This window comes from Marmota monax, unplaced genomic scaffold, assembly GCF_021218885.2.
Source record: "Marmota monax isolate L192 unplaced genomic scaffold, Marmota_monax_Labrador192_F-V1.1 WCK01_AAM20220418_F8-fsc01075, whole genome shotgun sequence".
NCBI lineage: Eukaryota > Metazoa > Chordata > Mammalia > Rodentia > Sciuridae > Marmota > Marmota monax.
In genome coordinates this window covers 25127-97215 of record NW_026693478.1, presented here as the reverse complement: position 1 = coordinate 97215, position 72089 = coordinate 25127, and the positions used below count along the sequence as shown (strand labels likewise).

Sequence of the window (72089 nt, the reverse complement as noted above, 5' to 3'; positions counted from 1 at the left end):
AAACTGAAATGCATTTCCCATCTTTAACCTCTTATTACACTTTTCCTACATTTAAATGTCTTATATCCCTAGGTCAAAATTGATTCAGTTTAGTTGCAAGGATAAAGCTGTCTACTAAATTGAGCAAATGTGTGATTATCATTTTTAATTTTAAAAAATCCAAATTGCTGCTTATTGGCATATACCCCAGATGAACTGCTACTATTAGAATGGAACACTCTTCATTTATTCCACTCATAATTCAGCATTGATGAAGTACAGAGGGATGAGTACTCTCTTATTTCTCTGAAGGTTTGTAATCTAAAAAATCATATTAAGTGAAACTTACAACTGTCTCTATGTCTAGGAGGTTCTTGGAAATGAAGTACTGTCAGAATCATGAACAGGATACAAGGCCAGAAGAATTCTGCGAGGGAAAAGACCTGAGGAAATATATATTGTTAAAAAAAAATAAGTGCTTGAATAAATTGCAAAGCATTACACCATTTCCACCTCTTGAAGGATGATTGACAAGTCAGTTATCCTTTTAAAGAAAGTCATTGTCACTCCTACTACAACAACTACTGGGACACAAGTTCCATTATAGGCCCCAATTCATTTGTCGCCTCATCATGATCCATGACTATATCATCTCCTGGTCCTTCTCACACCAGGCCCAGCTTTTGGTTTTTCCAGATTCAATCAAGGAATATTTGTTTACGTTTAAATATTTTTTTTTCTCTTCAATGACTTTCTTGAAATTGAAATAAACTTCGAAAACTGTTAGAGTCAATTCTCTAGACACAGACTATCCAAAAGAGTTACCAAAAAAGAACTGTGATATTTGGTACAAAACTGAATTGTCAAAGATAAGAGAAAAAGAAATGCCATTTTTGACACATGGAATGTGGTTCTTGCTTTACTGATTGCAGTACATATCATTTTTATTTTTTTTTATTTGTAAGTGAATACAATACCTTTATTTTGTTTATTTATATGTGGTGCTAAGGATCAAATCCAGAGCCTCATACATGCTAGGCGAGCACTCCACTTCTAAGCGCTCCAGCCCAGTCCATATCATTTTATAAGTTCAAAAGTGTACAGCCAAACACAAAAGAGGCCAAGCATAGACTTAATTCATACAGCGACTTGGAAATCTGCAAGTTAAGGGTGTTCAGTCAACCCCAGCAGTGTGTCTTACTGTTTCGGACCCCAAGTTACAATGCTCTAAACTAATATGAACTTCTGGGCTCTCTGGCTCCTTTGCTATTCCCCTCTCTGTAAAGTGCAGGCCGCAGATCTAAGTGTGAATGTGTGCACTAGACCTAAAACTCAATCCCTGATGTAATTAAAGGAGAAAAGAAATTGCCCTGGGGCTGGGGTTGTGGCTCAAGTGGTGGCGCGATCGCCTGGCATGAATGCGGCCTGGGTTGGATCCTCAGCACCACATACAAACAAAGATGTTGTGTCCACCGAGAACTAAAAAATAAATATTAAAAAATTCTCTCTCTCTCTCTCTCTCTCACTCTTTCTTAAAAAAAAAAGAAAAGAAAAGAAATTGCCCTGTTTGAAATAGTGTATGAGGCGTTGGGTCAGAAAATATAACATGATAAAAATATAACATGATAAAAAAGTTCTCTGGGCTGTACTGAAACCTAGTATCACACATTCTGATAACAGAAGATCTGGAGGAGGTCACCCTTTGGTTCAAGGGATCATTAAAAACAGAAATAAATGTCAGGAACACTCAGAAGGCTGCAAATTATTCAAATTACTTGGTCATTCTCTGTAAGAATTTTTAAAATGTCTTAAGAGGATTGGGGTCAAGAGGTGGTGCGGGAGGATTCTATAGTTAATTCTGACTGAGTATAAATAGGCAATACAGAAAATGTACCTGATATTAAACAATGATTTGTTACCATTAAGGAAAAAAAAAAAACGACTTTTTTTTTTCATTCATTTTCAATGACATTGATTGCTACTGTTAGAACAATGGGTTATAAAGAAATGGAAAATCATTTGTAGACCTGAGACTCTGTTTTTTTTATAGTGAAGTTTATTTTGTGTTTGCACAAAATACAGAACACTTCACGAATTTGCGTGTCATCCTTGCGCAGGGGCCATGCTTTTGTATCGTTCCAATTTTAGTATATGTGCTGCCAAAGCAAGCATGACCTGAGACTCTTATAACATTTTTTTATATTAGAAATAAATAAATACATATATGGCTAGAAAATTTTAAAAGTACAAAAAGTATACAAGCAATTGTTACCAAAAGCTGGGTCCTGTCCCCAGTGCCAATCCAATAACAAGGACATGGTTTTGAGGAAAAGGAAAAAGAAGGTTTATTGCTTTGCTAGCAAGGAAGAAACACAGGGGGCTTCTGTCCCAAAGGCTGTATGAATTCTGCCCATGAGCAGGAAGGAAAGGAGTGGGCTTTTAAAGAGATGATTCAAAGGCCACATTCCACATGTTCTCTGTCTGGAGATGTAATTCACTTGTTAATTTGGGGAACAGTCATTTCTGAGGTTTCCAGTACTCCCCAAAGTCGGATTACTTTGTTCCTATGGTAGATGTGTGCTCAAGGACAGATAATTCTGCCTAGGATGGGGAAGATTCCTCTGAGATTACAGAGGGAGAGATATTGGGGAGGAGCAGTGAGGGAGGAATAATTAATTCTTACTGAGTATAAATAGTCAAAGAAAGAAACAGATCCATTTAAAAAATAAGTTACAGTGGCAGAGCAGCAAGGGTTTTATTCAAAGCATAAAGTGGACCACTGTTACACAATCACCCAAAAGATAAATTATCTTAGCTTTCTTAATTCATTTAAGAACTATATATGAGCATAAGTAATATTTTCAGAAAGAATTTACATATCAATACTTATATATCTGCCTCACTGCTATTAAAGACAACTTAGTCTTCTATTATAGAATTATTTAACCAATTACCTAATTATGAAATTTGCATGGTTTTCTGTTTGGGGCACACACTTTCATGAGTTTTCTTTACTTGTTTTGCTGACTTTTGTACATATATCTATGAGAATATTACTAGACCAAAGTGTATGTGATTTTTAATCTGGATTTTTTAGTCTGAATAGAAAAAACTAAAATTCCTTCATTAAAAACTAAATCAGGGGCTGGGGCTGGGGCTGGGGCTCAGCAGTAGTACATTTGCCTGGCATGTGTAAGACACTGGGTTTGGTTCTCAGCACCCATAAAAATAAGTAAAATAAAGGTCTATCAACAACTAAAATAAATAAATAAATATATATATATATATATATATATATAAAATAAATATATATATATATAAAATAAATATATATATGTAAATAAATATATATATATATAAAATAAATAAATCTTCATTAATTCTGATCAAACTCTCAGTAGCACTTACGATTAAAAATCTTTTAATTTTCGTCAAACTTTTTTCAAACTAATATGCAAAAATAAATAACTTTTAATTATTGAGGTCAATCATTTTTAAGAAGTATGTAATAATTCCTTATATAATACTCCCTGTTCTTCTAGGTACCAATTTTTCTATTAAATTGTTCTTTTTTTTCTGACATAAATCATCATTTCTTGTGTTCTAATTAAAGAATTTATACTTTTCTTAGCCTTAAGCAAATATTTTCTCTAATTTTTAATTTTCCTTTTTACTGTCTAAATTTTTCATGCAATCAAATTTTTATTTTTGTATTTTTAGTGTCTTATTTATTTTCCCACATTCAAAGGCAATATAAGTTAAAGGAGCCTGCCAAATTAAAATAACAGGAACTCTGAAGCTACAGTCAGCTGAAAATCAATGACAAACTTCTAGTTTCGAACAACATGGTTTTAAAAAAATACAGCTCTACATATTATCACTAAAGTTCCTCTGAGGATCTGAAATAAAAACAAAAGTCTAATAATTACTTTGGAGACTTTTTTTGTTTTGTTTTGTTTTTACAAGTTGGTCACTGACCCTTTTGAAAAACACAAGTGGGAAAATCTTCCATTGTTCTGAACTTGACACTACTCCATTAAAGAGAAAAGCATTCAGAAGGTGAGTTCTGCAGTGTCACTGTCCTTTGTGAGCAAGTGAATCACCTCCTTTCATTCGACTTTCTCTGTGGAGGCATGAAAGTAGCCTCTTCTTCTCATCACATTTTTATAGCATGGTTCTCTTCTCAGGTGTCATTATTATCCTTGGATCTTGTTTAACATTTCTAATCTTACCGCTGTTTAATGGGAAGGATTTCTGATTAATTTTTAGGAGCTCTCTCTCCCCACTCCAGGCCCCAGTATTGACTTCTGAATCTAGATATCTTATCTAAGCAGAAACAAGGGCTTCAGTGCTGTTCACAGGCACCAGAGGTTGATGCTACCATGACTTCTCCTCTCAACAAAAGGAATCACCCATAGAACTTACTGGTGCTTACAAATGACAATGGTCACCCTTCTGAATAACTGTGAAGCCCTCTATTCTTCCAGTATGAGGGAAACTCCACAGCCTGTGAGCTTTGTGCACTACCTCTCACTGTGACTTTCTCTTGAATACTATGACTCTGACCCACTCCCCATTCCTGTCATACCCCAGCCCAAATATCAATAGAAGCCTTTCCTTCAGCACAGTTGGGACCAGATGACATTCAGGGAGACCTTAATAATGCCATGCATTAAAACATGCATAGATAAAGGACATCAGATGGAATGACATATGGAAACTTCCTCACAGAATTTTCCTTCCCGAGTCAAAATTAAGGGGGGAAGAGGAAAGAAATTAGAGGCCAGAGGGAGAAATTTGTCTTTGCCTGATTAGAGAAAAAAGAAAGAAATTACAAAGATGTCAAGAAATAAGTTTCCAGAGCAGATCAGACAACGCCCACATGATTCTTTTGCAATTTATCCCAGAGTCTCCAAAGCCATAATGCTCACTCACACAATCCTGGTGACTGTTCCCAGGACCCATGCCTATGGAGAGAACATCCCACACCAGTCTCCCTAAAGCCTCTGACAGAGAAGCTGGAGAGAATGATTAGACAAGAGTAGTGAGCACTGAAGATGATTCTTCCAGAGAAGCCTCAGCTATACATATAAATATGAAATGAATCTACAGTGGGAAAAAACTTTTTCAAATGAATGGAAAGAACATAGTACAAAATATTTAACAAAATGGAAAAGGAGAGTGCAGAGCCTAACTAGTCTAATAAAGGTTGTGTCCCATCTCAAATGGGTTCTCATTCATCTCCACTATCACCTGGACCTTCCTCCTGCCAAAGAAAACAGAAGAGTACAGCAGGCTCAGGGATTACCCTAGAGACTGAAGAAGAAATTAGATGGGCCTCAGATTTATTGAAAAGAGTCAAGAACAAGTATCATACTTTGGCTGGGCTGCCCAAGTATGAGTCAGATTAAAAGAAATCAGAGCAGCTATCTCAACACACTATGGATAGAAACTAAGAACAGTGCAAGCCAAAGAAATGCATAGAGCATGACAAGAAAGAAACTCAAATAGGAAGAAGAATTGATAACTGCTTTGCAAAGAAGCATGGTTTAATTAGAGCAAACAGAAAACAAGAGTTCAAAAAAGATAAATGCAAAGAAAGGTTACTCATCTAAAGAAAAATAACAAAAATAATCACTGTGAAATTTTAACTGATTTAGAAGACCCAGAAAGAAAATAGACACTATTTAGATTTGAAGTGCTGGAATAGAGTAGGGTGGAGATAGCAATAGTGATCTTTTAAAACATTTTTAAAGGCAAAGATATTCACAGAAAACCCAATAGATTTGACAAGCAAAAACCATGCAACATAAGGATAGTTGGCATTCCTAAAGCAGAGAATTCAACAAATGGGGAGAAAAAATGCTCAGAGATATAACCCAGACCACAATAGAAAGGAAGAGTTTATCTAATCTGAAAGAGCCACTACATTTTAGAGAAAAAACAAAATAAGCCATAGTTGAACTATGTGTAGTGAACTTCAAACTCCTAATCTTCAAAGGCAAAGGAAATATACTATAGGTAGTCAGACAGGGGAAAGTCACCTCCCTAATAAGATGGGGAAGATCAGTCTGACCTTAAACATTTCTTCAAAACACTCGATACTAGATGTCAATGAATCTATAATCACAATATTGTAAGAGAAAGCAAGTGGGATTAAATACATATATGAAAAGTAAGTATGTGATTATATGTAATATGGGAAAGTTATATGTGATTATATATAATATTAAATATATGTGTGATTTATACATATACATATATATAAAATACACAATTGCCATTAAACAAAAAAACATAGTGAGTGTGTGTGTGTGTGTGTGTGTTTCTTTTTCTCAGTGAGGAAAGAACCAAGATAATATGTTAATCTTGAACCCGGAAGAAAAAAAAATGCTTGGCAATTCAAGTTAGCCAAAACAAAACTTAAATAAAACTTAAAATTCAGCAATAACACTTTGGCTTTCAGTGGTGTGCTGGCTAGAAACAAACATTGCATTGCTTTGTTTACAAGATATACAATAAATCTCCAAAGAACTAAGAGGAAGAGAGTGACCAAAAATATTCTACAAAAAGAAAACTCATGAGCTGAATCTTAAAGTGTAAGCAATCAGTCACAGGGAGCAGGGGACAAGTTCCTTCAAGGGGAATGAAGGAAAAGAAGAAAAGGTAATATGTTAAAAACTCAAGGCTAGGAATTTTTCTAAGCATAGGAAAGACAGAAATCTGTGAATAAAAGAAATACAACTTTTACCCAAAAACATAAACTCAGACCAGGGGTATTATAACAATGTCAGTTCTACTCAGCGGATCTGTACGTCCATTGCAATTCTGTAATTCTACACAAATTGATACACAGGCTCAATGAAATTTCCACTGGAATTCTAGTAGGTTTGGTTAGTTTGGGCTGTTGTTATACTTAATGAGCTGATCCTAAAACATATTTAGGAGAACAAAGATCAAAGAAATTCAACATAATTTTCATCAACAGGTTGAAATAACTCATCTTCCCACATATCAAGCTTTCCAAAACATGATAGTAATTAAATTGACAGTGTACCATTCATTCAACAGTAAGCAAATCAACCTATGAAGTGACATAAAGAAACCAGGAACAGAGCTGTATAGACACAGAAACCTGATGTATTTTAAAAGTAGCTGACAGAAAAATAGAAGAGAATTTTCTATTCAATAAATAGTGCCACGTAATTGATTTTCCTGACAGTGGGGTGGGAAGGAAGGGATAGATTAGATCCTTATAACTATGGGATACAAAAGTCTTAAATGTGAAAAAAGAAAAACAAAATTTTAAAATGTTTAGGAAAAAATATATGCTTATGCTTTATGTCTTAAACAAGACACAAAACCCTTTAACATAAAGCAAATTAAACTCTATTAAATTTCAAATCTTTGTTCTTTAAAAAGGGTACTTAAAATGTAGAAAAACTAGTCACAGACTTGAAGAATCTATTTCAACATGCATAAATGACAGTGTAATGTCCAGAATACATACAGATGTCTAAATCAATGAGAAGGAGATGATGTTATAGAAAACAGTCAAAATAGATAAGAAGACAAGAGCAAATTATGAAATTATCAATATAACACAAATTCAGTTCCAACAAGATGCCATTTTATACCCACAAATTTGGGGCAAACTAAAACGTCTGACAATACCAAGGGTTAGGCAGCAGGTAGATCAACAGGAACTTTGGAATACAGTTTGACAATATTAATAAGTAAGTTGGGGATTTGCAAATCTTTGAGCCAATAATTCAACAAATATATAACAGGTTGAACCATATTGATTTACTTATACTACACTGACTTTAACCTAATAACACAGTAATTGGAAAGATATTCAACACTGAACCAAAAGGTATGTTCAAGAATGTTTACAACAGCATTATTTATGAATGAAAAAAAGGAAGTTATGTAAAACCCATTGATAAAAGAGCAGATTAATAAATTGTGGTGTATCAGAGCAATAAAAATATGTACATCTTCTCATAAATTCATCAGGAAATGTATATCACATATCCCTTGCAATAGGGACTGAGGAAACAGCGTTGAACAAACATGATATTTCCTAATTTCCCAAGATTGAATGAAATGTACAGGTTAAACATCCCTAATCCAAAAATCTGAAATGCTCCAAAATCCAAAACTTTTTCAATGCCCACATCATATCACAAGTGGAAAATTCCACACCTTGAAATTTTGCCTCACGCACGAATTCATTTAAAATATTGTATAAAATTACTTTCAGGCCATGCATATAGGTTTATATGAAACATACATAGACTTCATGTTTAGACTTGGGTTCCATCCCTAAGATAGCTCATTGTTATATGCAAATACCCCCAAATTTGAAAAAGTTCTGAAATCTAAACCACTTGTGGGCCCAAGCATTTTGGATAAGGGATATTAAACCCATACTTCTGAAAGCGAATGAAGTGAACAATTGCAGGAGATAAGAAAAATAATCCCATTCTCAAATAATTTCTTTGCATAATCCTAGAGCATTATATACTTATCCAGTGTATTATCCTCATGGCAAACAACAAAACAGATAATATTGTGTCTGTTTTACACATTGGAAACCATAAAGGTCATTATTTTGTGTAGATTCTTTGAACTAATTTGCAATGCAACTTGGACAGAAGCTCAGACCTGCAGACTAAGTTCATCCTCCAATGAACTTAAATTCATCTTAAAATTCTTCAAGTGGCTCATACAGAATGTGTTTGGGTTACAGCTGAAAACCATGTAGAATGAAAAGCTTCTGTTCAAAACATAAAGTTGTAATGAATTAAGAAGGAAAGGGGACACCAGCAGGGGGAGAAGTTAGTCACAAGATCTCATTGGCAGAAAGAGGAGGAAAAACATCATAAGTTTAGAATATCAAGGAATTTAAAGCAAAGCATATAGTTTGTTGCCCTTGTAAACAAAGGGCTTTGAAGTGAGTATGAAACTCTATTGTGTTTTTGGTGCACTGGGGCCTCTTGATGCAAACCTCATGGAGAAGGAGACTTTCTCAGAAGTATTTTAAGGTTCTTGTTGTTAAGTACTGGGGGGGCAGGAAGGATAATCTGATATTCTCACAATAAACATGAATCAAACCTAGCAGAAAGTCAATTACCAAATACCAACTACAGTCACAGGTGATCTGGGGCTTCCAAAAATCATATAATCAAAGGCCAAAATTCCCTCCTCCAGAAAACTTTTTAAAAACCTTAATATTATTTGTATATTGAGAAAAAAGAAATAAACAAACTCTTTTTCTCCCTTCTTCCCTTTCCCCCTTCCTTTCTTCCTTTTCCCTTCTCTCTCCTCCCTCCTCCCTCCTCCCTCCTGCCTCCTCCCTCCTGCCTCCTCCTTCCTGCCTCCTCCCTCTCCCTCTCTCTTCCTCTCTTTTGGTTTTCATTAAAAAACAATTGCTTTTTCTTTCAATGTATCTTCCCTCATGGAATCAAAGGAGAAGAGCAAACAGATAATTAAAGCTAAGTCTGAACCCTGGGATAAGATGAATATTGGCACAATCTTTCTGGAAGTTAAAGAAACAATAAGTACCCAAGTTGGGAATGTACATTCTCTGACCCAAAGATTCTTTTTGTGTGTGTGTGTGTGTGTGTGTGTGAGAGAGAGAGAGAGAGAGAGAGAGAGAGAGAGAGAGAAGAGAGAGAATTTTTAATATTCATTTTTTTAGTTTTCGGTGGACACAACATCTTTATTTTATTTATTTTTTTATGTGGTGCTGAGGATCGAACCCAGCACCGCGCGCATGCCAGGCGAGCACACTACCGCTTGAGCCACAACCCCAGCCCCCAAAGATTCTTACTCATTGTATTTTTCATTAGGAAACAATTGAATAAGTATCTAAAAATATTTACAAAGCAGTTATTTATGTTTCCACTGTGGGGATGGGAGGGGGGGCGAGGAATACAAACTAAGCATCAGTTATTAATAAATTAATAAACTGTATTCAGTGAACCCCTGAGCAATTATTTTTATAATGGTGTTAAATACATATTGAATTGCATTAAAAAAAATCTCCATTTTTTGTGGCCAGAGTTGGGATGTTTGAGCTAGCGGATGTAGGAGGCAAGTATTTTTTTCTGCCACAGCTGAGTTCAATGAGAAGATGGAAGATTGTCTGAGAGATGAACATCCAGGGTGCCAAATATTCCATGCACAAGGACACTGTGTGGCCCAAGATAGGACAAGGGAACAAAGGAGGAGAACTGAGAGGACGCTTTCTTCTAAAATTACTGTTCACACTGAATGCAAATCTAACCAAAATACCAATTGGAGTGATTTTTTTAAGTCAAAAATGACTCTAAAATCTGATGGATTCGTAAATATATTCAAAAGCAAAGACATTCTTGAAGGAAAAAGTTATGAAAAGGTTCTAATTCTAGAAAACATTATAATTTATTATAAAGTATCAATGCTTTAAAAAATGAAATTAGTGCACAAAGTTACATCAATGCCATAGCATGGTAAACCCCAAAATAGACTCTATTGTGGTACAAAATATAGGACATAATAATCTATTCAGTACACAGGTGGAAGAAAGTGATTTAGCAAAGTTGTTGGCCTTTTGGATTTGGAATTTTTAGAAAAAGATAAATTAAAACCTTAGAAAAGCTCAAGACTATTGATTACACTAATCAATTACAAGACTATTGATTAAACAAATGGGAATAAAGTAGAATCCCACAGGTTTGAAATTATGAAGTATTATTTTAGGCAAAAGGAATAGATGACCTTATAAGATATAGAAACTAAATCTGAATAAGAAAAGGACAATAAGTCTGAGAAATACTTGTACTCACCAAGGCTCTAATTATACAATTGTAAAATAACTCAATGGACAATTTAAAATTAATTCTTATACTGATCCCTCGAAATAGAAAATTAAAAAAAAAAAAAAACAACTTCGTACTCCATGGTATCTCTACTAAATTTGTAAGCATAAACTACACAGGGCCAAAGAGAATACAACATTGGACATATGAATTGCTGTCACATGCCCATACATCCCTTTGAAAATGAAGCCAGTTCATACACAGCAGGAATCATCCAGATGGACAGTAGGTTGAGCTCCCTTCTGGCTCAGCCATATTACTGTTTAGAAATTATTCTACACTTATGAAAAATATGTTTGGCATTAAGGTCATGCTTAATATAATGAGGTATATCAAAAGAGTGACATATTGGGGTAATCAAGACACCCTCAGACACAAGCTTGCTCCTGCCAGAGTGTTAGACTGGAATTTGGGACTCAGACCATCTGTACCAGCAAATGCTATGGCCACAAATTTCAAGTGTATGGCAGACAATGTCCCAGGCCATCCTGTGGATGCCACCAATGGCCCCTGACGATGAATAAGGAAGAGACCACGAACTCCACCCCTGGCCTGGCATGCAAGAGAGAATGTCCTCGTTCTATGCGCTCGGGAGCATTTCACACACTCAAGTCTCCATCACATAAATTCAGCAAGTATTTGTTCAGTGCTATCCACTGGAGGACAGGAAGGGTGTGAGTTCTCCATAAGACAGAACTGGATCTAGGGGAGGCCCTGCTGCTCCCCTCCGTTGGGCCTAGGGAGATCCCTTCCCTTTCTGACCTCTATGCTCTCTGGAAATAAGAATTCCTGTAAAAGGTCTAGGAAGAAGAAGACAAGGACCCTGGTCTAAAGTCATCTGGAAGAGAGAGGAAGGACACCACTCAGCTTGGCTGAAGTGACAGAAAAACAGCTAAAAGGAGCTGAAGCAAAGGGAAGACCATGACCTTGGTCCCACCCAGAGCACAGCACACCATTGAACTTCCAACTTGGGTCTTCTGTAGCAGCCCATCTGGTGGCCAACAGCCATGCAGCCAGACTCTACAAGACGGAAAAGGCCACCTCACCTCCTACCTGCCTCCCTCCATCTCTAAGGAATGGTCATTTTCCAGATAGGTGGACACTGGTGCACACAGGTGCAGGTATGCCTCTCCCAGAAGCCCCAGGCTTAAATCTGAAGGATTATAACAGGAACTTAGACTGAGTTTGCTGAAATCAGTGGCTATTGTGCCCTATGGGTAGCTGAAAGCAGAATAAAGCTTGGCCTTTCTGCCTTTATTTTGTATCAGTCTCCTTTATTAAACTTTGGGTCAAGTCCCTCCTCACCTCTATATGTAAGCCTGTTAATCCTCTAAGGGGCAAGTGCTCATCTAAAAATTAATAATGCAAGGCTTATTAGCTGTAAGTTTACCCAACTTATCTCTCCCTTCAAGACTGAGACCAAACTGCCAGGGAGAATTGCAGCCTCTGATTTTAGACCCCTAGAGTAGCATCTAGAAGTCTTCAGTCATTGTGCTACACCTTCCAGGAAAAGCAGGAGCAATCATCACATGGAACTGAACTGTTGGCTTTCAGAATCACAGGTCTGACAAATACATATCCTGAGCAACAAGTGGAAATTGCTTCCTTGTGTGATAAAGGACTACTCCAGAACTGTCCCTTTGCAGAACCAGAACTGAGAGAATGACACACCAGATCACAGTTCGACCAAGACTGCTTAATTATGTATACCTCTCACTTGCTACTCCAATTCTTCCTCTATTTAAACTTGTATCTCCTCTCAGCAACTGGAAAACAGGGCTGAGATGCTGAGTCTCACTTTGCCTTTCTGACATAACCATATTGATTAAGGTTGTCTTTCCTTGCTTTCCACCATTACCTTTTCTGCTTGGTTTTTTAGGGCATGGACAGACCTGATTAGTTGGCCTCCAGAGTTAGGCCTCTGGCTCAGGATGCAGGTAACAGTATGACAGTTGCTAATGAGGCAAGTTTGGATGACTATGCTCCTGGGAGAAGCCCCAGTGCCTGCCATAGGACAACCACACCTGGACCGGCACAGATGGCACCACATGGGTGGACCCTCTGAAGAAGCCAAGAGCCAGGCATCAAGGGAAGGAAACATGCTGAGGGGATACAAAACAGGGAGAGCAGAGGACACAGAGAGTGGCAAATGCATAGCTGACCTCAAAGCTTTCCTTGAAGGGGCCCCCACAGTCTCAGGGTGACAAAGCCAGAGGGCACTTCAATCTTGTTGGTTTCCTAATAAACATCCTCAGCCTCCCATAGAGTCTCATGGAAACAAGTCTTGACATTGCTTTTGCCTCTGGTCTCTTGAATTATTGTGAATATGAGTTGTTTTGTTTTCTTTTGTTTTGAACCTTGCTTGTCATTGAAAAACCCAGGCCTACCTGGACCACAAAAATAAGTACAGCAAGGGAATTCTAGGGTATTTCTAATAAGAACTAGATTCAAAAGTGGGAGGGAACGAGTCTCCTGGGCAAAGAAGAGATCTCTGCTTTTTGTGTTTTGAAGAAGCAACAAAAATCTACCATCCTAAATAAAATCTTCCAGTCCTAGTCTTTTGATGATCTTGTCATTTTCTCTTTAAGATTCTGGTAACGATTTCAGAAAAAGAGCAACATACAGAGCTGTGTTTGTTTTGTGTTTTGTTTGTCTTTTTATCCTGGCAAACAATCCAAAAAGGAAATGGGAAATCAGATGCTTTGTGTTTTTTTTTTTTTTTTTTTTAAACAGTCATTTTTTCATACCTATAGAAGATCTGGACATTCTTACATTCAGGCTGTGACATAGGACACAAAGGAGGATTACAGCTGAACAAAAAACTCTTCACCCTTTTCTTTACACAGGAGTTCCCTCACTGTTAGTTAAAGCTGTTTTCATGTCTCCTGGTTTATGTAATAACTTGTGCTTAGGGGGAAACAAAGCTACAGTTAAAAGGATTAGAAGCAAATGAAGCTCCATCTAAAGTGAAAAGGCACTGTGTGATAATGAACAGGAAAAAGCAAACAAACCCCAAACAGCTCAGCACATGCTAGCCCTCAAGACACAAAAGCATGTTTGCTTTTCAATAATTAGATTTATGCACCACTTGTCTTTGATCATGGTTCTATGTAAACTGAGACACACCCAAATGACCTACAGTGGCCTTATAGTGACTGGACAGTTTCCTTCCCAGGGTCCAGGGCAGGGTTAATCCTGACAGCCAGGCCAGTCTAGGCCAACCTCAAGGACCCCACAGGCTCTGTGTTTCACAACCAATAGAAACATCATCAACTTTGCCATCTTACCAATCCAAATGGAAGTTGGATGATTCTCTAATTGTATTGATAGACTCTCAGGTCAGAGCCTCAGATCATCACAAAGACATGGGCATCTGCAGTAAGATATGCTTCCAGTTAGAGGGAAAGAAGTCATCCCTAAAGGGACAATGTGGCCTAATCATGGGAAATGGGCAACTTCCACATAACTGCTAGAACATTTAGGAATAGTTCAAGTGTTCCCACACTATCCTGAGGAATTCCCATTTTTGTGGGTTTGTGTATGAAGCTCTCCTGGGGTGGTCAGCTGTCAGGATGCAGAGAAGAAAGCTCACTGGTCAGCAGGTAACTCTTTAGCAATGTTCCCTAGGTCCAAATTCTGATCAGACAGCCCATAAACACTATGTTCATTTGCAGCTTCTGGTAAGTATTAGCATGCCAAAGAGAGTGGCACAATTTCAGTGCCATCTGGTGTCAAGCAAGGACTAACAGGCTATAATCAATATTGCCACCAAGTCCTGTGGCCTATACTGAAACGTACCATCAGGAGGATGCAAGCAGGGCCAGGTTGCTGGCCATACCTAAGTCATGTGGCTCAGGCCCTGCCATTAGAAGAATCTGAAAGCTGACTGAGGCCAACTAAGGTACCGGCACTTTGATGTGCATCTGGAGTTCAGTTAGGGTGACTAGCATATGAACACCCCAGAAGCTTACCATACCCAGAAAATTCAGTGTCATTCTGCCAGTCTGTATACTCAGAGAGACCACATACATTTAAACTAAAAGTTAGAATTCTGCCCTTAAAGGTAGTCCTGGCTGTGTACTTTGTGAAACTATCTGCTGAGAACTAGCAAAAGTCCGAGCCAGGTGGCCACTTATTCACTCTGGACCCTTGGGCAGCCCATGAAGAATGGCCCAGAAGCTTCAGCCCAGCCTCCCATCCCCAGCCTTCACTCCATGCTGGGTGGAGATTTTAAGCTTGTTCTTGGGAAAGCCACATTCTGATGAATATCTTTCTTTCCACCCAAGTGGGTTAAGTACCACATTTATCCCTGTGGATGGTGGTACATGAGGTCCAGACTATGCTATTTAAAAGTCCCAATCTACCCAAAGCATAGGTTTGTCAACTGAGGCTGAAGTTTGATTTATATAGATAGGGCTGGATTTATACTCATAGGCTGAATTGTCATATCCTAAAACTCATATGTTGAAGTCCTAATCCTCAGCCCCCTAGAATGTGATCTTATTTGGAAATAGGGTCATTGCAGATGTTGTTAGTTAAGATGAGGTCACAGCAGAATAAGGTGACTATGTCATTTTAAAGGAGAAATTTGGAGACAAAAACTCATACAAAGGGAAGATGATGTAAAGAGATGTAGGGTTAACACAGCCATCTATAAATCTAGTCCTCGAGGAACTAGCCCTGCTGAGACCTTGATTTGGGATCTCCAGTCTCCAGAACTGTGAGACAAATGGTCTATTTCTTAAGTCACTTTGTGGAATTTGTTACAGCAGCCTGAGCAGACTAATACACTCTGGGCAGGAATGGATACACCCCTACTGCCTTGCAGAGTGATGGTAGAGTCCTCAACTTGGGAAAGTCTCTTTTGATTAGAAATCTCTGACCAACCAGCAGGAACACAGTACAACTCTAAATGAAAGAATATTGATAAACAAATTTCAGCCACTTCTTTCAGCACCAAAACTCCATACCAGTGACACTTAACTGCTTTTATTCCTAAAACCCACTCATAGGTCATAGTACCTATAACTCCTTTAGCAACATGCCCAACATGAATCTATTACAATAATTAATATTCAAACATTTTAACTTTTAGGATTCCCCCCCTACACCTCCCACAAATATAAAGGTATTCTACTATTTTTTAAAAAATACATACAATTGTAATAGCTTGTCAGGAACTACCATTCAAGATCATTGGAAATGTTTTTTCCTGAACCTGTCTGTGAGAAAGATCAGGCACTTGACCTTCGACCTACTGATTCCTGCTAATACCCTGAGCAGATCTTATAACAAATCTTATAGCAAACAAAATGATGAGTTATAATTTGTAACTATTTAAAATAACCAACAACAACAAAATATTACCTCAGGCTACAGCCAGAAGAAATCATAACTAATTTACTTGGGAGTCTTCATATCTATTAATTTTTGCAATTTCAGAAATGTATAGAAATTGTGGCTAGTACGATGTTTGCAAAATAAAGTTTTTCTTTAACACTCACTTGGACTGTTAGCATCTGGATGCAGTGGTTGATGGAAATAGCAAATAAGTGTGAGATTCTTCTGTTTTAGAAAGGGGAAACACACCTCTACCCACACAAAGGTCACAGGTTTGAAGCAGAGGAAGTTCAGAATAAAAGTTTGTTCCTGTACATATTGAAAGAAAGAAAAAACAGCGATTTCCAAGATGATGTTTTGAAGGATTAGATCCTAAGATATATTGCTAGAAGTAAATAATGTAGAATGGGGTTCAGCCTGGTTGTGGTGAGCTTATAGGGCTCCTCTAATGATGCAGGGGTAGATGTCAACTTGGCTAGGTGTTGAGTGGAGAAGTTGCTATCACTGAGCTCAGGTAGCCTCAAGGGCTTCCATTGAGGCAAGCCAGAAAAAGGGGCTCTGTCAGGATATGGTAATTCTCACCCATGTCTAAAACAAAGTACACATGTTACCACCATGGTTGTTTGAGACTGCAGTGTTTGAATGAAGTGTGGGACAGACCTGTGGTATGTTTTACTGGGTTCCATAGTATGGTGTACACAGCAGAAGGTCATTCCCAGTATAGTTTTGTTATTTACATCAGACCCTCCTGGCCTATGGTTGGTAGTAAATGGTTTCTCGGACTATGATGTCTTTGTTAGTTGTTCTCTGTCACTATAACAAAATACCTGAGATATTAAACTTAAAATGAGAAAAGGTATATTTTGGCTCACAGTTTTGGAGGTTTCAGTCCATCATTAGTTGACCCCACTGCTTTGGACTGTGGTGTGTAACATATCATAGCGGGAGCATGTGAGGGAGCAAAACTATGTACCTCATCATGAGCCAGGGAAGAAAGAGAGAGAAAGAGAACAGGATTCAACAATCTTCTTCAAGAACTTACCCCAATTACCTAAAGTCCTCCCTTTAAATCTCATCTCTTAAACTGTCCTCCACTTCCCAATAATACTATTCTGATGACCAAGCCTTTAACACATGGGCCTTTGGGCAACATTCAAGATACTACCTATAGGAATGTCCTTGTATTAAACTATGTTACAATTTCTCTCTTCTAGCCCACATCTTCAGTAATATTGAACAAATTCAAAAAGCTTTTTTCATCTCTCATTAATGGAGTTAAGTGACAGAGTTCTGTCTAGTTGGGGTAAAGAGGAGGGAGAGTAGCAGTCAATAGAGATGAGATTCAGAACAAGAGATAAAGATTTCAATGGATGTAGAAGATGGGAGGTAACAATGGCCCCAAGAAAGGTCACTGCTCCATGACTTGAGGTATATATTGGGGAACAGTGTCATGCACAGCACATGAGGCTTGGGTTCAGCTACCTCTAGTCACTATTAAAACAGGGATCCCCAAAGACCTCAAAACTAGGAGATTTCTAAAGAGAAGATGCTTGCCTTACATCATTTTCTTGTTATTAGTTTTTTTTTTTTTAATTTAGAAGTAAAGAATTTGATTGATTTATAGTTACAATGAAATATAAATGTAAATATGTAAGTTCATGTGGAAAATCCTGGCTCACAGCCACTGGACACTTGATGAGATTTTTCAGGAACTATCCAGGAAGACTCCTGAGGGCGTCTTCAACTGTCATTGACTTGCCAGAAATGAACATGTCCTGACCTTGACCCAGAAGCCTTGCTCCAGGAAACATACTCAAGAGAACCAGGATTGGTCCTGCCTGAAACAGGATGTGTCCTTCCTGCATCACAACGTCATTCATGACAGTAAGAACTGGAAAGAACTTTCAGGCCCAACATAAGGAAATGTTTCAATAACTGATGAACTATCAGACAATAAAACCATTAGATAGAAAGATCATAGAGCAACTTTTGAAGTATTGAACCTCAATGTTAAATGGAAAAAAAAGACTAATATTTTAATTATGCAAGGTAATTATAATTATGTAAGGTAATTATATTATCTTACTTATGCCTGATGACAAGAAAAGACCACCAATGTAGCAAATGAATTAGTGCAAAGTAATCTTAGATATTTTTAAAAGAAATTTTCACATAGTTATAGTGCTGCTTATATAATAAATTAAAATCAAGAGGAAAAATCAGAGTGGCATTAAAGTAATTCTAAAAACGTGCTTCTATATAAACTAATTTTTCCCAACAATAGAATTTTAACACTCTAGATATGAGAAGGTGATGGATATTATTCATTCATTTTACCATTTAATTTTTTCCTGTTTGAAATTTCCATAATAGAATATTTTTTTAAAGAAATTATAATCCTAAAATAATAAAATAGAAAACAGATATGCTTCCTTCTGCTTACAAACAGTGCCTGGTTCTTATTCACTAAGGAAACATTTATTTGAGGCCATTTGTTCACTTGGTCAGATTGGTTGTTCTGTGGTTTATGCCAACACCCATTTCCATAATGTAAAAGAATTCACAGATCATCATGGGAGAACAGAAGGAAGCTATGAAAAGTAGGTCACTTTAAAGACATTCACCCAGAGGGGCTTGGCCTCAATATTTCCACTGTAATTGATTAAGAGATGCAAACATAATCAGAGAGTATACCCCCTAGGCTTCTGCTCTAACCCAATCATGCAAATCAGATATCTACAGCTACCCTCACCTCTCCTGTCCCTCATAATCCCTGGCTCATGTCCCAGAGGTCTGCTACCATGCCTAGCACTACAGCCCAGGAAGAAAACATCCCCCATTCATGCTTATCATCACTGCCAGCACATTGCGTGGAGTAACCACTCAATCTTTGCAAACAAATTCATCTCATAGGAAAGAAAACCCAACCAAGAAATTTGCCTACATAAATCAACTAGTAAGTGACAGAGCTGGGATATGCACCCAGTCAGGCGACTCCAAATTCTACACAAATTCTTGGGTTGTTTCTACTCTGTTGCTATTGTAAGCCATGTCATAATAAATAAACTTGTAACAAATACCATTTCCATTGTGTGTGTGAACATCTGTAGACATATTCCCAGAAAAGTGTTTATTAAATGTTTTATTGCATTTTTGGTTGATTTTCTCAGAACTGACTCCAATTCCTTGAAGATAGGGCACACATTTGTACTGTTCACCCAGTAGAGATACAATAAGTTTTTACTGTATTCTATCCTTCCTTCCTTTATTCATTTAACAAATATTTATTGAACACTTGCTGTATTCCAGGTACTCTTCTGGGTACTGGGGATTATGCTGGTGAATAAGTCAGGAAAATGTCCAGCTCTCATGGATCTTACAAACTAGTGCAGGATCCAGAGGTAATTAAAAAATAAGTAAATATGTAGTGTTTTTTAAATGATGAATACTGAAGAGAAAAATAAGATGAAGAAGCATAGGGCACAGGACTTACCATTTTATAAAAGCAGACATCAAATAAATAAATTAACAAAATATTTCTGATAAGGACATTTCCCTTATACCAATAATAATTATGAAAAATTTTTAAACAACTCAGGTGTCCAATAATAGGGAGTAGATAGTCCAGATACCTTACCTTCACTGAACTATTGAACTTAATGAGTTGACATATATAAAAAACAAAGAACAGTGTTTGGGAATACAGCTTCCCCCTTAGAACATCCTTTCATGGGAAAATAGGCTTAGCTCCCCAAAACAAACTTCCATGTTTAATATACTGCACTTAAATGGAAAACCACCTACACATGCACCAATGTTGCTAACAATTCATCAAAAGTGGAAGTCCCATTTGTTCATTCCTGATCTTACAATTCTTGTACAATCAAATTTCAATTGAAATCATTCTAATCCTGATACCATATGAAAAAAAAAAAAACATCTCCTTTAATATTTGTTCTATTCTGAGAAAGAGAGGAAGGATCTTCTGACTGAGGAGTCAGCAACATGATTAAATTCCATGTCAATTATTGAATTTCTGCAAACAGAAGAATTCATCTGCAGAAAAACCTCACCTGATAAGTTTGAACCTTAAAGTCAAAAATAATACAGAAACAGTATTGCAGAACTACTATTGAAAACGACATCACTAAGTATTAAAGTTTACTTGGTGGCATCAGGTATAAAGGGCAACTAATCATAATAATAAGTGATTGAGTTCTACTTTATTAAAATACAAATCTATGGGACCTTTACGTAAATGTTTACACAAATTTGGTTTGAGTAATTTCATTAATCTTAGGAGAGCCTTGTTGATGTAACTAAAATACAATTCTAAAAAACATGTAACTTAACACTATAAATAAGACATTAAAAAATTGTCTTAATTTTTTAATGTCTTATTTATAGTGTTAAGTTCATGTTTCTTGCAAAGCCCTGTTTACACACACTTTGCATAGACTCATGCCTTAGAATCACTGATCTTAATATTTCTATTTATGCATTAAATACATTTGATGCCTTGTGAACCAGATGATTTCCAGTTCATCTTTTATAATAAGTATCCAAAACACCAACTAAAGTGCATTGTTATATTTGGAGGAAATTTTTTTCTAAATTAGCCCTTTTTTGACAAGATTCTAGTGTCTAAATATTGTGCTGGTCATTAGAATTCAGCTACTTTGTACCTTAGGGCAAGTTCAGATGTAAAATCTTCTGACTTTCCCAAATCCCTTGCAGGGTGAACATTTGCACCTGCCAGGGAAGACATACCCTGGTCCCTCTCCAACCCTCACTGGAGCCCTCTGGAGAACCAAGGCAAGCACTCACCGGGTGCCGGAGTCTGCAGAGCCAGTTTTTCCACAGCAGGGCTTGGAACTGGTGCCTCCTGTGCCCCATCCCTGCTGCTCCTTGCTCTTTGGGGAGCTCAGCCTTTTAGGACAGTGTTTCTATCTGCCCGGGCTCTGGCGGAGGCATGTTGCCTATTAGTCAATTGTAACAAAAGTGAGTGACGCAAGAGAGATTACTGGTGACTGAATAAAGTAGGCATCAAATGTCCCCTCATGCTCTGTGTCTGACGAGAAATCTTTTCTCTAGCTGTTCTGTTTTGGGGAGGGTTAGATTCCAGAAGTCTGCCTTCTGGGTCCTTCCTGGGTAAAAAAGGAGGCAAGCCTACACTTTCCCAAATCCCACACATCTGGTGCACACCAGGAGAAGTGAGGGCCACATTCCCCATTGACCTCTTTTTCCCCTTGATGTTAAGTGGAAGGAATTATTCCTCATCTTTCCTGAAATGTCAGTTATCACACTAATTGACCAAAATATTTCCATTTTGGTGGTCCTACAGCAGAGACTTGGAAAAGAAAATGATAGAAGCAGTCAGTCTTGCAGAGGTTGTGGGATGGGTGGCTCAAGATCTGTGTTGCTGCTGCACCCTCACGTCTAACTCTGCTCTCATCATTTCCCTCCAGGAGGCTGGGACATGTTTCAGAGTGCAGGGAAAGAAGAACAAGGACAATCTGGAAGGTGCTGGGTGCAGGCATGGCAAGACTCAGCAAGCCCATCGGTTGCCTCTGAGCCCTGTATGATTCCTGCACACCTAGAACAATGGATGTGGCTGGGTGCTAGTGTCCCCATAGTTCTGGAAACCAGTCCTTCCTGACTTCCTGTGGCTCCCCACTGTGGTCAGAAGGACCTCAGGCAACCTAACCTTGTTGTCTTCCATTTCATGAAGCATTTTCACAAGCTGTGAATGCTCTATACGTGCCTTTTGCAATAGGAAACAGAGATACCCAGGCTTCAGCAAAGGGATTGACTCAATCATTCTGTAAATGTACTTTTAAAAAGAACATCAATTTAATTTTATCTTGATGTTTATTACATAATTTTAGTCAACATGTCAGAGTAAAGATCATTACTTGCTGAGGTGGTGCCCAGCACACAGAAAGTGTGTTTGTCTGATCCCCTTAGGATACTCTCCCTTGGCCCTTGTCCCCTCAAAGGCCTGGTAGGGTCACCTAAGTATTACCACCAAGGCTCTCTTAGCAGATAATATGTAGAACACTATACATCACAGGTGGCTGTCATGATTTTTTTAACAGAACCAATAGGTGATTATAAGGAATTGGCTCACACAATTATGGAGATGGACAAATTTCAAGATCTGAGGAGTCAACAAGTTAGAAACACAGGAGAGCCAAGAGTGTAGTTCCTGCCTAAGGACCAGCAGTTTCAAGACCCAGGAAGAGCTGATGTTTCTGTTTGAGCCTGAAAGTTGATGTCCCAGTGTGCAGACCATCAGAGAGGGGAAGGGGAATTCTTTCTTAAACAGGGGATGGTCAGCTTTTTGTTCTCTTGACATGTTTGACTGATTGAATGAGACCCATCCCATTAGGGAGGATCACCTGCTATACTCAGTCTTTCTACATAAATGTCGATCTCATCCAACACAACCTCACAGAAACTCCCAGATGATATTTGACCTAGTATCTTGGCACCCTGTAGCTTAACCAAGTTGGTACATTAAATTAGCCATTGCAAATCTGCTCTTATCAACTGGGCACCCAAATGTATCTCCTTAAACCATACTCAATCTCCAAAGACAATAAATAAAGGTCATGATTCCACCTAACATAATACCAGTATCCTATATGCAACTATAAACATAATTGCCCCATTCTCCAAAAACGTGAAATCTCTTTGAATAAAATTTACTCTTTTCTTTGATAGTCTGTAACTTAAAAGACTGTCATGTAAAAGTTGAAAATACTTAAATACTATGTGATTACATCTCATTACATGATAAAGTGAAAGGAGGGAGGAGAAAAATATATTTGCTATTTACACAGACATGCTCACAAGAAAATAAGAAAGGAAAATCCTCATTGCCATAGCTAGTCCTGCAATCACCGTTGATATTTGTAGCTGCCTTTTTCTGCTTCCCTATTCCCATTCCCTTCAGCAAACACCTAAAAGACTGTTTGGCTTCTTTACCTGGGGGGTGTGACCCATACCTTCATTCCTAAAGGATGTTAGAGTCCTGTCTGGATTAGGTTGTTATAGTTTTTCACTGACTTATCACAGTCGATGGTAATACTAAGGGTTGCCCTAAGGAAGCACCTGTATTCCAAACATTCTCCTCCTAACCTCTATTGTAGTTTTGTTTCATAGTTACATTATGGTAACTGGACCCATCTTGTCTTGTAAGTCTTAACTACAAATCCATTCTAACATTGCAATATCCCTAAGTTTTTAAATATCTCCCTCTGCATTAAACCAAGGCAGATCTGGTATTTATAATTTGTTCACTGTATCTTTTGGTCCATGTTTCAACCAACCAACCAACCAACCTGTTAGAGTCCTTCCTAACTCCCTGAGCTGCAACATTAAATGCAGAGTTTATATCAATAAATTTAGTGAGTCCATATCAATAAATTTGGTTTTGAATCCCAGTTTATCTTCCTTCCACCATTATCCCACATCCTTAATATCTACTTCTACACATGTTCCTTTGATTTCTGTCCAGGTAAGTTAGAAAAATTGAGTTGCCATTTTGGAATGAAGCACACCTTCTCTTGGGTTGCAATTTTACTTCACCTTGTAGGGTCTGATAGGACTTGATTATAGTTGTAGTTCTGGACAAAGAGAGGAATGATAGGAGGTTAGTCCTGAGGAGAAACACCATTGTCTTACTGGAGGGGTGAGGCCATCACAAGTTTCCTTAGGCAAAATCCAGGGTTAACCCACTCAGAAATGGAGGTAGGAGTCACTTCTAGTGGAATTGGGGAGACCTCATCCACTGGCAAAGAATACACTTCATTTAAAGGCACAGTGTCCTCCCATTCCAATGCTCTGGGTCTTACTCCTTTCCAGTTGGTACTCACACTTAAAGAGCAAATATCTTGCAAGGCTAAGGGTTCAATTTACTTTGTACTTCACCCAGTTACAGGATGATATTCTGTGTTTTTCAGCAGTCTAATCCTTTAACTGCAGAAGATAAGGGTCTCTTTAAGGGAACACAAGATTTCACTTATGTAACACTTAAGCTAGGAATTTGATCATTGAATTAGTCCATTTATTTCCCCACTTTGTCTAGTAATATTAGGAACAACAAGATAATCTTGTTATACTTGTTAGCTTGTTGAAAAGCTTTGAAAGCATCAAATACACTTGCTTAGACCCTTGTTTCTCAGTTTCTCATAAGTATATGATGAGGAATGTCTGATGTCGATATTTGTACATTGTCATTGCCAGATCATGACATGGACTATGGAAATGGAATCATTAGCATATTTTTTTTGGTGGTGCTGGGGGTTGAACCCAGAGCCTTGTGCATACAACTGAGCTATATCCCCAGCCTCTCATTAGCATTTTTAAATTTAATCATATTAGAGATCCAATTCCATAAACCCCAGAACATATTCAGAAAAATCATCCTTAAAATTCTGTTCCTCTAGAATCTTTCTCAGTACCATTCAGAGTTCTCAAAAGAAACATAATCATATACATATATTTGTATAGAGAGATTCACTATAAGTAATTAGATAAAGCAGTCATGGAGTTGAGAAAGTCCCAAGATCAGCAGGATAATGCAGAGTAACTCTGCAAGTTAGAGAACAGGAGAGCTAACAGTGTAGCTCCCACCCAAAGGCCAGCAGGTCCAGACCAATGAAAAGCCAATATTTCAGTTCAAACCTGAAAGCAAGGGGGAAAAATCAAAAACAGAAACAAAACAAAGAAACCGCTGAAGTCTCATTTACTGGAGATTGAGCTCAGTTGCACTCGACCACTGAGCCCCATCCCCAGCCCTATTTTGTATTTTATTTAGAGACAGGGTCTCTCTGAGTTGCTTAGCACTTCACCATTGCTGAGGCTGGCTGGCTTTGAGCTTGCAATCCCCCTGCTTTAGCCTCCTGAGCCACTGGCATTACAGGCATGTACCATTGCACCCATCTCCATGGCATTTCTGATGACTAATTTTTTTGTGTGTTGTTTTGATTGAACCACATTGTGTTCAGATATTTAGCCAAACATTATTCTAGGTGTGTCTATGAAGGTGTTTTGATTAAGACTAACATTTGAATTAGTAGATTGAATACAGTAGATCGTTCTACAAAGAAAAAAAAAAAAAACCCTGAGGTCTCATTTCAAAGACCATCAAGACTATCAGGCAGGAAGAATTCTCTTTTATTTAGGGAAGGGTCTGTCTTTTATTCTAGTTAGGCTTTCAATTGATTAAATGATAACCACCTGCATTAGGGAGAACTATTGTATTCAATCTACTAATTCAAATATTAGTCTCTGCTAAGAGCCACAGCCAAGTAATATGATGCATGGCATTTTTGGTTGAAAGGTGACACCAGCAAGCCATTGAGATGATATGATTATGTTAAGATCTGCATTCATATGGATATTGGACTCCTGCTGTCCACCTCAGCCTGCTATGGGACTCCCCTCAGCTAATTATGCCTGGAGTGGACAAGAATCTATAGAACGAAGGCTTTGAGAATTGAACTACAAAGTAGAGTACTCCCAGGACCCAGACTAGCCCTTGAGTGGCATAAATATAAAGCAGATCAAAGCAGCACTGAAACTGCTTTTAAAGGTAAATTAGCATTGCATGCACAGCCCTTGGAAGGTGGGTCAGGATTTACAGAGTGAACTCAGTTAGGTTCACTGCCTATTAAAATCAACATTCCCCAGAAGATTTTAACAAGACCCAAAGTCTGCTAACCTCGTATTTTAAATATCCAGAAGAAAATCCACAATTATGCAACACACATATTAATAAGAAAATCCTTTTTACAAAAAAAAAAAAAAAGAAAAACTCTCAAAAGGCAATCAGCAGATTGCAATCCCCAAATAAGTCAGATATTGAAATTATTGGAGAAATAATATAAAGACTCTTGAAACAATTAGATAGACATTCTTAGCAAAGAATTAATAGCTATTAAAAAAAAGAACCAATTTGGAAATTTTGGTAATGAAATATAAAATAAAAAAATTCACTGGAAAAGATCAATAGAAAAATGGATATGAAAACCAAAGTCTGCAAACTTGAAGAGAGGTCAGTAAAAATGATCTGATATGAACCATAGAGGGGGAAAGATTGAAAAAACAGACCACAGAAGCCTATGGAACAATGTCAAAGTTTCCAGTATTCATGCCAGTGGTGTGCAGGAAGAAAAGGAGAAAGATATTAGCACAGAATAAAGAAAATTGAAGAATACAACGATGCAACACAAAAAAGAAAAATCCATAGGAAAAAAATATCATTAGGATTTATCAAAATTTAAAAACTTCTGCTCTCTGAAAGACACAGAGAAGATGGAATGACAAAACACAGGCTGTGAGAAAATACTGGCAAACTAGATATCTGACAAAGAATTCATATTTAGAGTTAAACTCTCAAAATGAAACTCTCAAAAAAATGCTCTCAAAATGAAACTTAATATAAAAAGTCCAATTAGGAAGTGAGCAAGAGACATGAAGAGATATCAGTGAAGAAATGTACAGGTAGCAAATGAAAAGTAGCAGACATCACTAGTGTTGAAAGGAAAATTCCTTAAATCAATTAAGCTTGGCAGGATTTATCTGAGCAAAGCAAAACAAAGACAATTCATAAATCAAGAAGCTCCCAGGAGGTTCTTAAAACTCCAACCATGTGATCAGACAGCATTTATAGAAAACTGCAAACAAGTCACAGAAAACATACTGACTATAGCCAAGTCAATCAGCCAGTCGGCCGATTACAGCTTAACTACTTAATTGTTGACAGCCTGATCAGTCTGCTGGCTACTGGGCTAACACAACTGACCAAAGCTCAGTTACCATGATTAAATTCTATAATGACTTGGTCTGTTAGACTCAGCACATGTGCCCAGCCCAAATATTTCACCTCCTACAAAGTATTATTTAACATTAGCCATCAGGGAAATATAAATTAAGATCAAGGAGTGATATAATTTCATACCCCTTGGCACAACTAAAACAATCACTAATGCAAATACCAAATACTGGCAAAGATGCAGAGAAATCAGATCTCTCATACATTGTTAGCAAGATGACAAAATGGTAAAGCTGTTCCAGAAGTAGTTTGAGAGTTTCTTTAAAAATTGAACATACTTACCATATATTCCAGCTATCATAATCCTGAGTATTTGTTATTGAGAAATAAATAAGTCATTTTCACTAAAATCTTATACAAGAATGTACACAGCAGCTTTCCTCAAAACTGGAAATGACTAAAACAGCCTTCAGTGGGTGAATGACTAAACGCCCTGTCTTAATTCATAGCACAGCAATGAAATGGGATGGGCTTTTGATGCATACAACCTGGAAGAATCACAAGGATATTATTAAGTAGGAAATCTCAAGCACAAAACGTCCCATAGCATATTATTCTGTCGTGGAAGAGGTCAAAGGTCTTCCCAAAGAATGGGAACATCAACTTAAGACAAGTTGGGTTCTTGACAAACATCACAGAAATTAATTTGAGGATGTGTTTATTAAAGACACAAAGATTTTATTTAGGAAAGTAAGGGATAGCCATTCAAGGGAGAATGTGGGCAATCTTCAAAATGAGGGACCCTTTGGGGGATCTCAATTTTTTTCTTCCAAAGAAACTTGCTGAGGGGGTGTGCATGAGAAAGTATACGAAGAAGACATCAGTCTGATAATCACAAGACAGTATGTGGGGGTGCTGATGCAGTCTCCATTATCTGATCAACCTATCTATTGACAGGAAAGTACTTTAGGTTTCAGATCTCTTAAAATACCATCTCTCTCTTTGCTTAGAATAATTAACAGTGTACAAAACAGTTCTCGTAAGTGGATGAATTTCCAGGAACTCTAAGACTTACATATTTCCCAGAAATCTGAGAGTGACAGAGCTGGGATAGAACTAGCTTGGGGAGTGGCAGACCTGGAATGGTATGTATGCAGAACTTCAGATTAAAGTACACTCCTTGTTTGTGGGGAGCAGAGATGGGAATCGAGGTGTCTGATTACCTTGTGATTGTGGTGCGCTTCCACTGGGATTTCCCTGTACAAGAGTATAGGGTTAGTATTTCTTGTGCAAAACCACAGGGTGAACATTCCCCAGTTGCTAGGCACACCTGCCCTTGTGAGTCATGGCCACTGGCTCCTAGGAGTAGAAGATTTTAAACATAGCAAGATAACCATGATGTCTTGCCAGTGCTGGGAACTTCAAATCTGCCTGCTTTGCAGAAACTTTCTCACAAATAACCTTTTGATGATAAAAATCTATATGATTAATGTGTGGAGCCAGCTCTGGGTGTTCCTCTGTCAGAGGACAATACCCACCTAATCCCACCTTTCTCTCTAAATATTTGTGTGTTTTTCTTAATCCTTCCTCACCTCTCGCAGGTTTCTGAACTGGCGGCTTATCCTCCATTTTGTCTCCTTTTTACCTATTTTTTAAAATGTCTTCTGCTCTACCTCAATTCTGTCTATATAATATTCTCAATTACACTGGTGTTGTCAAGGGATAGTGAGAGGGGTAGGGGGTCAGGCATGACTACCAGGGGTAGCTTAGAGGCCTTGGTGGTAAAAGTATGGTTTCTACATTGATTGCAGCTACAAACATTTGAACATGTGGCAAAGGGCACAGAGCTCTACACACAGACTGCTGGTGTCCATTTTCTGATTTTAGACCATGTTATATAAAACATAAGCATTGAGGAAAAACCTGCAAGGAAATTACATGGGGGCTCTCCACAGAGTCCTTGCATCTTCCTGTAATCTATTCTTATTACAAATTTAAAAAAAAAGTTTCAAGAAAGGTCATGGAACTCTATATATAAAAAAGTGAATTATATTTTATGTAAAACAAAGCTAGACTTCCTGGCTGAGAGTCTTGCTCTGTGTGGTGTTCATTCCTAACACAAAAGGCTCAATCCTCAGCTTAAAAGGCAAAACTCGTTTGACCTGTCAATGTAGTCTCAACTTCTTCCTATAGAGTTGATTTAGGGATTCCCAAGTGACTAAATGTTTGACAATAAGACAACAGGGAAGAAGTGTGCAACTGTGGATTCATTGCAAGTTTTTCTGGCTCTTAGAAGAACCAATGAAGTGTCAGTTGGATGTGACACCTATAACAGCCATAGCCATTTACTGGTACAAAAATGAAGCCAACCCACAAAGTTTAAAGAACCACCAGAGAAGTGAAAATGGATCTTCATTTAATTAGACGCTGATTTCAGATCCACTGTCTGAAGTCTTTGTAGTGTGAGATAAAAAAACTTCTGAATTTTGAAACCAGCAGTCTTGGTCCATTTTCTGTTGCTATAACAAAATACCTGAGGCTGGATAAGTTATAAAGAAAATTTTGGCTCATGGATATGGAGCCTGGGGAGACACCACCAACATCTTCTTGATTCCTGGGGAGGAACTTACGCTGTGTCACATCTACCTGGGGAAGCAGAAGGGGGAAACAGGCACACACAGAAGGAGTATATATGCAAAAGAAAGAGAGGAGGTACTAGGTTCACTTGGTAATAATCCACTCTGGCAGTAACCAATCCAAATCCCAAGAGTGTGAGAGGAGCCTCTGAAGATGGCTGACTCCAAAGCATCTCCACCCCCTCTCTCCAATGTCCTCACCCAGGCTGTCGGGGCTGTGAATGGAGAAGCACATGAGGATGACATCTGTGTCCAGATAGGAGAGAGGCCGCAGACATTCATAGTCTTCTTGCCCTGCTGTGTCGCACAAAGCCAGTTCCACCTGAAATGGGCAATGCATAGCTGACCCCAAGGGCCCCAACCTACTACCCAGAGATCCTCTCAAACCACTGGTCCTGCTGTGTGCAAGGCACCATATTAATCACAGTCATAACAAACTCAATTGAGGTTTTCTTTAAAGTTCTAAGATGTAAACTGGGTGTACTGGTGCATACCTATAAACCAGCAATGTGGGAGGCTGAGGCAGAAGAATCGCCAAGTTCAAGGCCATCCTGGGGAACTTAATAAGATGCTGTTTCAATTTGTTTAAAAAAAGTAAAAAGGGCTGGGTATGTAGTTCAGTGGCAAAGTGCTGCTGGGTTCAACCCCTAGTAACCCCTCTCCCACAAAAATCACTAAAATGTGTTTGATTTTTGTGATCTCAAATGAATTGCTATTGTGAATACCACTTTAATTCTCACACTCCTTTGGAGTAAGTCATGGCATCATCACCATTTTGTGGTGGTGGGGAGTTTAAACCCAGAAGCAAAGGGACTTGGCCCTGATTACAAAGCAAGTATGTGGTAGAACCAGAGGATATATCCAGTTTTTCTTTGGGGTACTGGGGATTAACTCAGAGCCTCAGGCATGCTAGGCAAGTACTCTACCAATAAGCACACTCCAGCCCTTTTTATTTTAGATAGGGTCTGGATAAGTTGCCCACACTGACCTCAAACTTGTGATCAATCTTCCTGCTTCAGTCTCCTGAGTAGCTGGCATGATGGGCATGTACCACCACATGTGACTCTATCCAGGTTTTCTAAAAGTGCAGTTTCATTTCTCAAATTTTACTTGTTCCCACAGGAAAATAAAACAAAGATGTGAGTGAGTGGTAAGGAAGGACATACTACGTGACCAGATACAGGGTTACAAGGCAGGATAGGAAAGGGCTCTTGGCCTTACCTGCTTGCTGTCCACCTCAATGTCTGTTGTTAGAGTCTGTAAACAAGTCAAAATAACACCTGGCATTTTACCAGGGGAATGTTAGAGTTCATAAACAAGTCTGGATGGTGCCTGGCAAAATGCCAGAGGGAGTTGTTTGAGAAGTAACAAAAGCGAGCTATTAAGTGTGGAGATTCCTTATTGGTTGACTGCTGTATCTAGTTTATGCTAATTAGATAAGCTGTGTGGAATGTATAAATACTGCTCCTGTCCTGCAATAAATGGCTCCCACTCCTGCTGTATCAACGTACACAAGTTATTCGTCACCCCCCGGTTATTTTGCTGCAGCAGCCGGACTGCGGCAGTCTGTAATATAGTTCTCAAATACAGTAGGGAAGTAGACCTCTGGAAACTGATCCTTGCTGAAGACGATGAGGAGACAGGTCTTTCTACAGGCACCATCCCCACAATCACCAGCTTCTTTCTGATTGCAGCTGTGGCTGGGGCTGGCAAACAAGAGGCAGTAGGGATTTGGGGAAAAAAACTAATAGTCCAAAAACTGCCCTGTGGCCTCCAAAACCTCCCCACAAACCTGGGCAAAGGAAGAGAAAACAGAAAAGGGGGCTTGCTTCGGCACATTCTTGCCAAGCACCAATCCTATAAGAAACAGAGTTTAAGATTCCTAATTTCTGGGGCAGGGACAGGTCTCCTCCAATGGGTTAAAATATAGCAGTGGGAGGTGGAAGAACACACTTGGGAACCAGAAAACATGACTTTCAACGTTATCCAATCAAGTGAGGGGAAACATTCAGCAAGGTGTTCAGGGATGCCTCCAGAAAAGCCAGCTTTTATCTGCTTTGCATATTGGAGTCATGAGACAGATTTCATTTGTAACAAGATTTGATACATTTAAGGTTTAATAATTGCTAAGGTGTAATCTAGAACAGATTGTTCCTTGGCTTCAGTCAAGCCTGCCTAGTCAAAAACAAGGAGTCCCTCTACAAAACCAGATACTAGCATAACCACTTACTGGGTGGCTGATATGTAAGAGAAGGAATATTTATAAAGCCCCAAGGTGCCCACTCTTTGTTGGGTATTTTGACAAAAATTATTTACCTCAGGTTCCAGTGGCTTGTTAGGTGAATGGTGCACTTCCCATTTTGACCAAAAAGGAAACTCACTGAGGGTTAGATAATCAGAGTGTCAAGGACAGCACTCAAAGCAGGGCTGTATGCCTCCAGAGTCTCTGCCTTTCTACATGTCACCTCAGAGGTGGAAAGGAGAGCAGGAGGAGGAAAACCCAGACAGAGGACAGAGGCAGCAGCCAGCAGCTTCTCTGACCCACCCCACCCGGTCCCCAAAGCCCGGAGTCACACAAAGGAGGCTCAGTCCAGGCAGTGCCCACAGCTCACATTCAGGCAGCCTGCCTTCCTCCCCTCTTCCTCCTGGGCCTGGTGGCAACACTAGGTTACTCAGCGCCCAGTAGGGGACAATGACTACACTGTAGGGAGTCACACATCCACCACAGCAGAGGGACAGAATAATCCACTAGGGAATCACCTCCACCCACTCTGGAACAGCCCCTTCCTCCCTCTGTCCAGCTCACTTTTATGCACTGCCCACCCCTCCCTGTGACTCAGGGCAAGGAGTCAGCTTCCCAGGGTTAGCATGTGTCCCTCATCACCAACACCCATGAACAAGCAGTTCATCACACCTGCAGTTCATCACACCTTCACAGCTCCCTTCACCTCCTCCTTCCCCAGGGAGGGGAGCCAAACTCCACCCAGCTAGATTACCAGCCCTGCAGTCAGGGAGAAAGAGAGGGTGGGCTCTGGAGCTGAAATGAAATCTAGGCTGTTGGGAAGAGGGAGGGAGCTAGAGCCTGGGCTGGGAGGAGCCCCAAAAGAAATGACAAATGAGGACCAGTCCCTCCACCAACTAGGCAGGGAGCACAGGGTATGGTAGGTAACCTGATCTCTGCCTCAAACCTAGTTTTTCCTCAGTCCCACATCCTGTCATGCTGGGCTGAGCTCTTCTAGTCCCTGCATTCCACCACCTCACATTATATAGCCTGGGTCTGCTTTTTAGGAAGCAGAATACTCCAGCCCCAGGCTGTTTCTCTTCAACAGTGGGATGCTAGGTGGCCCCTCCCTCTCCTCCACTTACACCTTCAGAAAACTGGGATGTGGGGGAAGAGGACATGAGTCACTGAGAATTTATCCGAACCACTCTCCGGATCACAAAGGGGCTCTTGCTGATACCCCAAATGACAGGGAAGATGTGCCCTGCCAGCACATCCCTTTCCAAACAGGGGTTCATTGAAGTCTACCCAGGTGACTGACACTAGGATTTCTTCCAACTCCCCCACCTACTCCCATTAGTTCAACTCATGCACCTGTGTAAATATGGGCTGGGGTAACTCCAACCCAGGCAGTTCGGATAGAGAGCAATCACTACTGATCTACCAGTCACTTAGGCAAGAGTGCGCCACTGCCGTCCCCCAGAAAGGCAACTGGCACCAGATGGTGGGATGCAGAGGCCAGAACTTCAGGACCAGGACATGAATTAAGTGACCTGGAACCCCCAGCTCAGAAGACTTTCCCTCCAGACTCTGGTTGGGCCAGAAGAGCAAGCAGCCCAGTACAAGCAAGGACACAAGGCCCAAGGCCAAGATGGCATGAACAATAGTTCCCTGTGAGAGGCAAACCCAGAGGAACTGCCCCACTGACCCTAAAAGGGGCAACCAAACCCCACGCAGAGACTGAAGTGGAGCTGGAATGGAGCCTGGAACTTCTGGTGCCTCCCCTGAGACAAGATATGTGGGATACCTAGCTCATTCTCTTGATTTTCCCGAAGATCCAGTGGGCCTCCTACCTGGCTCACTTCCCCTGAAGTTTGGGAAAAACTCACTCTTCAGTTGACACCTCTTCCTCAACTTTAAAGCCAGAATTGAGAGAACTCTTTGCCCCTGGCTCCCCAGCTGACACCCCTAAAATAAATCTTTAGCCTAGCTGGGGAGTGTGGAGGGTAGATTCCTTCACACACTCGCATGAACGAACACACAAGGGCTGGATCCTTCCCCGTCTCCCCTACCCCATGCCCCAGGCAGTTTCCAAGGACTGTCAAGGGCAGCGTCCAACCTCCGCCTAGCAGTGACAGCCCCCAAGGGTCATACCATGCCCTTATTCCCGCCATTCCACCGTCCGGGCCTGGGAGAACTCCAAGCCCATCCCCAGCACCCCAGGCCAGGTCGACGCTGGGCGGTCCAGCCTGGGGCTAGCCAGGGGATCTGGGCTGGGTTTCCTCCCGGAGGGAGATCAAGGCCGCTCCCTTGTTCAGCGGGGGAGGCTTGGAGAAACCCGGAGGGAAGGGAAAGGTAGGATTGGGAAACCAGGGTGCCCGCGTGGGCGATGGAGTGGGACGTGGTGTGTGCAGAAGACCACTCTCTGCCACTAGAATCCTTGTGGAACAAGCATAGCCTGACTTCATCCCTAGTCTGAAGGCCCTCCAGGACCTTCTGGGACCTGCAGACCCAGACCACCATTCTGCCTCCTATTCCCTTCCTTCCATTGCCTGGAATGTCCCTGAGTCCAATTCCTACCTACTTCTCCAAGGTTACTCTTGGAAGTGCTTCTGGATCCCCAACCAGGAATACAGTTCCCAGTCCTATTGTATTATTGTGCCATTAGTGACACTTAGCGCTGTCTAATGTGTTACATACCGTATTTACCTACATGTAGATCTTCCTTGTAAAAATGAGGAGGTGGACAAAGAAGGAGGAAATCTATCAACATTTTATTGACTTGCATATTCTAGGAACTACATAACTCAACCTTTTAAATACTTGTCACAATCCTTTCGGGGGAAGTATACCCATCTTCTTTTGCCTGTAAGGAAACTGAGATTTGAAGACGCAGCTTAGCAAATGTTTGAGATTTCTGATAGCAAGAATTCATACAGTCAGTCCTGTGTGGCTACAATGCTGGTGCTGTCTTCTGATGACTACCGTGCTCCTCCAGTCTTCCCCTCCCCTCATCTAGCACAGTGGGTGTCCCATGATCGGTTTTCAAGAAATATTTGCTGAATGGATGCTTATTAGAAGTCTTACAGACTTTAAAGAGCTGAAGTACAGCCAACACATTTTGTAAATGAGCAAACTGAGTTCAAGAGCAGTTTCGTCCCCAGGCCTCTTAATCCACTCAATAGTTCACTCAGTATGAAGTGAGAGCTATGTGCTGAAGATTGATTTATGCCTTCAAATAATTTATAGTCTAAATGAGGAATACAGACAATCTCAAGATATCTAACGCTTATGGAACCTGACTCTATATATATTAACTATTTCAGTCCTCACAATAACCTGATGGCCTAGAAGTGTTATCTCCATTTTACTGAGAAAACAAATGGGGGCTCAGAGAGATTACAGAGTTGATGTTAGGTCTGGTCCTAGAATTCAAACCAATGGACTCTAGAGACCTTGCTCTTAATTGCCATTCCCTATGGACAACTCTTGCAGGTGCCCATACAGGAGGCATTTGCTGTTGCGGGGTGGAGAGAATGCATTAGCTATGGGATGCCCAGCCCTGAAGAACAAATGAAGTATTCAAATTAGGTTGATGTGTATATTTTAAATAACAAATTGAAGCTACTGCAGGCCTACAGAGTCATGGGAACTCCCCAGAAGACAGTGATGGTGATGGAAGATGAGGCTGGAGAAGGAAACAGGAGACAGACCATGAAGGTCCTTATATGCCATGCCCAGGAGTTGACTGTGAATTTTGCTCAGGTGCAGCAAGGAGCTGCTAGAGTTAGGAAACTAATATAATGAAAAACTAAGGAGGTGACAGTGGGAGTGAAGATATGTGGGAAAAGGTACACACACACACACACACACACACACACGGATACATAAATGTGTATATTCAACAATACAGTCATGCATCATTTAATGATGGGGATATAAGAAATGCATCATTAGGCAATTTTATTGTTGTGTAAACATCATAGAGTGTACTTACACAAACTGAGAAGGCATAGCCTACTACACACCAAGGCTATATGGTGTATACCATCATAAATGCAGCTCATTGTCATCATATAACACATGATGGTACTTAGTGATTGATTAGCATGATGAAGAGGAAATTAAAGGGTTACCAACTCCAAGATTTCTAATTTGAGCAGCCAAGCTGATGCCCTTTGAGAAGACGAAGTAGGAGATGTAACATGCTGTGGGGAAAATAGTGGATTGAGGTGTGTTGAGGTGGAGTGCCAGTGGGCTTTCATGGAAATGTTTGGGAGATGATTGGTATGTATGAATCTAAAGCTTAGGAAAGATTTGGGAAGAGACCCCAACTTGGAAGAAACATCAGCAGATGGATGAAGCTACAGAAGTGTCTGAGAAAACTCAGGGCAAGTGAGTGGACTGAGGAGAGGAGAGGGCAGAAAGAAGAACCTGGAAAAAAATTCATTTTTGGGGGGCTGTCCTGATGTCCTTTCCACTACGGCACAGAACTTTTCCTTAACTTTTAGTTTCTAATCAAAGCAAATAAAGACACAAACCTTTATCCATCGGGTTTATTTGCCAAAAGCTGTAATTCTGGGTCTAGTGGATATCCCTTTTTGGGTTAAACTGCCACTAAAGGGAGACAACTGCAGAATTTGGGCTGAGAGACAGGTAAGCATGGAGAGGCTGGGTGGTTGTGGGAGGGATGGGCTGATCCCTTCAGGAGTAACTGCCCGGCCCTCCTAGGGGGATGACAAAGACCGAGATGTCATCCCCAGAACCCAGCTTGTTGTTAGGGAGATGCCAGCCATGGTCCCGGGGGGTACCCCGGGCCCCCAGGATCAGAGCTTGGGCCAGAGCTGTATACCTGCCAGGAGCACATGTGCACATTCATGTATATGGGAAGATAGACACAGAGGCCCACATGGGGTCCCCAAGCATTGCTTCCCTTTGCCCTTTCCTTTGCCAGTGCCATCCCCTTATCATCATGCCATGCAACCCCTACCTGCTGGGGTCATTGGGTTCATAGGCCGACAGCACCCTGTCCACAGTGGCAGCTACCTCACAGTCATTGGTGACATCCCATAGGCCATCTGTTCCCAGGACTAGCACATCGTCTGGGCAGTGCTCATACTGTGTCAGGTCATACACTTGAACCTGGTGGGGAAAGAGTATAGGGAGGATTGAGGTGTGGGGTGTGCTGGACAGGGAGCTTGGGGATAAAAGGATGGATGAAAGCCAGCTTGAGACCCACAGAGGAGGGAAGGTATAGTTAAGGAGGCCCCCATGCAGCTCACCTCAGGGAAGCAGGAGAGGAAAGGCTTGATGGGCAGGGTGGATCTGCAGACATTAAGGTTGTGGTCTCCCAATCCCCGGGTTACCCCAATAGTGGCCATCACTCGGGCCTGAGGGAAACATGGAGGGGGACGGCTATTTAGTCCTCTGCCAGGCTCTCTGAAACCACACAGCCCTCCCACACCTACCCTCAGGTAGAACCTCCACCTCCCTAGACAAATTGTGGTAGGTCCTCCTGCCCTCTCCCACCTCTACTGTGGATTTTACCTTTTTGCCCTCCCCACAGACCAGAGGAAACCTGAGGTCCTCCAGCTGGATCTTTTTGTAGGCTCTGGGGAGGGGGGGAGTAGAGGCATCACCTAGGCATCAAAGCCCCCTCTCTTCTAGGAGCGGGACACCCGCACAAAAACCCCTTAGAAGGGCCCCATCCCCCAACTCCCAGCCTGGCCCAGCCTTCAGCTTCCACCTTGCTACTGGTGAGGGACTGGTTGGGTTGCCATGGGAATGACCCAGCTCTGAGGGAAGTGTTACCAGCCAGTCATGTTCTGGTCCCGGTAGAGCATCCTCTGCCCCAGCTCCTTGGGCTGAGCTCTGCAGGGGAACTCAAGGTGGGTGAATTCACCACCCAGCAGCTCTGGTTTCAGGAAGCCCTGGGGTTGAGAATGGCCAGACAGAGCAAAGGGCCAGAGGGTGTTACACTCACAGCGTACCCTAGTACAATATATAGATAATGTTAATTTTTTTTCTTCTTTTGCAGTAATGGGGATTAAACTGAGGGGTGCTTTACCACTGAGCTACATCCCCAGCCCTTTTTAATTTTTATTCTGAGACAGGGTCTTGCTAATTTTTTGAGGCTGTCATTGAACTTATGCTCTTCCTGCCTTGGGCTCCCGAGTTGCAGGAATCACAAGTGTGCCACACTGTATCTGGATAGATGATATTTATTATAGCACATCTTTAAGTAAAGGTCCACATGCTACACACTATTCTGATACACACATTAACTCAGTTACTCTTCGAAACAACCCATGGGGCAGGAACTATTACTGCACAGAGAGGTTAAGGAACTGTCAAAGGTCACATAATTAGCAGAGAACAACAAACCAGGATTCAGTATCCAGGCAGTCCAGTTCCAGAGCCCAGGGGCCTTTTCTGTTCCCTCCCCCCACCTCTGATTTTACTTCCTTCCTCAGCTGGGGCCACAGTGGGTGCTCCAAACCAGCTCAGGCTCCTTCCTGTAGCATTATCCCCTGGGCTCAGCCCTGCACTCAAGAGCCCACACAGCCGCCTTCCCAAGAAGCTCCCAGTAGGGAGTGTTCTGTGTTTGGTGGTGGTGGTGGTGGTGGTGGTGTGTATGTGTGTGTGAGAGAGGGAGACAGAGAGAGGGTAGGGTTGGAGGGGTCTTCTCAGGGACAAGAGTGCAGAGAGGCACAAGAACCAGTAAACGATGGGGATAGGAAGTTTGGTTCCTACTTACAAGCAGCTGAAGATGCTGGTGCTCAGTCTCCGGGGTAAACTCCTGGAACATTGGAATGATGTCACCATTCCGGACAATGATGGCCCTGCCCAGAGATAGAAAAGGCCTGGCTCTCCTCAGCCCCCTTCATGGATAATTCCAGAGGGACCAGGCCTTCTGCTTAGGATTCCTTACCCAGGACTCCATCTTTCCTCTCCTTGTGGATATATCAGGCCTTTCTTTATATCTATGGTCTTCCAAACTCCTTCAATCTTTAGGGTTTCTTTAAATATTTTATTTTTTTACAGTACTGGGGATTGAACCCAGGGCAGCTTTACCACTGAGCTATATCCCCAGCCATTTTGATTTTATTTTGAGACCCAATTTATTATAGGGTCTCACTAAAGTTCTGAGGTTGATCTTGAGCTTGTGATCCTCCTGCCTCAGCATCCTGAGTTTCTGGGATTACAGGCATGTGCCACCATGCCAAGTCCAATATTTGACTTTGAACCCCACCACCTCACTCTTCTATCCCCCCATCCTAGAGAGTATGGTCCCTTGTAGCCACTTTTAAAGTCCTTCTCTTTCATACCTGCTGTCACCTGCATTGGCCACATACACGTTGCCTAGCAGGTACACCACAACCAGTGCACAGCAGCCCCCCTCTACTTGGTGGCCAAGACACTCCTGCTCCCGAGCCATCTGCTCATCCTGCCAAGTGAGGAAGGGTCAAGAGGGAGGAGAGTAAAAGAAGAGTTTGCAGACACCGAGTCACCCTCCCCACTCCCATCTGCAGAAATCATCTGGCACAGCCAAACCACAACTGGAAAAACAGTGAAACACATGGGAGTAACTATCCCTTCTGCCTCCCCTCAGAACCAAACTCTGCTCTGGCTCTCAATGATGTTGTGGGTTCTCAGGGTCAGTCCCTGAGGCTACCTGACTCTCACACAGAGTTGGCCAGAGTGTCTGCCTAGCCAGTCTTTGGCCCAGGCCACCCACTCACCATGAGCTGGAAGGCATTCTCAATGGCCCCTACTACCAGGCTTTCATGGGTCACTTCCTTCTGTGAAGACCAGCAGGACTGAGGACCAATCAAGTGAGTAGAATCAGAGGAACCTGGGGTCCCTGAGGTGCATGGGAGGCAGACGGGAGGTGGTGAGTGGTCTTGAAGTGTTTCTACTAGGTCTTTTAGTTGCTCCTGGATGTGGCGATGCAGGAGCCATGAAGCCATTTCGGCAGCTTCACCACTGGCATGTCCATCAAACAGGCCCCAATAATAGAAGCAGAGTCCCTGGTGGGGGAAAAGTTGAAGGTGAGTAAATCTGTGTGTGTGTGTGTGTGTGAGTGTGTGTGTATGTGTGAGTGTGTGTGTGTGTGTGTGTGTATATAGTATAGTATAGGGAAAAGAACAAGACTGTAGGCATCCAATAAATATTAGAAAGGTTGGCATTACAGGCAAATTCGATTTATTCATTTATTCACCCAGGGCACACTATGTGTCAAAAGAAAGGAGAGCCTCAAAAATGCCAAATTCTGAGGATAAAAGATGCAAAAATCAGTATCAGTAATTAATTAAATTATCCATAATACACGAACATCTACATTTGAAGTAGAAAAGTAAACATTCATCTGACATGGCAGGACTTAATGAATCAATGCCACATAAGGGTTCTGTGGCAAACACAGAAAGCTAGTGAGTTAGGAGGCAGTTTTTCCCAGTCTCAAAAATAAAACCAGATGCCTGATATCCCTCAGGATGAGTGTCTGTGTCTCTGGAGGCTAAGAGAAGGGGTGACGCCTTACTGGGCTTTGGCTAGGCTCCCTAGGGGCCCCTGTAACACCCCTCCATCCTTCCACATACACCACTTCACAGCAAGCCTGGTCCTCATTGTGCCGGCTCTTGCCAGTGTTGATGACACTGCCAGGCCAGAGTGACCACATCAGGTTGGACACCAGACGAGGTCCTGGAATAACCCCCACCTTAGACACATACACATCCTCCCCTGTCGACTGGCCAAGCTGAGAAAGGTCACAGCCACCTGGGATCCAGGCCAGAGAGAAAAGGAGCAGGGAGAGCTGAGGAGGAGTACTGTCTTGGTGGCAGGCCCTACTTCACAGGAAGGTAGACAGTAGCACCTGCCTGCCTCAGTTCCCCCCTTACTTGGCAAAAGAGGCTCCCTCAGGGGTTCTGCTGGAGGAGGCAAGATGAGGGTAAGAGCTTTACTTCTCTGCTCGCCAAGACGCTACATTCACCTCCAACCTCAATCAGTTCTCCCAGTAGTTTGTCCCCAGCGTTCCACAACTCATGGGCACACCCACCCTCACCCTAAAACTACCCAGCAAAAGTTTCTGCCTGTTTGGCAGTGAGGAAGTGCTTCAGCCCGATGATCACAAGTTTGAGGCCAGCCCTCATCTATACACCCTACTGTCATGTATATCTAAGAACAAATTATATATACATACACATATACATATATACATATACATATATACACATATAAATAAATAAATAATATATATACATACACACACACACACACACACACACACACACATATATATATATATATATATATATATATATATATATATATATATATATATATCCCCTTCAAAAACAGACCTCCTTTCAAAATAAAAAGGACCAGGGATGTAACTCTAGTAGAGGGCCCCTTGATCAAGCCCTAGTAGGAGAAGGACAGGGAACAACTTTGTGCAACCATGGGAATGTTCTATATCTGCTCTGCCCAATACACTTGTCCCTAGTTTCTTGTGGCTACTGGACACTTTAAATAGCGTTTGAGTGCTAAGTAAAATTTTAATGAGTTTAGATTTAAATTTAAATAAAATGCAGCTAGCGACTACCCAACTGGACAATGCAGTTCTGGAATCTTCAAAGCTCAAGACACCTTGCAGGTCCGGGCAATGACTCCTCACTTCCAGCGCCCCACCGCCACTTCCACCCCGCCACCGCCCTTCACCTCCGAGCATCACCTCCTTTCCCTGAGCCACAGAACTAGGCGTCAGGAGACCTGGAGGTTTGGGAGGACTTCCTCGGGGTTACCTATCTGACAATCCATAGGGGCCAGTAGTTCTCCCGTCTCTCCTCCTGTCCTGAGTCGCCAGGGGCCGCTGCGGGCCGGCTGCGACCGCCAGCCCGCCCGTCGCCCCGCGCTGTCCTGAAGGAAGCAGCAGTGCTGGCCCAGGGCTGGAGGAGTGGGGCGGCATAGGCGCCGAGGCTGCAGCGGCCGCAGCACGCTCCCCAGCCTTCAGGCGCGAGGATCTGAGAGGGTCCTACTGATCAGAGCCGGGCCCAGGGCTCTCATCACTACCGCGTCGGTGATGTGGGTTTGGCCAGAGCCCGGCTGTCCTGGGGGCACAGCAACTTGGTGAGGGACGCAGACAGAGCCCTGGACTGGAGGGCATTCAAACTGGCCGCGCCCAACAGTAGTCTGCTCTCTGAGTCTTGGTCCCAGGTTCAGAGGCAGCGCGGACCTCAGGCCAGCAGGTTGAACAGTGGTCACCGCTGTAGGGCAGGTAGGTCCCTGTGAGAGTGCTCAGAATTTTGGAGGACTGAATGGACACTGGAGTTGGGTGGGGGAAGGTTGGAGGTTCTTGGGGTTCATGACTTCAACTCCTTGTTGGTGTGTAGGCTGCTCACTCAGTCTCACTATAGAATGGGTTGGGGCAGGGGGGAAACAGGCTGGGAAACTGAGGTAGAGCATAGAAGTTGAAGAAACATTCCCAGATGCTTTCTGCAGCTTCCTCCAGCTCCAATCCTCTCCCCTCTCCCAGGTCTTTTGAGTCTTGGGGTTCATAAGAGAGACCAGGTGAGTGGGATTGAAGGGTCTGTAAGCTCAGAAACAAGATCACCTGAGACAGGCTGAGCATGTAGCTCAGTAGTAGAGCCCTTGTCTAGCATTCCTGAGGCCCTGGGTTCAATCCCCAGCACCCCTCACCTGGGAGAAGCTGCATTTCTAATGGTTGAAATGAGATTTCCTGAAAGGGGCGGAGAGAGGAGAGACCTAATCAGGAAAGAGATACATCCAGACAGGTGGGAGCTTAACTATCTCCAGGATATTGCCATCACTTCCTTTGAACACCTTCATTCCCCTTTGTAGGACCCTTGTTGCTGGGAGCTAGGAGGCAGGGTTCTCTTCCTTCCAGGGCCTCACCATCCTGCGTTTCACTTCTGCCTCCTTAGGAGGCTGAAAAAGGAGGAGTACTTAGGAGAAGGTGTTGGGGAGCTGCGGTCTGCAGTTCAGAGACCTGCTGAACCCCCATTCTGGCTCTGTGGGGTGAAAGAGGGTGACAGTGGCAGAACTGAGCCAGCTGTATGTAAGCCCAGGAAGCAAGTGCCATGGGACATTGGTGGTAGAGGCAAAGAGGATTCAGGGCTCAGGAATCCTCCCCAGAGGTGATCCCAGCAGGAATCTCTCTGGCAGATTCTGATTAGAACCCTCCCCTGATCCTCAGCTCTGTCCCAATATCAGAGAGATGACTGTGCTGATTCTTAGACCCCTCCTACCACTGCTTCACTCCTGTGACATTGAAGCTCCCTGGCCACTGGTCCCAGGCTCATCCTGACTCTGTAAGGGCCATTCCCAATCCAGAAGAAGAGACTCTTCCCTGCCTAGAACAGCTTCAGAACTGGACTCCCGCCAGCCCACCCCCTTGCCTTCTCCCAAGCTTTCCTTTACCCAACCAGACCAGGGCCCGGGCTCCCTCTGGACCTCACAACTCACTGAAATCTTTCCTACTTGTCCAGGTGGAGTGAGTCTGAGACCAGCAGATGAGCAGACTGAATCTAAAAGATCCTAACAAAAGGTAAGTGAAGAAACGGTTGAAGATTTGAAGTGTGAGGGGTGGGCAGACATCGGGCATTTTATTCTAAGATGGAAGCAGGTTCCTGGAATTTGGTTGATCCCTGATACTCTCAGAATTGTGCTGGCACTTGAGGGAGGTCATCAGTGACCCAAGGGGCTAGGTGAGCAACAGAGGTAGTGACCCAGGTCTATCCCTGAGCTTGAGACCCTGATGCCTCCTGAGTCTGATTTTGCCCCCATCTGTGGCTGGGCAGCTCCCAGCTTTTGTGTACCTCTACTTCCCAGATGAAATTCCCTCTATTTCTAGTGATTCTCTGGAACAGATTAGGGAGTTTGAACCACCAAGGATGGAGGAGGATAAGGAAAGGGGAAGAGAGTTTGGCTCAGAAGCAAGGTGGTAGGTGGATATATGGAAGATTGCTGGGTTCTGGCCCCTGCCACCCCCATTCTTCATTTTCATTTTTAAATTTAAACATTGTGTAAATTAAATGGCCACTACATTCCCCAGGTTTGAAATTCAAAAAATGAAAAAGAGCCGGGTATGGTGGTGCACACCTGTTAACCCAGCAACTCCCTGAGGCAGGAAGATGCAAGTTCGAGGTCATCCTCAGCAACATAAAGAGGCATTAAGCAATTTAGCAAGACCCTTTCTCAAAACAAACAAACAAACAATAAATAAATAAATATAAAAAGGGTGGGGCAGGGGATGTGGCTCAATGGTTAAGTATCCCTGGGTCCAATCCTTGGTACGAAAAAGGAAAAAATAAATAGGGAGTAAAAAATACATTGGTAGAAAAATAAGTCATCTTTCTCAGCCAACCACTTTTCCTTCTTAATGGCAAACAATGTTATTCCTTTTTTTTTCCATAGCTAATTTTTTGACATTTTTGTTTGGTGAGGTTTGGTTTGGTTTGGTGTTTTGTGTGTGTGTGTGTGTGTGTGCACGCGCGCACGCACAGTATTAGTGATTGAACTCAGGGCTACTCTATTGCCAGCTACTTCCTTGGCCCTTTTTATTTTTAATTATTTTTTTTCTGAAATTGTCCTTTATTTTGTTGTACTAAAACTGATACAAAGTAACATTTTAGTACAGAACCTCTCAGGCTGTCAGATCCTGTATCTGCCTGCATACCACCCATCACAGCCCAATCTGCCTGCAATATACAAAAACAACGTGTAACCAATGCCTCAAGAATGGTCTATAGTTTTTCTCAGTTGTCTGAGCTAGAAAACTTGTACCTGAAAAAGAAAGGTCAGCATTGAGAACCGAAGCTTGTTTCTCTTTTGAAGCGCTGTTCAAGAAATCATATTCCTTTTTTAAAAATATCAGTAATGGCTAAACTACAATCTCGTTTCTAGAATTACAAAGAATAAAATCAAGTCAAAGACATCTTGCTATTAAATGAAATGTTAGGAACAGTATTAAAATATGGATCCTACAACAATGACATCGGAGCCTGCTATAGAACCTACTAACAGGACACTGCAGGACACACCATTTAAGGAATCTTCAGCCAGACTTATCTGGCCTCCGAAGTGCATGCCCTTTTTATTGTATTTTGAGACAAGCTCTCACTAAGTTGCCCTGGCTGACCTCCAACTTGCAATCCTACCTCAGCCTCCAGAGTTGCTGAGATTTACAGGTACAGACCACCACATGTGGCTCCAGAGCTACTTTATGCCTATTCAAGCAGCATAAATAATCCCTCTTTAACACATTTTATACACATCGTCCCACATGTTGCTGCTCCCTCTTAACAGTGGATTGTCATTGGAGATCACTGCATGCATCATTATATAAAGCATTTTCCATTGTTTTTCCAGAGCTGTTTGGAAGAGACTGCCCAGATTCTCTTCAAAGCATTTAGCCAGTCCTTCAGTGGTGGATGTTTGGGCTGTGTCCAGACTTTTTGAGTTTCCATTTGCTCATCTATAAAATAGGTAATAACTATCCCACTTTTTGGAATAGTCATGAAGGATTCAAGAGCATGCCTGGGTTAAGAACTGAAAAAAAAATGGGAGTTAGCATGATTGTTCCTCCCACACCACAGCCCATTTTTTTTTTTAATTTTTGGGGGATACCAGGGATTGAACTCGGGGGCACTCAACCACTGAGCCACATACCCAGCCCTATTTTGTACTTTAGAGACAGGGTCTCACTGAGTTGCTTAGCACCTCGCTTTTTGCTGAGGCTGGCTCTGAACTCTGTATGCTCTTGCCTCAGACTTGCAAGCAGCTGGGATTACAAGTGTGCCACTGTGCCCAGCTCTAAGACCCCTTTTAAATGTCACTTCCTCCTCAGGTCCTCCCTTCCTGCTCCCCTGTTCTCTGTGGCATCCATCGCTTCCTACAGTGACTTTGTGCCAGGCTTTGAGCTGCCTGGGGACAATGTGAGCATCTTACCTACCCTTGCCTCCCAGAGGGCATAGCACAGAGAAGCAACTGGGGCTGGACACTAGGAGAGCCCCTCCTGCCTGGAGCTGTGCGAGGTGTGCCCTTCTCTCCACAGGATGAGTGAAAGGGCCATGCAGAACTGGAACTCAGGCCACTGGCTGCTGGCACTGTGCCTGACGTGGCTGTGGACCCTCCTGGCCTCTGCTTCCTCGCAGCCTCCAACTGCCACAGGTTAGGGGGAGGCAGCAGGGACTGGGAAGGAGGTTTTCCAGCACACCTGGAAAACTGGATAACACCCCACCCTGTTCCACACAGCGAGCAGATCTCGGAGGCAAAGTAAAAACCATAGATTTCAGGGTTCTGACTCCTCCTTTGTTCATCACCCAGGCAACTGCTCCCTTCTGCTATCCCCACCAGGAGGATACCTGGGCAGACCCACTGTTCTCTGTCGCTTCCAGGCCAGAAGTTGTTCTGCAGGGAGAGAGGCCCTCGGGTGGAGACTTAAGTCTAGCCTCCTGGCCAAATTCTGGGGTTTTCCTTCTGGGATGGCTAAAGCCTATATAAGCGGATGATCCTCCCCATGCACTGTAAGCCCTGCGGCCCTTGCCCTCTGAGAAAGAAGGGAGGTAGGGGCGGGACCTGGTGCGGGACTTCAGCTTTCTTCTGCTCAGACCCAGGGTCTGCCAAACGGTGATGAGTGTGACTTCACTGGGGAGGAACAGGAAGATTTCATCTGCTTCTTTCTCCCCTGCCATTGGATTTTTCTGTGTGTGATGCTGGAGATCGAACCCAGGACTTGATGCTGCTGGGCACATGGCCCATCAGTGAGCTAAAACCAAAGCCCTGGAAATCTCTTAAATAAACTTCCCCCAGCCAGGTGTAGTGGTGCACACCTATAATCCCGGTGACTTCCGAGGCTGAAGCAAGTTGAAGCCAGTCTCAGCAACTTAGCAAGACCCCGTCTCCCAATAAAATATAAAGGGCTCAGGGTGCGGCTCAGTGGTAGAGGTCTTCTGGGTTCAATCCCTAGTAGTTCCCACCCAACACACACAAACAAGGCCTTCTCCCTAGCAGGTAGAAGCGGCTCAAGGACCAGCAGGTGGGTGGGAGGGGAGCAGGGCTGGAGGCCTGGGCTGGGGACCTGATCTGATGTGGCTGGCCCCATCAGTCTTTGTAAAGCAGGGCACCTGTGAGGTGATCGCTTCTCACTGCTGCTGCAACAGGAACCTCATCGAGGAGCACTCCCAGACCGTAAAATGCTCCTGCTTTTCCGGCCAGGTGGCTGGCCCTACGCGGGCAAAGCCCTCCTGTGTGGATGGTGAGTGAGAAGCTAGGCCCTGGTCAGTGAGACTCTGAGCAGAAAGATAAGGAGGTCTGGTTGGGCCTTGTCATCTTCTGGGGATCCAATTTCATACCCATCTCAGGGATTTCATGATCAGAGTCTCAAATGATGGGGCACCCTCTGGGGGACAGGAGGGCAGATATGACTATCTCTGTGTTATAGACAAGGAAAGCTCTTGTTGTGTGCTGTCCCTCACTGCCCAGCCCACACCAACAGACAAGTTCCCTCATACTTTAGGCTTTCTGCCACACACAGCCTTTCAGACACGGGCTCTTCACCTACTGCTCTCTCCCCAGCCTCTTCCACATGCTCTACTCTCAACCTCACCTTTACGTGGACACATGTGTTCCTTCACATCACCCTTTCCCACCTACCCACTCTGGCTTCTGTTCTCATGCTTAAGTGGCATCCGAGTAACCATGCCCAGTGTGATCATATGCATGCCAGCTTGTGCCCTCCTGGTCTGTGGACCTCTGCACATGGTGCATAGTTGCTCACACACACCAAGCTGAAGACTGGTACCTCTGTGCCAATGACATCGTTGCCTCAGAGGCAACTTCACCTGCCTCCTTTCCCCCTCAATGTCTTTGGTGAGATGCTGGGACCTGTAGGATTAAAGTTGGTAGGGCTATGTCCCCAGGCCTCAACAGTTCTTCCTCTCTGGGCAGCCCAGAGTCGGCAGAAGACAAGCAAAACACCGGACTCCATGCCAGGGGTATGTGGAAATGTGTACCTCATTCACAGACCCCCCCCTCTTGACTGCTGGCTGTGCTTGCAGAGAGCTTAGAGCTGCACTCCTGCCTCCTGCCCCAATAGCCTCTATCATCCTGCAGAGGTGGTGGTGTCAGATGGAGCCCTGCCTGCCAGGGGAGGAGTGTAAGGTGCTCCCGGACCTGTCGGGATGGAGCTGCAGCAGTGGACACAAAGTCAAAACCACTAAGGTATCCAGGTGGACACCTCATTCTACTCCTCTTCTTCCCATTTCACTTGGGGCAGCCAAGGGGGAACAGGAGCCCTGGGGATCCAGGATGGCATGACCCAAGTTGGTATCTGTGAGCAGTGAGATACTCACTGCATCCCCAGGTTGTCCTCCCATGTACGGTCGGACTCTGAGGACTGGTGTTAGGGCTCTGGACCAGAAATCCAGGAGTGTCTTTCTGGCAGATTTTTTGATGGTCCATATGCCTTGGTTTCTCTTCTTTGCCTACAGTGAGTTTGCTTCTGGAAAACATCAAGTCTATACAAACAAAGTGGGGAATTAGGGAAGCTATCTAGATAATTCAGGGAGGAGTCTCTCCTCCTACCTGAATTCCAGGTATAGTAGTCACTCTGCCCAACACTTCTCCATGGACTGTCCCCCCATTCCCACAATTCTAAACTCCAAACAGTTCATACCTCCCTTCCTCTAGTCAAATTGCTCTGTCTGCTGTGACAGCACCCAAAAGGATTATTATTTTCATGGTTTGTTGCCTATCCCATGAAACAAGGGGTAATTAAAATTTTATTAAAGTTGTTAGCAATTCCATGCGTGTCATGGTTAATTAGTTGCATCTCTTTGTCATCACCATTTGTACAGATGAGTGCCAATGTGGGGCAAGCCAAGGCACTGCCTTCTACATTCTGTGCCCATCACCACACACATCAAACAGGCAAACAAACAAGAAGAGAAAGAAAGGCAGCCTCAACAGTTTTGAAGAAAGTAACCATTTTCCCAGAGCACAAAACAAATGGAGCAGGGAGTTTGACTAGATATAGAGCATCTTATCTGTAGGCAGAGAAAGGAGACAGCCATTCTGAATATACCTAAGCCTAGATGAGAGTGAGACCCACCACAGAGCTTGTGAAATTTGTCACCACATTATATGTTTAGGTTTGTAGCCCATAAAGCCTACAATTTTTACAGTGACCTGGAAGCAAATAGTGGGTAAAGTGTGCCTGATTTATGTTTGCATGGTCCAGCTGGGCCACTTTCGCAGCCTGGACTGCTTCAGGATCAAGGGACCAGCAGCAATGTGACCTGCATTTCCTGGAGAGTCTCTGGCACAATGGAATGGATCCACCTTGTCTTCTCTTACCTTCCTCTATTGTTTGCTGTTTAGGTCACACGATAGCTCTTAGGGATCACAGCCTGGACAGGAGAAGCTTGATTGAGCTTTGGACTGAAGAATGGCATCCAGTCATCACCCAGCAAATTTAGAGATTCACTTACCTGGACTCATGCTTCATGTCAAATTCAGCATTACCTCTCTTGATTTTAATCAAGTCGCTAAGCAGATATGGATGGATCTCCAACCATATATCTTGAAGACTGTGCTCTGCTAGAGACAAAGAAGTTCAAGACACAATTCCTGCCCTTAAGGAATATCCAGTTGGGCTGGGGAATTGAAGTCAGATAATTTGGGTCATTGAGAGTCTATGGCACCATGACTTCTGAACCACCTGCTGAGGGCATGATAGGAGTTTGGGGATGACATTTTTGAAGCTCTTTGGCTACTCCCTGGTCACAAGGCACAAAGATGAGAATTCACAATCAGCACCTTTCCATCCATCCTGATTCCATGGTAAACTGCTAACAAGTTGAAGGAAAGCTTTCTTCCTTATGCCAGGCCAATAATCTCTCATTTGGATGGGATTGGATTGACTTGGGGAAGGAAAGCAACGAAGTATCTGTGGAGTCACGGCATGTTTGAGCTGTTTGTTGGGTATGGAATGCACAGGTCTTTAGAATCAGCCTCATCCAAGCACCTCAGGTTTCTGTTCATTTGCTTATTGTAACAGATAAGAAAGCTGGATGTGATGGCACACACCTATAATCCCAGCAACTCTGGGACTGAGGCAGGATGATCACAAGTTTGAGGACAGTCTGGAAAATTTAGCAAGTCCTTGTCTCAAAATAAAAAAGAGCTGTGGGTGTAACTCAATGGTAGAGTACTTGCCTAGCATATGTGAGGTCTGGGTTTGATCCCCAGCATTACCAGAGAGAGAGAGAGAGAGAGAGAGAGAGAGAGAGAGAGAGAGAAAGAGAGAGAGAGAGAGAGAGAGAGAGAGAAGAAACTGAGCCCCAGAGTGCTGAGGTTGAGATGATTATCCCATGAGCTCACAGCCTGGTCTCTCAAATCTCTAAGACTGCAGCCTTTCACTAGTATGGACATTGGGATTCCAACCTGGATCTTCCTTATTACGCCTGACCCTGTAAAGCATTGGCTGGACAGTAGCAACATTTTTCTTGGAACCTGCTAGACACTTTGACCAAGTTTACTGTTCTCCTATCTGCAATAACCCAGAATCTTCACACACCAGGATGTAGAGTCACTTTGTCTCCACTCTGCCCTAAGCCCCCCAAATTCCAAATAGGCTCCATGATAACACAGAGGTCACTCAGCCCACTTGCAGTGGGGGTGCTTGGTTGGCATCCCCATTGCCTGCTCTGACCCGTCTCTTTGGTGGTCTTTAGCCTGTGACGTTCTCAGAGGTTCTGGTTCTAGGATAAAGTCTGGGAGGAGTGTAGGGCTGGACAAAGTCCTGTCACTTCAAATTCACCTGCTGAGGTGGTAGGCTGGAGCCTTTGTCTAGGGCTGAGGATCAGCTGGCACCATATGATAGCTTGAATGCAGCCTCTGTGACGGTGGGGATCACCAGGGCTTTAGGTGTAGGGTGTCATCAGAAACCAACTGAGATGATGCCACTTTCTGATCCTCAAGAAGGCAAATAAGATGATTTGGGACTAGTTTCAGTTCCTCCCTCTCTGTCTACCTCTTTATACAGTAGAATCAAGACTGATGTCTCCCTCACCCCACCCTAGTGTATTTTTTCTTTTTCTTTCTTTTTTGTTAATGGGGTGAACAATGGTGCCAGCTTCTTGCTGGATTGTAAATATAAGTGCTCTGACAACTATAATCTCTGCATACAGTGGGCTGTCAGGTGGGGTTGTCAGTGAGCTGATCAGAGCCATTCTTGCCTCCTTCGACGCTGGGAAAGGACCTGGAGGAGGGGAGTAAAGGTTGACATACTATTCCTGGAAAGAGTTGGAGAGTAAATATTTTAGGCTTTTCAGACCACAAAAGTGGGACACCTTCTCCATCAGATTGCACATTCTTTGTTTTTGTTGTTTGTGTCATTTGGTTTAAAAAAAAACTTTTAAAATTGCAAAAAACTTTAGCTCAAATACAAAAAGCAACTCTTGGCCTTTTTCAGAACATCACTAACCCCAGTGAACCTCTGAAGACAGGCCACGTTTGCAGCTTGGGATGGCTTCCCAGCCTCCTGGCCTGCCCTGGGTGCCATGGAAACCTGAACTTGAGGGCAGGGGTGGGTTTTGTTTTTCTCTGAATGCTCCTTTAGGGGTGGATAAGTTAATTATTTAGACTACAAGTGAAACAACTTTAGCAGAGTCAGGCAATAAAAGCCTGCTCTTCTGGAGGCCAGGATGTGGGCTCCTCCATTCCCTCCTCACCCTCAAGACTGTGTATAGGAGGTAGGGACAGAGCTCCAGGCCCCTGCTCATCATAAGCCAGCCAGTGCCAGCCTCTGCACCAGCCAACCTCATTCTCCTACCTTCCCTGGCCTCCCTCACCCCTGCTCAGAGGAGACTGCTTTCCTTTGACACATGCTGAGATCTTGTAGTTTATTTTATTAGCTCCTCAAAGACACATTTCCTCCAAACCTATTCATATATTTATCTGAAAGGCTTTGAAGGGTATCCTTTGTATGGCCAGAAAAGCCCCACATGAGAGGATCTGATGGAGAAGTTGTCCCACTTTCCAATAGTAGTTCCCTGGTATCTTGTTTCCAACTAAGTCAATATTTGTGTGCATTTTGTAGCTGTACAATGAGAGCCTAGAATGTAAATTTGTTTCCATGGATTGTCTTCCTCGTCTCCCCTTAGTGTACTGGGTCTCACATCCTCTAAGTTCACAGGCACCTTCTGCCCCTGAGCTGTGAAGGCCTTAGGAAGGTTGCTAGTTACAGATCATGCAGCAGATTTCTGTTGCCTCTTGGCAGTTTCCTTAAGGTCTGTGAGTGACATCTTAATTAATGGCCCTAGACAGTTGCACAGAGTTGATGCTGTAGCTTCCTAAAATCACAAGCTCACAGCTGGAAGGGATTTCAGGGGCCAGTTAGTTAACTCTCTCATTTATTAGATAAGGAAAGGGTGTCTTGGAGAGCTTAGATAATTTTCCCAAAGATACACAGCAGACTGCTTGCTTGTTCTGCCCAGTGACCCACCCAGACAAGTGATCTTTTCATTACTGCTCATCACGTTTTACCCCAGAACTGATGAGGGACCTGGAAAGTAGTTAGCAAGAATGAATGTGAAGCTAGGTGCTGTGGTGCACACCTGTAATCCCAGCAGCTCAGGAGGCTGAGGCAGGAAGATCTAAGTTCAAAGCCAGCCTCAACATTTAGCAAGACCCTAAGCAACTTCCTGAGACCCTGTCTTTGAATAAAATATAAAATAGGCTGGTGATGTCGCTCAGTGGTTAAGCACCCCTGGGTTCAATCTCCAGCACAAAGGAAGAAAAAGAGGAGGAGGAGGGAGGGATGAAGAAGAGAAAGGAGGAGGAGGAGAATTATTAACGTGAAAGAGCCTGGACACTTTCATGGCTTGAGTGCAAGAAGACAAAAGAAAAATGGAAACATTTAGAGATATACACACAGAAAGAGGGAAGAAGCAGCCAGGTGCAGTGGGCACACATGTAATCCCAGTGACTGGGGAAGCTGAATCGGGAGGATCATAAATTTGAGGTCAGCCCAGGCAACTTAGCAAGACTCTGTCTCAAAATAAAAAGTAAAAAGGGGTGTGGATATAACAGTGGTCAAGTGCCCCTGGGTTCAAGCCCAGTACTGCATCACTTCCCCACAACATCAAAACACCAGAGCACAGGACACGATAAAACAAAACTAATGGCATGACAAAGAGAATTGATTTTTGCCTTTTCTGGAGGAAAAGGAATGGAGCCCCTGTCAACCCCTGAAAGCTGTGATGGCTTCTAGGTTCTTACCGTCTGCTACAGGAGTCTGTAAATGAAACTCCTTGGTCACCTTTCCTTGTTAATAAAGTTTTATTGCAACAGAACCATGATTATTTGCTTATTATTGCCTACTTATTATTGGCTACTTTTGTGCTATAACAGCAGAGTTGATTTTTTTTTAAAGAGAGAGAAGAGGGAGACACACACACACACAGAGAGAGAGAGAATTCTTTTAATATTTATTGTTTTAGTTTTTTGGCGGACACAACATCTTTGTTTGTACGTGGTGCTGAGGATCGAACCCGGGCCACACGCATGCCAGGCGAGCGTGCTACCGCTTGAGCCACATCCCTAGCCCCAGAGTTGAATTTTTTAAAAGAGACCATATGTCCCGCCTCTCCCCAAAAAACCTAAATAATTATCTGAGCCTTTATAGAACAATTTTGCCAATCCCTGCTTAAGTGTTTTTTTTTAAGCTTCTTCAATATGCACATTTCACAATTTGGAAAATGAGACTGCTCTGTATTCCTGCTTTGGGGGGCCTGTTTGTTTGACACTGAGTGTGCCTGTGTCCCCTTTATTCCCTTCCATTGTCACTTGTGATACCTGAAAAGAATTGAAGACATCAAGACTAAGAGAGAGGGGCTGAGGCTGTGGCCCAGTGGTAGAGCGCTTGCCTAGCATGTGTGAGGCACTGGGTTGATTCTCAGCACCACATACAAATAAATGAATTAAAAAAAAGAGAAAGAAATAAAGACTAAGAGAGATGCCAAGAGAAGACTTGGAGCATATAGAGCCTTCCCTAAGGTTTTGTCTCTCCATATATCAGTTCAGTTCATGCTTTCCAAGTTCATGTTGTTTCTACTTTTAAACTTAAAGAATATAACTGCAGGGTCTGGGACTGTAGCTCAGTGGTAGAGAGCCTGCCTCGTAAGTGTGAGGCACTGGGTTCGATCCTCAGCACCACGTAAAAATAAATAAATAAAGATATTGTGTCCATCTACAAATAGAAAAATACTTTCAAAAAAGAATAAACTGCATATGTACCTTGGGGTAATGATATAATTGTACATGCCTGTATGCTGCTGGTGTTTGGGGTATCTGTGGATTTTTGTATTTCCATATCTACAAGCAAGGATGATACTTGTATCATCAAACTAGTTAAGCACAGAGATGATTAATCAAGACAGATGGCTAGACCAAGGCACATTGGCTGCACCCAGTCCAGCACATAATTGTACATTCCTCCTCCACCTGCTGGGGCTAAGATGGGACTCCATTACAGGGTAGAGAGGACTCATTTCTCTCTTCCCCCAGGGCAAGTAGCTAAACTGGATCCCGATATCCTTAAGCTTGTGGTTTGTCACTAAGTGTGGTTCTGCGGTGGACATGGGCATAGCAGCTACTGGACCCAGATGGCTATTCATGTATTTGGAATAGCATTGTAGAATAGGTAAAAGAAAGCCCAGTCCACTGCCTTTTAAACCATTAATGAGGGTACTAACTCTGGAAGGGGAGTTCAACTTTTGAAAATGATTATGCATTTTCAAAAGTTGGATTGACCTACATGCTGGGTGATTGGCAATGTACCATCATCACTGCTATTAATGAATGTCTACCATGTCTCAAGTACCATGCGAGGTAACCATATATTAAATATGTGAACTAAAGATCTCCAAAGAGCATGAATACTGTTTGATCTTGGACATCTAACATATCTTGAGTAGAGAGATGGAATGTTGCAGATCAAGAGCCAGGTTATCTTGGGCTATCTTTAATCTCTTTTAATCGCTTTTTATTATTGACCTGTGTGTCCAACCTAGCATTCTTGTGACTATAAAATAAAACTCTTGGAATGAATACTAAGCTTGGTAAAAATGTGATAACATCTGAATCTTGTAAAAGATTTCCTCAGTTTATGAAAGACAACACCTGAGTCTTCTAGAAGAGATTTCTCCATCTTTTTGTAGTCCCCATCTACTTTCTTCTGTGACTATAAAAGCCCATTCAACTTCTTCCACAGGAGAACCATGTCATTCCAGGGAACTTGAATCTGTTCCCAGCCCATGGTTACTCATGTTTGGCTCTGAATAAATCTTTTCCTTATTCCTTAGAGCAGAGTTGTTACTTTTTGTTGACAAATGGAACTCCTCCCATCCTAAAATTTTGAGAGAAGTATTAAAGGTTGGAAAAAGAAAATGGGGTACGAATTATTCTCGAGCAACCCTATATTCTAAATCAAGATGCAAGACTATTTGTTCAGGCTTGTAAAGTGGGTGGTCAACAGCTCATTACCTGCCTCCTCATGGAATGACAGAAGGCTAAGAGTTGAGGCTAAAAGGTGCACTTGAAGAGCTGTCTGCAGAGAGATGTCATTTTCTTCCCCCTCCAGCCAAGGGTGTTGATTCTTTCTTACTATAACACTTAAGGTGGGTATTCCAGAGGGAAAAGAGTTTTGACTGGAATCATTGATATATGTGTGGGGGTAAAGGGACTCAGGCCTAAAGATAATCTAAAGGCAAGTGGCTGTGGCAGGATTGCTGCTCTGATAGTGAGTCCAGATGACTGCCTTCAGGGTGAGCGCACCCCTGAGAGCTTAGTAGAGCAGATGTTTGCAGTTTCCATGGGCCAGATGTAGACTGCCCTGGAGGGCCTGTAAAAGAGAAGTGACCCTAACTAGGGAAAGACTTACAGAAGCCACATGGCCAAATGGTCTTAAGTGGCCAGTGGGAGGAGTATTGCCCACAACAATTGCAGAGAATCTCTTACTTATACCTATAAGTAAGAGATCCTCTGCAATAAGACATCATGCAGAAACCCAGTACCATGTCCCTCGAGACAATACCAAACTGTGATAGAAAGAGAAAGATTCATAGGTGTTAAATAATTTGCTCAATATCAAGCAGCTAATAAATGGTGTATGGTGGTTTTGTATAGGGTCAATTTGGGTAAGCTAGAACTATATTTTCCAGAATCATCTTCTTGTCATGGTTAGGGTTGGCTAAAAAGATATATTTTTAAATTATGTGGAAGGCAGAGAAATTCAGCAGAAGCAGCAATTACTTCCAGCATGTTCCAGGTTGTACTTATTCTGCCCCATGCCACTACCAGAAGTAGTAGCAACTTCCAGCCCTTTTGACCCACAGAAATCCCAGTCCATATTTCAGAGGCAGAGACAACAGAGTTCCATTGACTTCTCTAGGATCCCTCTCTAGTAGCTGGCCTGCCTGAGCTCAAAAAGTTTGAAAGGCTTTCTCTGATCCTCCAATTTCTCTATGCAAACCTTATTCCTCCAGTGTCTCCAAAAATCATTGCTATTGCTTGATTATGGTTTATTCTCTTCAAAGCTCATGTTGTAATTTGAAGTGATGGGAGGTGGGACCTCTAAAAGGAGATTTGGTTGTTAATGCCTTTCTCATAGGAGTGGGTTTTGCCTCTTCTGCACACACCCATATGCCCTGCCACACTGAGGCCCTCACAGAAAATGAGCAGCTGCTGGCTGTGCTCTTGGATTTCCAGCCTGTGGATCTAAGACCTCTTACGGCATCTGGTTTGCAGGTGTTGACCTGGCAAAATGCTTATTCTTTATGCCTATTAGGAAAGATCAGCAGACTCAGCTTACTGCCAACTGGTAAAGCCAGCAATATGCCTTCATCTTTCTTCCTCAGGGCTTTATCTACTACAGGAATGAGATGATGCTGAATGGACCAGGTAGGTAGCGAGTAGCAAGTACTTCAGAGGCTTTGGTAAGACACATGCATCCAGATGGTTGGAAATAAGTACCATAGAAATTTGGGTAAAATTTATTGAGGCCCAGAGATTTGAGGTACATTAAAGTATCACATCTAAGGTGAAAGACAAATTGCTACCTCACACTTCTCTACACTAAGAAAGGGGTGCAGTGTTTGGTGAGCCTCCTTAGATTTGGAAAGTAACATTCAATTCCTTTGGTCATGCAGCTTTAATATATCAAATAATTCAAATGTCTGGCAGTTTTGAGTAGGACCCAGAATGTGCAAACTTAAACCAAGCTTTCAGGTTCAATGGCACTTCAAGTGTCTGGTACTGTGTAGGACTATGAATAAGTGTACGGAAACTTCAGCAGATGCTAAAGATGAATCACAGAACAAACCTTTAGGATTTTGGATCGAACTATGCCATTCTCTTCAGATAATACTTTCCCTTTTTGGCTTCATTGGGGAGGGGCTACTAGAAACTCAATGTTTGACTCTGGATTACCATGTTACCATGTGACCTGAGCTGCCTATCGTGAGCTGGATATTATTTACAGCAATATTCTACTATCAAGTGGAAGTGGTATGCATATGTGTTAGAACTTGAGCAGGCCTTAAAGGTGAAAAAAAAATCGCATAAACAAGTGCCCCAGATTCCCTTGGCTCCTAACCCTGCTAAACTGCCTCTTCCCTGTCATGTGACCCTATGAGAAATTCTCTCTGACCCAGTTGACCTAAAGGAAAATATGTGCAGTCCTACTGTCCCACTCAGAGGGGACCCAGAAAGATAGCTGGAAAATCCTCCCTTTGTTCAGAAGTTTTGAGCAATACACATAGTTGCTCATTTTTCTTGGAAGGCCAGATAGCCAGTGATAAAAATGTATACTTAAAAAAAGTTTTTCAGTGGGTGTGTGTGCTGTGGCTGAAAGTTTGACTTGATACTCATAGTATTAGAGGTAAATACACATTTGGAAAATCAGTAATAAGGAAATCTGGGAAAGAGGTATGTGAATGAACTATGATGAGCTGAGACAAAGTGAAAATATTTGTGCCTTCATGAATGTCCACTGAAGTGAAATCTTAGTGTAGGATGATCTTCATAATCAGGGAACTAAGATAGCAAATTTCTTTCCCCAACTGTCTTTATCAGCCATCTCTATCTTTGTCCAGTGTCTCATAGTTCCATTATATAAGTTCAGGGACAGAAATTGTGCATGGCTTAGTAATATGGGCTTCTATTCATGAAGTCTGATCTGTCTACAATCACTGCTGAGAGGCCAACTTGCCAACAGCTTAGACCAACACTGAACCTTCAATGTGGTGCCATTCCCCAGGGTGAATAGCCAGTCACATGGTAGCAGGCTGATTACATTGGAACACTTCTATCATGAAGGGGCAAGCTTCTCCTCACTAGGGGACACTTAATCTGAATATGGATTTTTCCTTCCTTGTCTATATACTGCTAACTAGATTACCAACTTACAGAATATCTTATTAATATACTATTTCACTAAACATGGCTTCTGATCAAGGATCCTTTAACAGCAAATAAAATATGGCAAAGTACTCATGATCATAGAATTCAGAGGTCTTATAATGTACCTGGTCACTCTGAAGTAAATGGCCTAATCGAATGGTGGAATGGTCACTTGGTGACACAGTTTCAATGCCAGTTGAATACTCACATTGGACAGAGCTGAAGCAATGTACTTCAGGAAGCTGTGTATGCCTTGAAGCAATAATCAATATGTAGTGATTTTTCCCCCCATAGTCAGGATTCATGGTCTGAAAATCAAGAGGTTGAAATGAGAATGATTCCTCTCACTGTCGTTCTTAGTGATCCATAAGGGAAATTTTTGCATTCTAGCCCCACAACTTTGTTCTTTTCAGGTTTAGAAAAAAAATATAACTGCCTAGGTTAATGGCATGTAAGTAAAACATGTAATACATATATCTTTCTTTTTTTAAGAGAGAGAGAGAGAGAGAGAGAGAGAGAGAGAGAGAATATCTTTTTTGTAGATGGACCCAACACAATGCCTTTATTTTTATGTGGTGCTGAGAATTCAACCCGGGTCCCGCCCATGCTAGGCAAGTGCTCTACCGCTGAGCCACAATCCCAGCCCAATAATACAGATATCTTTCAGTGATGACATTTAGTGTGCTGGAATCAAAGGGAATATAGATTGAATAATAGAGAATGAAGTTGAAAACACCAACTATGACCACATAACTAGCTATAAAAAAGAGAACTGCAATAGTTAAAACTGTTTTCCTTATATTAATATGAATATTATTATGACCATAATCATATGATTATAACATAATTGATTATATTAATACAATATGTTAACATAAATACTAAAATTTATTTTCTTCCCTGAAACTCATGAAATTGATCAGGGCAATTTATTATCTGAAAGCAACCAGAAATATATATAGAAGCTGCCTGAGATTCATACAGAAACACAAAAATGTTGGGATTAAAGACAAAGGTGTGGTAAATAATGAAACTATTTTCTGCTTGAGCCTCCCCACCCAAGTCATTATACTTCAGCAAACTGGAAAAATTTTTCAGTGAACTGATTACATGTACCTTGAAACATTTAATCTTCTCAAGACCTACGAGGTAAGTGCTATTAACACCAGTTTACAGATGCAGAGAGGAAAAGAAAAGCCTTTGGGCCTTTGATAGCTTTCATACTAACTGGGAGAGAGACCAGGAAAATGCATATGGAAAGTGAGAATTGGTGGGGAAGGATCAGGCAATGTGAGTTGTCTCATTTAATCCTCAGAACAATTCCATAAGGTAGCTATTAATATTCTCATTTTATAGACAAGGAATCTAAGACCCAGAGTCTAACTAATTTGCCCAAGATCATAGAGCCCACAAGCAGAAGAACTAGGATTTACCCAGGATTGCCCAGCTCTAAAGTTTGTAGCATTTTATAACATGTGGGCTGTGTTCTGGTCATATCCTTGGGGACCCAATTCCCCACAGTCCAAACACTCCACAAGAAATGCTTAGGGAAGATGAGAAGGCCTAAGGATAGGCTGAGTAATAAATGCCACTGCAGAAGCTGACAGTTGGCCAGAGTGAGCTTGGAAGAAGCTGGATACTGTGTAGTTTGAATTCTACACTAAAGACAATGGAGAGCCACACAAGAACTCAGGAGCAAAAGCCAAAGTAGATTAGCACATGGAAGACAGAGCTGCTAAGTCCAGATGAGGGGTGAAACTGCACAGGAAAGATCAGAAGTTTTGACAATAATCTAGGTAAGAAATGATAAGTTCTAAAACAAGAGTTGGCCTGGGGGTTCAGAGATAGGGGAGAGGAAGATGAAGATGTTTTCCATCTCCAGGCTCTTTCTATTCTCTAGTCAATGCTTGTTGTGTGTGTGTGTGTGTGTGTGTGTGTGTGTGTGTGTTTTCTCTTCCCAATTGATGAGTGGCAGCCCTAATTCCATCTACTAGGCAGATGACTGACTGCTTACATACTGAAGGCTCAGTATTCCAATATACTGCCTTCTGCAGAGCCTATAATCCCTTCATGTGAGTTATTTTTATTTATTTATTTATTTATTTTTACATCTGTATTCATAACAAGCAAACATAGTGGTACTCTGTTTAATGACATCTTTAGGGGCTACCATTTGAATCTGAACCAACTGTGAGGAAAGACTGAAATGCAAAAGTTTTGATGGGATGGCCATTCTGGAAGACTAGATGTCCAGGAATTCCCAAGAAAGAAAAGAGGCCACTCTGCCCGGGAAGGATGGACTGCTGGGGCGGGAAGGGGATTCCTTGAACACAAATAATTTTTGCCCTTTGGCTTCTAGGAATTTTGAGCTTTGTCTTTTCCCTCTCATTCTGACACAGCATCAAGTTTCTCTTTAACTTCTCTTCAGGCACAAGGATTCCCAGAACAAGATTGCTACATGCCAGCCAGAGCCTGGATGGAGCTGGAGAGGCACATGATAGAACATTTCCTCTGATGCATTTTTCCACAAGAAAGGAGTGACAGATGTGGAAAACGTGGCCCATTCAGACTTGCAAGACCTATCAATGACCAGTCAAAAACAGGAGCAGTGTGAGCAGCTCAGTATCCAAGTCCCACCCTGCACAGTCCCTAAGCTCTTGTGTAGGACTGAGCCCAAGGCATCCAGCTGAGAGGACTAGAAAGTGTTTTTGTTTTTTGTTTTCTCCTCAAGAGTGATATCTGGGAAAGTCTTCAAAGCTGGAAGGTCGAGGATAGTTCCCTTTTTCCCACCTGAGGGGGTTTTTCCTTGCTGTTCTCCACCAGCTCGTGCCCTTTTTCTGTGTTGTCCAACACAAGCCAGGGGACATGCAAACATCGTTTGTTTTTAGTTGCTGATTGTTAAAGATTAAGCTGCTGGTAAGCTGATTGCAAAACAATAATCTTCCAGAAAAAAAAAAAAAAAAAAAAACTTTTAATTAAGTTTACATAGAAACAATTGGTTGCAATCATAGACATTAGTCAATTAGACGTCCAAGGGGAAGGTGGGGGGCTGGAAAGGTGGAGGTGGGGAGTGGGTGAAGGATATGTACAAGATGGCGGGGAGGGTTGTCTCTGGGTTAAGCAGGGCTACAGCTCTTCCAAGACAGATTCTGCTTCCCTGTCGCCCCCATCCCCTTCTGGTTGGACAGTGACTCCCAGGAATTATATTTTACTTAGAGGTGGGCAGATGCCTCGGATCAATGAAGCAGCACCAACCGAGGACCGTCGGGACCGGACCGCATCGGGCTAGGCTCTGTCAGTGCCCCTCGGGGAGCTGCGGAGCCCGCAGATCTGGGTTCGGCGGCGTCTCCCAGAGGATGTCCACTGATGCACCTCTGGGCTACAATGGGGCGCAGGAGGCTACCCGGCATGTCCTGAGCGAGCTGGCTTTGCTGGAGGGCAGATCCGGGCGCATCTGGGTGGGTGACCGCCTCCTGGGAGGAGGCCAAGGCTTCTCCTTTCCCGCCCGGTAGGCTGCTCTGGCCGGACAGGTCCTGCCCGCTCCCATTGCCGGGTGGTCCATCGCGCCACTCCTGGAGGACTCGGTTGACTCAGAAGTGGCACGCGGCGGCGCTCAGTGCAGGAGCGGGTGCGAGGCTGAGGCATTGGGGACCCAAGGGCGGATCCACGACCTCCAGGGCCATCTGGCCTCCGCGCATACTCAGGGGCACGCATATTGGTTGGGTGTTCTGGACCTCCAGCCTCCGAACAATCAGCGGCCCCTAGCGGTGGGATCTGGTGGTGCTCCTGGCGCCCAACCCCGCGGGGGCGACGAGGGAGCTCCGCATCCCACTTCCAGACCTTCCCGGCCTGTTCGCTGGACCCAACCCGCGCCACCTTCGCCTGCTCCACTGTCCCGGAGTCCAACCGGGCTGAAGGTATTAACTAGAGTTCCTCTTGATGTTGGGCTCTGTGGCACCCCTACAGTCTCCGAGCAGAAAACCTGGGGCTCTGTAGGTGAAAATGAAGATACAAAGGTGCCAGAATATTGCCTGTCCAGGTTGAAGCTCAGTGGAAAGCTGCCTCCTTTTTCTTTTCTTTTCTTTTTTTTTTTTTTAAACTGAACTTCATCGAAGTACAGTTTGCATGCAATAAAATGCACCCATTTTAAGTGAATATTTAGATGAGTTTTGACACATTTACATATCACTGACATGATTATTTATATACCACGTATATCTCCTTAAAAGTTGTCATGTATCCTCAGTAACACGCACACACACACACACACACACAAGTTATCTGTGTGGTATCCCAAACTACTCTCAGCCCCCACTCCAACCCATCCACACATCTGGGTTCCAGGCAATCAATGGACTGCTTTCTGAACACTATAGATACATATTTATATTTAACTGTGCCTAATTTCGTTCACTTAGCATAATGTTGTTGAGAATCATCCCTTTTGTTGTAAGTCATTAATTTACTCCTTTTTATTGCTAATATTGCATTGTTTGGTTGTATATAAAGTTTATACTTTTCCTTGTCTATAGATATTTGGGCTTTCCCCAAAGTTTTGGCTATTTAAATTAAGATGTTATGAATATTCAAGTGAGTCTGTGGAGAATAAAACTTCATTTTTTTGAATGGTTATCTAGGGATGGGATTGCTAGGTCATATCAGAAAATGCATTCAATTTTATAAGAAACTGTACAACTATTTTTCTGAAGTGGTTGGAGAATTTTACCCTCCCATTTGTAGTATATGAAGTTTTGATCATTTTCACACATTCACCAACATTTGTATTTTAGTTATTCTAATAGGTGTCTTGTGGTATCTTACTATTTTTTTTTTAATTTAAAGTCTCTATGTGGGGTTTCTTTTTATCTGCTTATTTTAACAATTCATACATCTCTTTTAGTGCAATGTCTGTTCAAATATTCATTTGCTTTTATAAGGTCATTTGCTTTATATTATTGAATGGAAAAGTTCTTTGTATATTTAGGATATAAGTAAGTCTATGTTTTTTTATGTATTTTCTTAAGTTTGTGACTTGTCTTTCTTTCTTTCTTTTTTTCTTGGTACTGGATTCAGGGGGCTCTCTACCATGGAACCACATTTCTAGCTTCTTTTTATTTTTTTATTTTTTTGGTACCAGGGAATGAATCTAGAGGGGCTTAACTCCTGAGCCACATCCCCAGCTCTGTTTATATTTTATTTAGAGACAGGGTCTCACTGAGTTGCTTAGGGCCTCACTAAGTTGCTGAGGCTGGCTTTGTAATCTCGATCCTTCTGCCTTAGTCTCCCCAGTCGCTAGAATTACAAAATAATATAAACTCTACCTAAAAAGTAGAAGAGTGAATACTTTTCAGTTCATTCTATGAGGCCAGCATTACCCTGTTTTCAAAATAAAGACAAAGATATTATAAGTAAAGAAAACTTCAGAACAATATCATTCATGAACCCAGATTTTTAGAAATCCTTAACCAAATATTAGCAAGTTTTAGCAAATCAAATTCAGCAATATATTAAGGAACTACATTATGCTCAAATGGGATCTATTCTAGGAATGCTGCACGATTAGTTTAACATTCAAGAATAAACATTATTAATTTACCATATTACTTACCAGAAAAAAAGAAAATCATATGATCATCTCAAGAGATGTAGAAAATCCCATGATAAAAATCAACACCTATTCATGATAAAATTTCTCAGCAAACTCAGAATAGAAAGGAACTTCTTCAATCTGATAAAGAATACTTAAGAAAACCTACAATTAATGTCATATTGAACAGTAAAGGCTGAATGTTTCCTCCAATATCAGGAATAAGAGCAATATGTATGTAGTTACAACTTCTAGTAATTATTGTATCAGAGGGTCCAATCCATGAAGTGAGGCAGGACAAATAAATAAAAATCTTCCATAATAGAAAGTAAGAAGTAAAATTATCTTTATTCACAAACAACATGCTCATTTATGTGGAAAATCCAAATGAATCTTTTTTAAAGCTACTAGAAGTAAAAAGGGTGTTTAAAAAGGTCACAGGATAAAAAGTCAGTATAGAAATATCAATTGTTTATCATTACTACTGCCACCAATCAACTAAAAGCAGAAATTTAAAACACTGTATCAGCCATTTTATTATTAAAAAACATAAAATATGCAGAGATAAATTTGCCAAAATATATTTGAATAACCTTAGCACCTTGGCAGCTAGATCTTAAGATGGCATCTATGGATGCCATCTTAAGATCTAGCTGCCAAGGTGCTAAGGTTATTCAAAAAATAAAATGATGCTGGAGCAATGGGGCATCCACGTAGAAAAAAAAAAAAAAAGGTCCTCAACCCATACCTCACACCATATATTAAATTTACCTAGAAATAAATCATAGACTTAAAGATATGAGCTAAAACTACAAAAATTATAAGAAAAATCTGTGCAACTTCATTTAAGGCAAAAGATTTCTTAGCTAAGGGCTGTGGCTCTAGCTCAGTGGTAGAGTACTTACCTAGCACGTGTGAGGCACTGGGTTCAATTCTCAGCACCACATAAAAATAAATAGACAAATAAATAAATAAATAAAGTCATTAAAAAAAGATTTCTCCGCTAAAATCCAAACATCACAAACCATAAGGGTAAATTATCATCAATGGGCTTCACCAGAATTAAAACTTTACTCTTTGGAATGCAGAGTTGAGCTACTGAGGCTGCAGCAGGAGACTTGCAAATCTGAGGCTAAACTTGGCAAGTTAGTGAGACCTTCTCTCAGAATAAAAAATAGTGGTGATGAACCCCTGTGTAATCTCCCACTACCTTGGTTGTATTGCAATCAATAGTGTATAATTTTGTTGCTCCAATTGTAATGATTATTACTCACTAATGAAGTCATCTGGCTTAGAGTTTTCTTTGTGGTTTGATTACTAACGACAAATTAAAATTCTTCAATAATTATAATGAATATTCAAGCTATTTCTTCTTGATTAATCATCAGTCTTTCAAAATTATTATTTTTCCATTTCATTGAGGCATTGAATTTGTTGGCATCAACTTATTTAGAATATGCCCTTATTATTTCTTGAATATCTGTACAAACTGTAGTGATGCTCCCTCTTCCATTCCTGATGTTCACAAATGAATCTTTTTTATCTTTTTTCACATTCATTCTAGCTACAAGTTTTTCTAATATTGTCTTATCAGAGAATTAGCTTTTCAGTAATTGATTTCCCTAATTTCTGTCTTTTCTAACTAGTTTATTTTGTTCACCTTTATTTTTGCTTTTTTTTACCTTATATTGGATGCATTTTGTCTTTTGTTTTCTAGTTCTTAAGGTAAAATTTTAGAATACCAATTTGAGATTTTTATTCTTTTTTTACTGCAAATATATATATATAATGCTCTTACTTTCCTTTAAAGCTTAGCTGCTTCCCATAGATTTTGATATGTTATAATTTATTATTATCCAATTAAAATATTTTCTAATTTATCTCTTGATAGATTCCTTGGCTCATATGTCATCAAGAAGCATGTTACTTCCTTTCCAAATACTTGGGGATTTTCCACTTAGATTTCTGTTATTGAGTTTAATTACATTGTAGACAAAGAATACTCTACATGGTTTTAATTAATTCATACATGTAGGGACTTATTTTCCAATAAGTCTGTGGTAAATGTTTCCAATATGGTCTGTTTGGTAAATGTTTAGTATTCACTTGAAAAATTTTCTATTGTGTAGAAATTCAATTAAATAAGTTGGTTTGTAGGATTGCTCAAGTCTTTTATGTCTTAACTGCTTTTGTATGTAAGGGGGGGTCCATTTCAACAATTACTGAGAAAGGATTGTTGATATCTCCAATTATACTTGTAGGTTTGCCTATTTTTTCCCTTTTTATCCTATGAGGTTATATTTTCTGTTTTAGTCTACTTTGTGTGATAATAATATAGCTATTTCAGCTTCCTTGTAATTGAGTCTTCAGATTTAAAGCATATTTCTTGTAAAGAACATAAGTTGGATCTTGCCTTTCTCCCCCTCAATTTGATCTGACAGTTTCTTCCTTTAAATTAGAATATTTACAGCATTTTCATTAAATTAAATTTAAGTCTAACATCTTATTCTTTTATGAAAATATTTATTTACTTTTTTAAGAGAGAGAGAGAGAGAGAGAGAGAGAGAGAGAGAATTTTAATATTTATACACACTTCTTATTTTTCAGTAGACACGACATCTTTGTTTGTATGTGGTGCTGAGGATCGAACCCAGGCCGCACGCATGCCAGGTGAGCGTGCTACCACTTGAGCCACATCCCCAGCTCTCAAAAACATTTATGTTTTAGTTGTAGATGGACACAATACCTTTATTTTATTTTTTATATGGTGCTGAGGATCGAACCCAGGTTTTCCATATATATTTTTTAATTTTTTTGAGAGAGAGAGAGAGAGAGAAATTTTTAATATTTATTTTTTAGTTTTCGGCGGACACAACATCTTTGTATGTGGTGCTGAGGATCGAACCCGGGCCCCACGCATGCCAGGCGAGCGCTACCACTTGAGCCACATCCTCAGCCCCTCCATATATTTTTTTTGTGTGTTTGTTTTTTCTTGCAGTGCAGAGGTTGAATGCAGGGCCTCATGCATGCTAGGCAAAGCACTCTACCACTGTGTATCCTCCCAGCCCAAACATATATGTCTTTAACTTATTGTAGTTTACCTTTTCATAATCGCATACCCCTTTAAGTATCTGTGAGAGCCTTACAAGAGTTCAGTCGGGTTTCTCTCCTCTCGGTATTTGTGTTCCCCTCTGTATGTGCTGTTTCTGGAGCTCTTTATTCCTTGGTGTACGTGCAGATTTCCATTAACACGATTTCTTTTCTGTTTAATATGTTTTTTAAAAAAAGTTTTTTGTAATTCTGCTCAAAATGAGTTCTCTTAGCTTTCATTTGTCTGAAAAAGCCTTTTATTTTGCCTGCATTTCTGAAACATATATTCAGAATCGAAAATGTAGGTGAAGAATTCTTGACAGGTTTTCTTTGTCTAATTTCTTTCTGTACTTTAAAGGTGTTGTAATATTGTGTTCTGACTTACATGGTTTTTATGATGTGTTGCTGTCATACTTATCTTTGTTATCTTAATCCCTCTGTAGTGTCTTTTTATCTCTGGTTGCTTTTTTAGATTTTTTCTTTGTTACTAGTTTTCAGTGTTTGGTTATTATTTGTCTTAGTATGGAATTTTTTTTTTTTTTTTAACCAGGGATTGAACCCAGAAATCGCTTAACCATGGAGCTACATCCCCAGACCTTTTTATCTTTTTATTTTGAAAAAAGGTCTTGCTGAGAGGCTTAGGGCCTCACTAAATTGCTGAGGCTGGCTTTGAACTTGTTATCCTCTTGCCTCAGCTTCCTGAGCCACTGGGATTTCAAGCATGCACCACCATGTCTGGAGGTATAGGATTTTTAAGATTTGCTTAGGATTTTTTTGAGCTTCTTGGATCATTAGGGTTATAGTTTTTGTCAAATTTGGAAAATTATCAACTATTTTCTCCCTCTTCCTTCCTATACTTCTGGGACTTTATTGGTACACCTTGCACATATTACACATGTCCAGTCATACATAAAACTAGACCACTTGTTATTGTTCCTCAGGTCAATGAGGTGCATTACCATTATTTTTTTCAGTCTTTTTGTCTCTTTGCTTCTGATTTTTTTTCTGTAGTGTCTAACCTGTTGCTCTTCCTATCCAATGTACTTGTCAACTCAGCTATTATAGTTTTCATTCCTAAAAGTTCCATTTGAATTTTTTATACTTTTCTTTCTCTCATCTTTATGTTCTTCTTGACCTAATTAAGCAAATGGAACATATTTATGATAGCTATTATAATATTTGTGACTGCTATATACATTATTTTTGTCATTTGAAGGTCTATATTTTTCTTGTAGTTTTGGAGATCAAACCGAAGGGCACTGCATCACTGTTACATCCCCAGCCCTTTATATTTAGAGGTAGGGGCTTGCTGAAGTGTCAAGGTGGGCCTCAAACTTGTGATCCTCCTGCTTTGGGCCCTGGAGTCACTGGGATGACAGGCGTGCACCACCACCATGCCCATTTATGGGGATCTATTTTTATGGACCGATTTTCATTTTTGGGCAAAATCAACCAATCAACCAGTCTTGACTGGTTGCTGTCATAGTGAATTTTCTGACTTGTTTTGGACTTTGCTGGCTTTCTGCATTTTGTTGTACTCCTTTAAAAACTGTTGGTTTGTTACTGGTAGATACTTAAGTTACTTGCGGGTTAGTTTCATCCTTAGAAGAGTATTTTATTGGGGTCCTTGAGAAGCCTTTATTCCAGGACTTATTTAGCCATACTTTTAAAATTAGGCCTGTGCATGGCTGTCTGGAAAGAAGTTGAATGGCACACAGCCTGGTGTCACCTTTGCATATCGTTGGTTCTCTAGCTCCTAGGAAGGGGTGGTCCTACTGATCTAGGAGTCCTCAATTTTGTGAGATTGCTGAGCTTTCTTTGGGTTTCTTCTCCACTGTACCCTGAAACACTGTCTGGTGAGTCAGTGGATGCAATCACAGGTCTTACTCCATTTGTTTCTTTTCTTTCTGGGCTCTCTATTGCTCTGTGGTTACCCCACTGGGGCAGATTCAGTCCCCATCCCAAGTGGATTTGGATGTCAAAGTGAATGATGCCACACATGGACCTAGAGGGTATGAAAACATTTATTGCTCACACAATAAGACTTTCTGGGGATGAGCACAGCAGGCTAGTGCTAAAGCTCTTGGGATAACTTGAGCAAGAGGAGGAGTGAATGACCTTGGTATTTAATGTGGTTGGAACCAGGGTAAAGATTCCTGCACATAAACCATGTTTTGTTTTTCCAGTGGAGATCAAACCCAGGGCCTCCCACATACTAAGAAAGCACTTTTCCATTGATCTACATCCCCAGACTGAGCCATGTTTTGAACTGCCCCTGCTGGTCCCAAGGAAGGAAGCATGTGTCCTTTTGGGTTTGCTTAGATGGATCAAAAAAAGAGAGAGAATGAATGGGGATTAAATGTTGTTAGCAGTCAAACATCAAAAGATGCAGTCAAACTCTTTTTGCAGTTGACCTGCCCTGTTACCCAGGGTCTTAAAATAGTTATATTATATATTTAGTCTCTTTTTCTAGGTTTTTTTAGCATTAAGTCAATTGTCATAGCAATGAATCCTTCACAAAGGAAGCAGAAGTTTTCTGTGCTGCAATAAAACCTGGGTTTTCAGTGATGTGCTTGCTTATCCAGGCCAGGAGACTGGGGAGTACCTTATTTTGAATGGTTGACATTATAGAGCCTGGAGTAGGTGCTGGGAAGATCAGAGGCCCAGGTGAGGTAGGCCTTCTCCCAGGAGGTCTCCAATCTACCTCTGGCAGGGAAGGCAAGGAGAACTCATTGATTTCCTGAAACTCCTCATAGAAAAGGCTTTATACAGTCTAGGTATGTGTTCAACATTTGCAAAATATTTGGCCATTGTCAAAGCAATTCCATATACTTAGTCTCCTTTACCCTCTAGAACAAATGGAAGGGAGGATGGGTAGAGGGTAGGGGAAGTGCTTTGTTCTTGGGTACATTAAAAATGACACCTGCATCTTAGTTGACAGGCCAGTGGAAATGGAGGAGAAGAGAGAGTCCTGACCCAGGAGAAGAGATGGAAAAGACTGGCAAAACTAGTGATCCAGAGTGTCAGTACACAATTTTCTTTGATGATTCCATTCTTCTGATAATACATATCTATTAAGCATCTGGACCCAGACCCTGGTGCTCAGCACTTAGGTGGCCAGATCTTAGGGATAGCTGCAAACTTGAGCCTTGTAAAAACCAGACTAGGACTTTCTGTCTCCAAAGATCAAGGCACCCGGGATATCCATTCAGCAAGTGACTCTTTCTCTGTACCCCAATTCACAGGGCCTTCTGGGCTGGGCTCCTACCAAGTCTTTGTCTGGGTAATAGCTTGTCTCCCCCTGATACCTCAGATCCCAGCTCACCTCCTCTCCCTGAGAAGTCAAAGTGGTGCAGGGGTGGAGGCTAGAGGGTGGAAGGGCAGTTGTCTCACATTGATAGAGCTGCTCCCCAGGCAGAGGAAGCAATGTGAAGGGAGAAGAGAGCAGTGATAAAGAGACTAAGGGTCAGAGAGGATCCTAACAGCCTACCCTACAATTCATATTGCCCAGAGTCATACTTTCCCCCTGTGTTGTCTCTTCACAGGTAATAGGCACATATTAAATAACTATTGTCATGTTTTTCTGTTTTGTGAACTGAACACAGGCCTATCTATGAGTAGGAGATTCCTCATGTACATGTGTGAGGGAAGGAAGGTCTGACTTGGGAGGATGCATGTGTGGCAAGTGGCTGTGTGCAGATGGAGGTCCGTGGGGCTGTGTTTTCTCTGTGGGCTAAGAAGTCTGCATTTCAAGCATGTGGTGGTATGTTCTGTGGCCCAACTATTCAAGAGGCCAAGGCAGGAGGATGGCTTGAGCCCAGGCATTCAAGACCAGTTAGTGACACCGGTCTCAAAAAACAAAAACCAAACAGCTTAAAATGTTCAGTCATATTGTAGAGGTCTCCAGATGAGTGTGGGCAGATCTATCAGAGGGGGTTCCTCAGGGGTTGTCTGGCAGCAGTACCCACCCCTTACAGCAAAAATAGTTCTTGGGCTCCCATTGTTATGCCTCTATCAATCCCTGGTGACCTGTTTAAAGACTTCAAAGGAGAAACTTCAGATTGGGAACCTCACTTACCATTCACATCTTTTAACATGGAGGACTTGACCCTGAAGACCATGTCTGTCTGTGAGTGCTAATTTGTCTCTAGAGAGGAGGGAGGAGAGAATAAAACACAGACCCAGAGCTGTAGAAGGCCAGAAAAATGGTGCTGAGGCAACGGGGAAAGGGAGTTACTCCCCAAATTCTGTAAAATAACCTCAAGGATCCACATGCTTCATGAAGGTGAGGAAGACTAGTGGTGAACAGTTACAGAAGGATCTGGGCCCAGAGAAGAGTAAGTAGGAAGAGAGGCGGAGCCCACCTGGGGATATCCCTGTACAAAGAGGCACAGGGAGTGGCCTGGGCTGCACTGTCATAGCACAGAGAGGACAGAGGCCCCACAAAATGGGGAGCACTAGGCACTGCAAATGGGGGGCACTGCAGTCCTCACCCCTAAACTTTCTTACCTATATCTATTAACTAACCACAGCCACTTCTATCTGAAGTCCTACTTTATTAGGAAGAAAAAAATAGCACCAGGAACATTTGCAAATCCTAGGCTTATTTAATTCTAACACTGTCAATAGTAAGTAGAGAATTAGGTAATAGGACCTCCACTTTAGAGATAAGTATTTTTTTTAAAACCAGGGATTGAAACCAGGGGCAAGAGACAAGAAAATTGAACACCAAAAAGTTATGTCTGGGGGCTGGGGAGATAGCTCAGTTGTTAGAGTGCTTGCCTCAAGTTCACAAGGCCCTGGGCTCAATCCCCAGCAACACACACACACACACACACACACACACGTAATGGCTGGGGTCATGGTTCAGTAATAGAGCACTTGCCTAGCATGTGTGAGGCACTTGGTTCAATTCTTAGCACCACATGTAAATAAATAAAATAAAGGCCCATTGACAATTTTTAAAAAAAATGTCATGCCTGGTCGGGCATGGGGGGGGCACTCCTGTAATCACAGGAACTTAGGAGGCTGAGGCAGGAGCATCACAGGTTCAAAGCCAGCCACAGCAAATTAGTGAGGCCCTAAGCAACTTAGTAAGAAC

At 41.9% G+C, this 72089-nt stretch overlaps 1 protein-coding gene and 3 pseudogenes across 1 annotated transcript; 1 reads left to right on the top strand and 3 right to left on the bottom strand.

The window, feature by feature from the left end:
• Positions 1 to 2051: 2051 nt before the first annotated feature.
• LOC124102081 (U6 spliceosomal RNA) lies at positions 2052 to 2147 on the bottom strand (annotated as a pseudogene).
• A 27544-nt stretch (positions 2148 to 29691) lies between these two features.
• On the bottom strand, positions 29692 to 36378 carry LOC124102079 (rho-related GTP-binding protein RhoA-D-like; annotated as a pseudogene).
• Positions 36379 to 36531: 153 nt separating this feature from the next.
• On the bottom strand, positions 36532 to 41794 carry LOC124102078 (protein phosphatase 1J-like). The gene is given in 10 exon segments (XM_046458330.1): positions 36532 to 36679; positions 36818 to 36969; positions 37110 to 37217; positions 37375 to 37438; positions 37639 to 37757; positions 38585 to 38669; positions 39156 to 39274; positions 39570 to 39857; positions 40370 to 40484; positions 41631 to 41794. Coding segments are annotated over 10 exon segments (1362 nt in total).
• Positions 41795 to 45902: 4108 nt separating this feature from the next.
• LOC124102080 (chemokine-like protein TAFA-3) lies at positions 45903 to 49279 on the top strand (annotated as a pseudogene).
• The last annotated feature ends 22810 nt before the right edge of the window (positions 49280 to 72089 follow it).